The sequence below is a fragment of the Dermacentor silvarum genome, chromosome 6 (assembly GCF_013339745.2).
Source record: "Dermacentor silvarum isolate Dsil-2018 chromosome 6, BIME_Dsil_1.4, whole genome shotgun sequence".
Lineage (NCBI taxonomy): Eukaryota > Metazoa > Arthropoda > Arachnida > Ixodida > Ixodidae > Dermacentor > Dermacentor silvarum.
The window spans coordinates 29,399,609-29,459,691 of NC_051159.1; the positions used below are offsets into that span (position 1 = coordinate 29,399,609).

General features: G+C 47.8%; 2 protein-coding genes across 2 annotated transcripts; one reads left to right on the forward strand and one right to left on the reverse strand.

Annotated features, from left to right (window-relative positions):
- Positions 1-6,707: 6,707 nt before the first annotated feature.
- On the forward strand, positions 6,708-17,331 carry LOC119456596 (GATA zinc finger domain-containing protein 1-like). The gene is made up of 3 exons (XM_049668975.1): positions 6,708-6,770; positions 8,701-8,881; positions 17,135-17,331. Exons 1-3 carry the CDS (start codon positions 6,708-6,710, stop codon positions 17,329-17,331), a joined length of 441 nt encoding a protein of 146 aa, XP_049524932.1.
- Positions 17,332-40,627: 23,296 nt separating this feature from the next.
- Positions 40,628-43,446, reverse strand: LOC119455358 (D-aminoacyl-tRNA deacylase). The gene is made up of 2 exons (XM_037716742.2): positions 43,288-43,446; positions 40,628-42,604 (listed from the first exon to the last, which is right to left on the reverse strand). The coding sequence occupies exon 2, from the start codon at positions 42,549-42,551 to the stop codon at positions 42,030-42,032; it is 522 nt and encodes a 173-aa protein (XP_037572670.1). The 5' UTR covers positions 42,552-42,604; positions 43,288-43,446; the 3' UTR covers positions 40,628-42,029.
- Between the last annotated feature and the right edge of the window lie 16,637 nt (positions 43,447-60,083).

The following is a 60,083-nucleotide window of genomic DNA, read 5'->3' on the forward strand; positions in this document are numbered from 1 at the left end:
AGGTCGAAGTTTTTAATATTCACAAGAAATCGTCCCACTACCTAAAACCTTTGCACTTTGCATCGTCAAAAAACTACAAGCCAATCTCGGAAATAGCAGTAAATTTTTAGTGTTACCATAACACTGGCGCGACACAGCGAACGATGCAAATGCCTTCATGTGATGTAAAAACACTGTTACGTTTGGCCGAGTTCGGTTCCAAGCCGGGAGAGGAAGACGCCGGGAGAAGGAAGAACGTAGTTTTAATGCGGCATGCTTGCCGAAAGAAGGTGTACAAAAGAAGCCGCCAACGGCGTGATCCGCAGTCCTTTATAAAGGAACGCCGTGATCAAAGGGCGAGGGAAAAACATCAGCGCACATGCGCGAAACAGATTATCGTCCGGAACAGATGAGCCAGACTTGGGCGCCGGCTGATAAGCGGTGCGCAACGCAACAGCCCCTCCCCACGGAAGAGCACCAAGGGGGTAAAGAAGGCTTCACACGCACTGGTTTTTGCGAAAGGTTCATCGAAGACTTCGATGTAACGGCACTTTCGGAGATTTTCGCCAGTTCAGCCGGCTGCGCGCTTGATGGTCAGGTTCGAGGTGCACAGAAGCGCCAAAGTACTTGGCGACCGATGTTCAAGGATCCGGCGAAGTGACGTCTGACCGTCCGAGGACAGATGACTCGGTGCTCGGTTTTCAAGTCGAAGGATGCGTCCTTTACGGACGCGCGCAGGGTCCGGTGGTCTCTCAGGCCGATGTGCGGAAATGTGGAGTGCATGGCGTGGCAGGAAACTGCAGGCGACGCCGAGGGCACGAATCCCGGGCCAGGGTCCTGGGCATAGGCGATACAGCAAGCACCGCCGCAAACACCGCAAACAACTGCCGAGTGCGGCCAGGCTAGACCCTCATACGCAGAGTGTTTTGGAAACCTTCCAATCGGAACAAAATTGGCTGTCGAGGACTTGCGACAGTTACGGTTCTATGCGAATACTGAATCAAGGCTTTGGTGCCACTAGGCCGACCGGCGCCGAGGGAGAGAAAGCCCTGCTGAGACCATCTGCATTTGCGTGCAGCGATCCTCTCTTATGTTTAACCGTAAACGCGTACGGTTGCAAACTGAGGCTCCAACGTAACAACCTGCCATTTTTGTTGGACATCTGTTGAAGCCACGTGAGCGGACGATGATCTGTAATGAAAATGAATTCTGCTCCAGCCAAATAACAGGAAAGTTTTTCTACAGCCCAAACGAGGCACGCGCATTCCTTTTCTATGGTACTGTAAGCTTGTTCACGAGCAGACAGCTTTCGGCTGGCATACAAAATGGGATGCTCATGCCCGTCTTCCTGACTCAAACCTACACCTATCCCCTTTTCGCTTGCGTCACACTGCACAAGAAAAGGTTTCGAGTGGTCTGGGCTCGCCAGGACGGGCTTTGCGGTGAGAGCTACCTTCAAAGAATTAAAGGCCGCTTGTTTTGCTTCGTCCCATTGCACACGTGTAGGAGCGTCTTTTTTTTTCAGCGAATCTGTAAGGGGGCTAGCAACCTGCGAGAAACACTTGATATAGTGTTGGTAGTAGCCTACCATCCCTAAGAAAGTACGGAGCTCAGTTTTCGTTTTCGGCTGAGGGAATTCCTTGATTGGCAGAACCTTTAAATCAAGTGGACTTCGATGTCCTTGACCTAATCTGTGACCTAGGTAGCAGACTTCTGAGCGACCTAACTTGCACTTCTGGGCTTTTAAAGTTAGGCCAGCCTCGCCAAGGAGACTTAGAACCTCCTGCAAATGGTTCACGTGCTCCGGCCAAGTATTTGAGAATACTGCGATGTCGTCGAGATACGGTAGTGCGAATGCCTCCGCTCCAGCTAGCACTTGATCCATGAGTCTCGAAAAGGCGAAGGGGGCATTTTTAAGACCGAAGGGAAGAACCAAAGGCCGGAACGTGCCGAAAGGCGTCACGAAGGCAGCCAATTCACTTGCTCGCTCTGTTAGCGGCACTTGCCAGTACCCCCGCACTAAATCGAGCGTAGAGATAAACTTAGCTTTGCTCACCTTTTCAAGGCAGTCTTCTATGTGCGGTAAGGGATACACTTTGGTAACAGTTACAGAGTTAAGCTTACGGTAATCGATACACGGCCGCGGTTCTTTACCGTTAGCTTCTACAATTATCATTGGGGACATGAAGCTTCCTTCACCTCGTTCGGCCACTTTAAGCTCTAGCATTTGATCAACTGCCTCCCTCATCAATTTTTCATGGCGCGGTGAACATCTGTAAGCTTTACATCTCCTGTTGTGCAACGTTGGGTTGTTCGCTTCTGGTGTAAGCTCAATATCATGAGTCGTCAGAGTGGTACGACCGGGTACCTTTGAGAACACGTGTCTGTGCTCAGCTATCAAATATGTTAAATCGTTAAGCTGGCTTTCACTTAGAGCAGCACTGTCTGCTGTCAAATTAAGGATTTCATCCACAGAAAAACAAGTCGTGTCACGGGGAATGTCAGGAAGTTCAGCTTCTACTTCTTCAGGTTGATTTAATACCAAATTCACAACCGGCACACGTTCTACATAGGGCTTCATGAGGTTGCTGTGATAGATACGTATTTCTTTCCTACGACATGGCAGTTTAACAACGTAAGTTGTGTCTGAAAGTTTGTGTTGTATCGTACCGGGGCCTTCCCAGTGTACCTCCAACTTGTTAGCTTTAGAAGTACGCAACATGAGCACCTTCTGCCCTTCGTGAAACTGGCGCACACTGCTGTTTTTGTCGTAGCGTTTTTTTGCTTTTGTCTGAGCTTCAAGCATATTAGCTTCCACTAGAGCCTGCGTGTCGTATAGGCGCTGCAGTAGGTTGCAAACGTACTCGACCACAGTCGGGTCGCTACCCTTCTCTTCCCAGTTTTCACGAACTAGCCTAAGCGGGGAGCGCAGCGCCCTCCCGTACACGAGCTCCGCTGGGCTAAAACCTGTCGATTCATGTGCCACCGAACGTAAGGCAAAAAGCATAGCTGGTAACGCGGCGTCCCATTCTTTTTTTTTCTCATAGCACAAAGCCCGGAATACCCGCTTCATTACAGAATGAACCCTCTCTACACTGTTGCTTTGCGGATCTTGAATAGAACTGTGGTGTATCTTGATACCGCACCTGTTAAGAAAGGTCGTTGTTAACTCGCTCGTGAAGACACTGCCGAGATCCGACTGTATTTCACTCGGAAAACCCACGCGGGAAAATATCAAACGGAGGGCGTCTACTATTTCTGCTGATGCAAGACAGCGCAGCGGCATTGCCTCAGGAAATTTAGTTGCAGGGCACACCATCGTTAAAAGATATTTATATCCCGACTTCGTCACTGGCAAGGGCCCCACAATGTCCACTACGACTCGACGAAACGGCTCAGTAATAATAGGAACTGCAGTCATAGGGGCCTTGTGTTTCTCGTGTGGTCTCCCAGTTCGCTGACAAACGTCACAACTACGAACAAACTCCTCCACATCTTTAAAACAGCCTGGCCAGTAATACTCGCTTAGCAGCCTCGCTTTTGTCTTGGTAATTCCGAGATGACCAGACCAGCCTGCCCGATGGGAAAGTTCCAGTATGTTCTCGCGGTACTTTAGAGGGACCACGATTTGGTCAGCGCTTGCGCCTTTCTTGCCCCGAAAGTCGCGGTACAAAACGCCATTTCTTTCATGGAACGAGCCACTGCCTGCACCTTGCTTAGCGACGCTTTGACGGCATTTTGTCAAGGTTAAATCCGTTTTCTGTTCTTCGATCAACGTGGCTTTGTCGACGGTAGATAACGCCTGAAAATCGCAACTCGTGGGTGGAATGAAACACGGTGCCTGTTCGCCTTCCTCGTGGGCGGATTCATGCGTGTCTGAGCTTGCCTCATCGCCATTATCTGATTGACCCCGTTTTTGATCCTCGGCACTGACAACGCGTGACGACGGCTCTTGGTGAGCGGCAGTTTCTTTCGCCATCGACCTCGTGACAACCATTACAGGGTTCATATCAAGTGTTACGCCTGCATTCAGCAATTCGTTTGCCGTTCTGTTTGATAGCAAATATGGACACTGAGGCATTACGTTATCCGAGACAGCTGCTTCGGTCTTAATTTCACCGAACGCCCCTTTCAATGTTACGTTTGCTACTGGCAAGCTCAGGGTGCCTTCTTCCAAGGCTTGCCTTAAGCACACGTAATCACCTGTGAAGTCACCAGAATTTACTAGGGAAGAGTGCACCACGTCATACGTTGCACCTGTGTCGCGCAAGACCTTACATTCTCGGCCGTTAACTTCCATGTCATGTAGGTAAGGTTGCAGCAAATCTTCGCCCTGCCCCATAACGAACTGTATCGGCGATACCTTTGGAACGCGACACCCCGCAGCTACGTGTCCTGGTTTCTGGCATTTGAAGCACACGATAGGCTTCCGCGCCTCAAAAGATTGGTTTAACTGTGAATCCAAAGATTCCTGCTTTGTGGTATTGTTATCTTTCTTCTCAGATTTTCGAAATTCCTTCTGCTCTGCTGTAGAGCCTCGTGCGCCTCGCATGTTTCTTTCTGCGTCAAAAGAACGGCGTTTTGCGCAGTAGTCATCTGCATACTCTGCTGCCTTGCGGGCCGTCCTCACATCTGGCTTATCGAGAATCCATTCCCTCAGTTTTTCAGGAAGCGTCGAGCAAAATTGCTCTAGGCAGATTTCCTCAAACATTTTTGCCTTGTCCTCGAACGCGTCAGCACCTTTTAGCCAATTTTCTTGGAAGCTTGCTAGCCTGTACGCGAACTCTGAGTAGCTTTCGTTCGGCTTCTTAACCGATTTCCTAAACTTAAGCCGGAAAGCTTCAGGCGACAACTTGTACTTTGCTAACAAGGCCCTTTTGACGTCCTGGTAACATTCCGCTTCTTCGGCATTTAACCTAGCTAGAATTTCTGCGGCTTCCGCCGGCAACAAACTCAGAAGTCTTTGAGGCCAGGACGTCAGCTCAAAGCCCATTCTTGTGCAAGTGCGCTCAAAGTTTGTCAAAAAGAGCCCCAATTCACTACCAATAACAAAAGGCTGAAGAAAACCTCTCATGTCATAATTGACGGCTCTCGGCTCTGCCTCAGTGGTCAGAGACCGCTTTAGCTGCTCCAATTGGTATTGTTTTAGTTCCTCCTCTCTTTCTCTCACTTTGCGTTTCCTCTGCACTTCATCAACTGCTTCAGCAATTTCGTCGGCACTCGCCCCACAGGCTGAAATTTTTCCCACAATTTCGGGTTTCCGAATAGCTTTGCTAAGCTCTAAGCCGAGCTCGTCTGCTACGGCCAACAAATCTACCTTTAGCAAGCTATTCAAATCCATGTTCACTACCGTAACTGTGACAAAAGTCCTCTAAGCCGCCTTTCCTATTTCCCTGACTGGAAATTATAACACTCGGCGTACCAGAGTACAAAGCCAAAGCCTCACCGACTGCTGCCGCAGCGCTCCCGGGGGTCCGCCATTTCACCGCTGCCACCAGCTGTTACGTTTGGCCGAGTTCGGTTCCAAGCCGGGAGAGGAAGACGCCGGGAGAAGGAAGAACGTAGTTTTAATGCGGCATGCTTGCCGAAAGAAGGTGTACAAAAGAAGCCGCCAACGGCGTGATCCGCAGTCCTTTATAAAGGAACGCCGTGATCAAAGGGCGAGGGAAAACATCAGCGCACATGCGCGAAACAGATTATCGTCCGGAACAGATGAGCCAGACTTGGGCGCCGGCTGATAAGCGGTGCGCAACGCAACAGGGTGCAGTGCAAAAAGTTCCTCTAGTCTCCACGGCGGTGACAGCTAAGTATAAAATGGAACATTGTCAGAGTTTGTGCTTGAACAGTGTTACTTGTAAGTTGCCTAAGTGTGTGCAAGTGTAGTTTTTGTTTTATTCTGTCATAAATAATGTCCCTTGATTGACTTATCAAAGGGGAGAGGGGGCTACACACTCTGACTGCTTCCATCCAAGCTGCTTGGAGATAACATAGGATTTGTGGTACATTTTTGTCTAATCTTTTTATGAATTTCTGCATGACATTGTAGCGAAAGAGCCAATCCGACTACCAACACTTCTCTTTCAAACCAATGTGGTCACTATCATCATCATCGTTGTTACTCTCTTTAGTAAGCACCTTTCCATCAGTACTGGTGTTGCAGTACTTGAGAGAATACTGTGCAAAAACCTGCGACCATTTCTTCTCATATGAATTTCTTTTACATATGTGCTTAGATTTTAACTATTGCTAATGATGCAGCATTGTATTTATTCGATTATAAGGCGAGGGTGCAGTTGTGGGACACAAGAGCCTAAGTATGCACACTGATATGAGGCGATGTACAGTAGCCGACGGATTATTCTGACTCGGCAGTGACTGCCCAAAATATCAAATAATTGGAAGCACCCGCAATATTGGTGTGGGTTATATGCGAACTTCGTCTTGAGCTGTGACATCACGGCAGTGCGAAGTTCGCATTATGGTGTGGCTTCATGGCTGTGCAGCACACTCTAGCCACATCATAAATAAGGTGAAATTCGCTGCGCAACTCAAGGTCACAACTATAACCTGCACCCTGCCTTTACTGTTAAGTTTTTCAAATTCTCGATGCGGGTTATACGTGCAAAAATGCAGTACTGCTTCACCTGCCAACTCAAAGTTCCTACAATTTGCACTGCCATCTAAAATATGGATCGCTGAAAATTTGGTGCTCCTACAGCCATACTGAAATGGTAGCTGAATCTATCAGCCTGGCGTACAGAGCAGGGGATATCTTCAAGGCCAAGGATTCTGTAAAAGAACCTCGCCTTATATTCTAGTACATATCGTGACATTGATTGCTATGAAAGGTTGCCAATGAATCGAGTGCAATACTGAAGGCTGCCCTCTATGAAAGCTGGCACGGCTGCTTTCAATATCTGTTTTCCATGGTCATGAGAAAGTAGCAAACCATGAGTGATGAATGTAACTTAGGTAGAAGTGGTTTTGCTGCCTGCCACTTGTTTAGGTGACTCCATGATGAAATGAGCAATCAATCGTTCAAACTTTATATTCCAATTTGCTCTAGTACATGGATGGGTTTGAGTGAAAAGCCACTCTGAATGACTTGAAAAATTCTGAACCTTTGTACGACAGCTATGACAACACAGCAGAATGAGAAAACGTGAAAATTGCATATCTACATTGGTACATACAAAAAAAAATTAATACAACTATATGTGGTTTAATTCAGGCCGGAGGCATCAAATATAAGCCTGAATCTGTCGTCTAAAACATTTGCACTTTAAAAAAAGATAAATCAGGAGACTCTCAACAAGAAGAACATGAAACACATTTACAGTAGATACAACAACAATAAGCAAAAAATCCGCAGGCTAGGAAGCAGATCATTAGGAAATAAAGAAATGATCTAAATTTGACATCCTTACTTGAGTGATGTCCAAACCTGACACACCACATTTGTTCCACAAACAAGGTAGGTTATTTTCACACAGTTGTAAGCCATATGTGGATGATATGTAGGGACCGTCCAGGAGTCTGTCCATCAGGCTTCATAGGCCATTATCTAGTTCACTTAACGTGCACTTCACCCATTCTTATTATGCTTAAAACTTATTAGGCTCTAAATTTGACATGTCAGTTATCATTGTTTTATATTAGAAAAGCGCTCCCAATCTAACTGTACCAGTACGACTAATTAACTCACTGCGCAGTACCTTTTGAAACACTAACATTATACCAAACAATGTTAGAAATTATGCGTAAAATATTTTTTTTTTACCTTCAGGAGTCTAAGCAGGTTTGTCTGCATTGTTATTCCCTGGACTAAGTGGCAGTAATTGAAATGGGAGACAAAGAGTATTTATGAGTTGATAACTTTACATACTCTGAAAACAGGTAAATAATGGTTTCTATCAAAATGCCCATTATTGGGACAATTGTTGCACTACACAATTCACATGATCATTCTGTGTTAGTGTTTCAGAAAAGTGAACTCGCAAAACCTTTCACAGATTTAGCTGCTTGGATTTGTCCGACAGGAACACTGGAGCTATGAGACATAGTGTTAATTTTCATTTGAACGACATGGGGTTCTTTAATGGGCCCTTAACCTGTTCTAGACTGTAGCCATAATTTCGTGACATACTAAATCTGAGCTATAAAATCCGAATGGGATGCTTAAGTAATAGGAAGCCTGATATTGACATATTAGGCAGTCATTTGAAAGAAACGTGTTCGCGTGTCGCCACGTGTGACTTAGAAAATAATGCTCTACTCAGAGTTTCAAACCAGGATGAACACCAAGAAACTTTTGAGGTTGCACGTATTCAAGTGTATTAATTGAGGTTGTCATCTCTGCAATACTGACCTGTTTTCCATACTGCCATAAGAAGTCAGACGGTTAGCCTGCCAGTTGTGCATCTGTGTCGATATGAAGGCATTCTTTCATGCTAGACAGCCATTTCACATTCCTTCCAGTTGTAGCAAATGGTGTGAAAATAAGTTTGGATATTCTAACTTCACATTGAAGCATTCCTAAATGGAATTCAAATGTTTTTGTTCAGCAACAAATTTCGGGCTAGGAGAGGTTAAACCTAAGTGTGCAAGCATTCTGGCATCCCTTGCGCATCAGTGTGTGACCGCTGTGGCTGGGAATCAAAACCAAAGTGTTGCTTGCTTTCTCTGCCATTGCGTGCCGTGAACAAAAGCCTGTCTTTGCAGGGCACCTACTACCAGGTAGGGGACATTGTGGCCCTGATGGATGAGAATGACGACACCTACTATGCTCAAATTCGAGGCCTGCTGCAGGACCAGTACTGCGAGAAGAGTGCGGTCATCACGTGGCTGCTTCCTACGTCGGAGAGCCCCACGGACCACTTCGACCCTTCCACCTATATTCTGGGTGACTGCCTCTTTTGCCTTCTGCATCCTTCCGTTTCAACTTGTAGTAGGAACATTCTTGCTCTTGTGCTGCCTTTCGGTTGTGTCATGCTCATTTTTTATTGTTGCAACTGTTCGGGGATGGTCGAGAGGCAACCCCACTCGGTTTCACTTTCTTTACTTGGTCTCTGTAGCATTAGTTGAAAGAACTTTGTTTGAGTACTGTGCTTGATTAGGAACCATGTTTTCGGTGGTGCTCCTTGCATCTTCCGAAAAAGGCTGCCAGCTGACTTGAATTTTCTGCCGAGCTAGCCGTGCATAAAAACATCACAATTACTCAGCCACTCCCGAGATAACTCTGCAACCCATCCCCATGCACTCATTGCGTCTTACAAGTATACTTGTTCCGCAGTTTTGGTCTGCCCCCCCTCCTGTAGCAACTCATGCAGGAAAAAATATTGCAGACCTGTTATGCCATCTATGGAGGGCTCCTCGCACATGGAACTTAATTGCTAAATCTCTGGCAGTAGCTGGAATGCATGTCCCAGTGCTTGGCAGCCACTGCAAGTCATCGTGGCAGGTCTGTGCGCATTTACACGAATGAAGAAATTTATGAAATGTTGAGGAATTGATGAGTTGATGAAAATCATTGATGAGGAACCAGCTTCCATGAAGCATGAAATGGTTGTTGAACCAACAGGTGGCAAAAAACTTGTACTCAAAGGCCACTTTTATTTCCCTCTGCCTTTATTGAGAACGCAGTTGAACCTCAATAGTATAACAAATTTTGTTAAGCTGAGGCTTCTACATTTCAAAATTAAAAATTATCAGCAATAGGGCAGGTACATGCAAATCCATAAAGGCCTTCCCTCCTCCCGTCCCGTAGTTGGCGTCTATGACGTGACCGCTTGACATGTTAGCAATCACTAGGTTTGCTGCACCAGAATGCAACAAGGGCGATTCATGGTCCTCGCTAAAAGAAACCTCGCGACAAACTCTGATCACTCAGTTTGCATCGACACTGAGCACGTTGTACCGCAAGCAGATGACTGCAGAAGGCTAATCATGTTGCTTAACAAGAATCTTGCTAGCTACCACATTTATTCGAATATAAGGTGAGGTTTTTTTCCCAGAATTTGTAGCCTTGAAGTCACCTCTCGCCTTATACGCGAATTTTGCCCTTAGGTGTGGCTTCACGGCAGCACGAATTTCGCCTCATAGTGTGGCGAAATTCATGCTGCCGTGAAGCCACATCTAAGGGCAAAATTCGCGTATAAGGCGAGAGGTGACTTTTTTTTTATATAATCTAGACTCTGTGTTGAAGCTCTGTTTCCCTCTTTCAATGATCGGCATCTTGTGTTTTGGCTGTGTTAGTGATTCAGTATTTCGGGCAGTCCTTGCCAAATTGGAATAACCCTTTGGCTACTCTATATCCCCTTATATTAGTGTGCATACTTAATTTTTTTTCTTGGGTCCCCCAACTGCACCCTTGCCTTATAACCGTGACCACCTGATAATCGAATAAATACGGTATCAGTAATTTAGGCACCTATGAATCGAGATGCATAGTACGCTCTACTCTTATTGGGAGCACCAAATTAGAATGCCTGCACTGATAACAACTCAGTTTGTATATGAAAGTCTGAAAAATATTCATCGATGGAATATCTGTCAAATAGAATTAAGTGCTTTTTTTTCCTCTGAAGCTGAAGAAATAGTGAAGTTGTCCTAAATACCAATGGGGTTTTCAGTTTAATAGTGGGCCATACTGTGCTTGATGTCAATCTTTCTTTGTTTAGAAAGTATTGCTTTCCTGGTTTCTTCTAGAAAACAGGAGGTTTTTTTTTTTTTTTTTCATCTTTATGGCAAATGCCTTCTATGGGTTATCGTCAGCTGGTTATAAGGCCAATCTGTGCTGCGAATGCGCATCACGTCACTAGGCACCACTCCACGCGGTCATCGGCAAAGAGTTCTCAAATTGGGAAGCCCATGGCAAGTTTGTGCTACGCCCACCCCCCTCCCTTTTTTTTTTCTCTCTCATCTGTATCTAGCTGCTGTCTGTGTAAATGCATCTGCAGCCAGGGGGTCAGCACACTGTCACATGGCATTTTTGAGCCCGCCATGTAAATCCAAAACTAGTCTTGCGATGGGTCGCTCGAAGCTACAAAAAGAGACTGTTGTATGCCTACAAACGAAGTTTGGAAGAAGGGGACACCATATGGTATTTTGCAAAGATGGTGGCCGGAAACATGCAATGGTTATCCCATGCACTCGCTTTCGTTGGCAAGCAGAGGTGGGCAAATGCCCTAATTTTTTGTTTTCCTCCCTCACCTTCATGTTGAAAAACTTCACCCCTCACCCTTGTCCTCGCCTATCAAAAGGTTATCTGCCCACCCTCACGCTGTGAAGGCTACCATCCTTCTCATACCTTCCATTTTCTACAATTTCAAATAATTCACCCGCTTGACTCATGAGCTTAGTTTACAACACTGGTTGTCAAGTGCCATTCCTATTGTCAAAGCGTGCCACACTGCTTTGCCTTTAGGCACTTTACCATAGGTCGGCAAAGTAAACGGAGCTCGCTCACACTCCCTCACATATATTTTTTTGCTCAGGGCTCACTCAGACTCACCAAAATTGTACTCGGCCAGCCTCACTTGGACTTGGACTCGCCAAAATTTTACTTAGCTGGGCTCACTCGCTCTCAGATTTGTGGGTCGGTCTCAGTCTAAGTGAGTCGACTCAGGAGTGAGTTTGCCAACCTATGCGCTTGACTAAACCTAAATACATATTCAGCTGTCCACAAAGCTCGCAGAGCTACGGCCGCTTTTATTTATTACAAGCATAAAGCCCACTTTCTAACGTGGAAGTCAAACGGCGAAAGAAGACAGTGAATGAGGCTACATCTAATAAGCCTACATTAATCCACTAAAAAACCAAAGCGAATACTTTTATAGCAATAAGCATGTTTGCTAACAGCACGAAGCAGACCATTATTTTTTTACAATGCATGCCTGTAGATGTGTGACTATGTGCTGAGTGCTGTCATTGTTTCTAATAAATCGCTAGCTGTTTTTTTCATGCCGAGTGTTTCATGCTGGTTACGGGAAATTTGAAAACAAATTTGAAATTCAAATTTGAATTTGAAATTTGTCGGAATTCATGAATGTATACTAAGCAACTACTTGTTAATCTATTCAACTATTCTGCTGTGCTTATTCTTGAGAATCAGTGCAACAGCTCGACGTGGTAGAGGTTGCTGTAAAACACCTAAGCTGAATTTTTACTGTAAATAAAGCCGTTCGACTGTCGCTGCCATGAGCAGCCTTAAGAATAAAACAAGCAAGTTGTGGTTGTACTGTAAACGAGCTCAAGCTATATTATCAACCTCCTTTTTTTTTTTCATCTTGATGTTTCTTTTAGTCATATGTCAACAAATGCTATTAGTGGCTGAAAATCTTCAAACTCAAATTTTTGCCCATTTAATTAGAGCAAGAAAATGTCAATTCCAGGGTGTTTAGTTCAGATAAAGGAGTGTGCTGACCGGTGGTGATCAGCGAAAAAAAGATAATCTCGTAGTGATGCCAAAAAGTTGCCGCCACTCCTCCTGCTCTTGTTGCCGCTTTCAATAAGTTTAGCTACACCTAGCATAAACAGCCATTTATCACTTAAGTCAGTAAAAAGTGGACTTCAACATACATTTGTGTCACACGAGAAAGGTACCATACTCCGTGTACAATGCGAGTACAATGCAATTGTGCTTGCATCTTTTGTACAGTGCAGTGATTGTACACTTTACTTTTCTGGATAACTGCAAGCTCTCAGTCATGACTTGGAAGCTTCTGCCATATGCACTCTGACCCATTTTTATTCTTTTTCATTCCTTTCCTTCCTTCTCGCAATCTGGGTCCACTGTAATTAATTGGTCTAGACATACGTACTCTTGTGCAGCTTCTAGTGGCTGACTACTGACTACCACTTGCTGTGGTGGATCAGCGGCTATGGTGTTGCGCTGCTAAGGACAAGGTCGCAGGGTCAAATCCCAGCCGCGGCGGCCGCATTTCGATGGGGGTGAAATGTAAAAACACTCGTTCTCTGTTGCATTGTGGGCACGTTGAAGTTGGTCAAAATTAATCCAGAGTGCCAAAAAACAAAACACTCTCCTAACATCTGCCCGTGGCTCCTGCATGCTAGGGCAAAGCAAAAGTGTTCTCCACGTGGCTGCTTGCTGGCTTTCTTGTACCCAGAGGTCTGGCGACATGAAAAGCAAACATCTGGCACTCACCCAGCCATAGTGGTTTGCGCCGGTCGGTATCGTAGCTGCCATCGTGCGGTGTCGCAGGCGTCTTCGGGCCTCGTATCTCGCAGCTTGCCATTCGCTGTTGAAATACTGGTTCGCCAATCCCATAGCTGCCATCCACTATTGTGACTCGGGGTCGACGACGAGATACGGACTTTTCCTTTTACAAGGGAAATCCTTACGGCGCACAATTCACATGGAGAAAAGAAGGCAACAGGACAAGTCAGTGATTCAGCCTACTGCGATCGCCGAACATCACAAGAGCAAGGAACTGCACAACTCATAGCAGTGAAAATGCGGACGAAACACTCACCAAAGTTTAAAATCTGCATCAGTCCACAGGAGCACTTCCTATGCGTACATGGCAGCAGTATTTAATTGAGGTGCTAGTTATTTTATTTTTTCACTCGCTTCTCGTACTTTTATTTTTGCACTGCGAAATATGGCGCTGCAGCTGTCTGAAGTTCCTATCTCTCTCATCGTTGCTTGTTACAACAGTACCAAGATGGTGCCATTGCATCAACGCAAAGCTGCATGGTCCATAGTGTGATGGCACTTCCCCGCCCGCCGTGGTGGTTTTGGTGTTGCGCTGCTATGCACGTGGGCGGGATCAAATCTCGGCCAGGGTGGCCACATTTTGATGGGTGCAAAATGAAAAAATGCCTGTGGACTGTGCATTGGGTGCACGTTAAAAAACCACAGGTGGTCAAAATTAATCTGGAGTCCCCCACTACAGCGGGCCTCATATTGTGGTTGTGGCCCGTAAAACCACAGAATTTAATAAAAGCTGGTGTCACTTCCCCAAGGCCAATTTTTTGCCCTATTTTCGTCAACAGCACTGTACAAAAGATTTCTCAACTTCTGCTTCATATCTATCTTTCTTTATATTTCCCCATGTGGTAAAGGAATGCATCAGGTCATGGGGGAAAAAGACGATTTCACTCGCCAACTCGCGCTTCAGAGATATGCGGTCCACCAAACTGGTGGGCAGTAAACAGGAGCAGTGTGGGGCATTTTGCCTGCTTGTCACCCCTGAGTGTCGTAGTGCACTAGGCACAGTACGCTTCTAAATGGCTACAGTTTTGATGTAACACTAGTCACTTTTGCCACACTCATTCAACACTTAGGTCACACCTAAAGGAGACAAGTGTGCTCGCCTGAATTAACTGGCAGTGCATTGCCTCCAAGTGAACATATGTCTGTTAATGTTTGCAGGGGGATTAAAAAGAAATGCAGATACCCGAGCATGTGATCTCGTGCTCCCTAACTGGCAGTTCCAAAAGGTTAGGCACTAGGGTGGCCAGGCCCTTGGGTTCTAATACTTCTCGCATGCACAGGTTTCAAAACCTGCTGGTAGGGAGTGCAACTCTCTACCCCACAGCAAATTAAGTCTTCAATTTATTTCTAGAACGACAGGCGTAGAAGCACCAGCCATGTTGTTTCACTGCTGATCGAGCTTCTAAAAAGCCTGCATCACACAGGCTACTTTCAAAAGTAACGGTAGCATTGCCGCACGGCATGAAAACATAAGAAGCAATAGATTGTACTAAGTGTTTCTTGCTTGTCTTGTCGATGACACTGAAATGAGCGCACTAAAACTGAAACCATGAGTAGCATATGTCCTAATGTTGATATTCTTTCACATCAAATACGTAGTACTTTTATGTTTTCAAAGGTGGATTTTTCATGCGTGTGCACCCATCGAATAGTCCAGTACAATGAGTAGAATTGTGCTATCTGCTATCTGCTAATATTTGAAGTTTTTTCACATTAAAAAAGGACGCCTGGTATAGAGAATGCAATAAAAGCATAGAAAAACAAACCAGAACGATTAATATTGTTACAGCACAACCAAGAGTGGTGTCAAAGTCGGAAGACAATTTGACATGTCGAGGTGGTCGGGGCCGCAGAACTTTCCTGGATCTCGCGGCTGAGCCAGGACAACCATCGGAGTTGTAGGCGTTGATGTGGGCCGTGCCATTTCGGGTTCTGTTTCGTCTATCATGTTGTCCAATCTGAGGCGACGGCCACTGCGGAGCTCCATTGTTGTCTCTCGTGGGTACTATGCACCTCTCAGCAATTTGTTACGTTGCGGAAGTCGCATACCTCCACGAAATGTCACGGGAGGTTCTTGTAAGTTCACAAGGCGTCTGTCCGAAGTACAGGAAGACGGAGCAGTCTCAGCTGGAAACCAATCGAGCGTGCACTACTAATTAGTCGACTTCCTCTTTCACACTTCACCGTGCCAGCACTGATAATCTCCAGTACAGTATTTACAATATTTACAAGAAATGCAACGATGTACAAACAAGACCAATTTCACCTCAACACGTCAAACCGTCTTCTTCTGACTTTGGCACTCTTGGTTGTGCCGTAACAATGTAACAATATTTTTGCAATAGGTGTGGTATCATGTGCTAGATAAGTAACCGACTTCATTGTGGAGCAGCAATGGGATAGACATGCTGACACAGCTGCCCCTAGTACTTCATCATCATCAGCCTATATTTATGTCCACTGCAGGACAAAGCCCTCTCTCTGTGATCTCCAGTTACCCCTGTCTTGCGCTAGCCGATTCCAGCTTGCTCCTGCAAATTTCCTAACTTCATCACCCCACCTAGTTTTCTGCCGTCCTCGACTGCGCTTCCCTTCTCTTGACACCCATTCTGTAACTCTAATGGTCCACCGGTTATCCATCCTACGCATTACATGGCCTGCCCAGCTCCATTTTTTGTTCTCTTAATGTCAATGAGAATATCGGCTATCTTCTAATACTTCAACTATTGCAGATCCTTCAACAAACTTGTGTTCTCATTGCGCCTGGCATGAACCCAAGTTTATGCAGGGGGCTCACATTAATATTACTTGCACTGTTTGGCCATATAGGCAGCCAACTGAACCCTTTAATACCAAGTGCACATGTCCTCCAGTTCTGTTGTTAATACACCAGTGCATTTGGCCGATGTAACCATGTCCACAGTGTGTGAATGAATTGCAGTAACAAGCATTGTGTGAATTTACTTATATGTGAAAAAGGAGTAAGTAGGGCAATACAGGAAATGTATACATAGAAACTATGCGGTATCTTTAAAATTCATATATACTGCTATCCCAGTCTACTGGTGCATTGCAGGGGCAGGTGCAGCATAGGACAACTTTAGCCAGAACAACGAAATAATATTGAACATCATTGAACATTTTCCTCGCATAGAAAATTAACAAAACAATGAAGTCAACAATGAATGTGGTCAATGCATAATGTGATTACCTAATGAAACAGTCTATATTAGAAAATTCACAAGAACATGCAGAAAAGTTAACAATGAACAAGGTTTAGGCACTTCGCACAATTTCATCACATGGCAATTGCCGCAATGAGCCATCTTAGCGATTCCAAAGTTCATCTGTAAATGGCAGAAAAAGAAAATTTAAAGCAATTTAAGAAAAGCATGAACACTTCGATATTCAACAGGCGAGTGTGACATGTAGCTCTGGCTGAAAGACTCGCAAAGCAAATCAGCGTTCAGCATTGATATGACCATTGACAATCTTATAATGGGGGAAAATGCGCTCAAGCATGCGCTTGCATTTGAGCGTGTCAAGTAGTAGATTGCATGCCTAAAGTTAACACATGCATTATCCAATTAAGTAAGCTAAGAATGCATAAAATACACTTATAAATATAGGGATAAGAATGCTACAGAAGTAAAGGTCATGCTTGAATGCAGAAGAAAAGATATGCATTAAGCAGACACAAAATGCACAACACATCTTGGCAACCAAAAATAGCACTGCAATGAAAATGAGGAAAACATTGCTAGTACTGCTTGCAAGTGTACACTAATAAATTTAAATGTACGAATCAGCAATGATGCCATCAAAAATTAACATTGAATGTGCACAGCATGGCAATGAAGTGAAAAAGACGTCAAGTTTTAGTAGAACATTTGTAAATGAACCCATGTATTTTTTCAGGGCCGGAGGAGGACATTCCTCGGAAGCTGGAGTACATGGAGTTTGTTTGCCATGCTCCTTCCGAGTACTACAAGGCCCGCAAGTCGCCATACCCTGTGCAAAAGCCTCCGGGTCCTGAATGTGGTTTCATATGGACTAGGATTGGCCCTCAGATCAGGCCTATTCCCACCCAGGAGGAAGTGTTCGGAACAGTGTAGGTGAACGTTTGTGACTGGTGCGTTTGGCTGTGTTCCTGGAGACATCAGCAAGAAGTTAGATCTGACTGAACAGTGTTTCATGTTTTTTTTTTTTTTCCTGTGCCCTGTGCTTAAGTGAATGACATTATGCTTGAGTGTTTGTATCAAATTTGTGTCTTAGATGTTCTTTTGTGTGTAGGCATAATTGCATTGAATGAGAATGCCACAGGGGAGTTGCAACATAACGAGCCTGTTAGGGTGTAATATAGTGCGAAATGACATGAAGTAATGAGAAGAAAAAAATATAATTTCTTGACCTTTTACACCATAACAAGTAGTACAGTTAAACCTGGACATAACGAAATTGACAGAATTCCCGAAAAACTTTGTTATAAAGAGGATTTCGTTGTATGCAGGTTCGGCACGAAAATTCTAAAAAGAAACACTTACCATATTTACTCGATTCTAACGCGCACCCGTTTTTCGTGACCAAAAGAGAGGGGAAATAAATCCTTTACAGTACCACGCACCTCATGGTTTCATACAGAAATATAACTGTCGCTCAAGACTTACTCCCAATACACTAAAGTTGCGATGACCAAAAAAGTCCCAGTTTCGCCCGAAAGGTGAAGCATCGATTGCGACAGCAAATTAGCAGACAGCTATACGAAGTAAGGATAGTAGTTTTATCGACCGTATAAACTTGTAAACATTCGCTGTTTAACTAAATTAACCTAAGCACACATACTCAGCACATGGTCGAAGCTACGGGAGCTAGGCTCGGAAATGCATAGGAGGCGGCCATATTGAAATGTCGATGGCGATATGGTAGTGCAAATTTAGGGTCGTACTCGATTCTAACGCGCAGGCAATTTTTGGACTTGTTTTATCGGGAGGGGGAAAGGTCACGCCCGTGGCAGCAAAATCGCCGGGTCGAGTGATGCAGGCTCGTCTCGCGCACGCTCGCACGCACACACACATGGTTTGCTCTTGCCTCGGAGTTGCCGTGAATTCGAGCGCGCCAAGCGCAACGCCGCCGCTTCGCATTCCGTCGTGGCAGAGAAGGTGCTTCCAGTTGCTGCTTGCGCAAAAATGACAAAATTTGGGGCTAAATCTCTAGGTTGTCGGCGGGGAAAATTCGTTATTTCGAGGGGGTCTCCCGCTGCCACTTCATTACGTAGAGGTCTCAAATACATGTGCTTCTGTGGAGTAACAGCGGGGAATAGAAAAACTTTGTTATATCCAGGAATTCGTTATATGGAGGTTCATTATAAGCAGGTTTAACTGTATAAACCAACTAGCCCAGCAACAAGTAGGGATTCATAACAAGCTTAGTTGCAGTGACATTAGTAGGGACATTGCATTGATTGTTGCATAATACTGGTAAAGTCACTGGAGGAAAAAAATACCAGTGAGAAACAAAGCTGCACATCAGCACACATATCCGTAACTTTCACACACCAGCGTGTTCTTGAAATAGCGCCTTAATTATTGGCCTCTGTGAAATGGGCAGTTATTGAATTTTCAGGCGCAGAAAGAAGTGCCAGCAAATTGCCTATCAATGGCATTTCAAGTTATGTGGGACATATGGAATTACGTGGACGAAGACAGATTTTGGTTTGGTTGCTAAGGCAGTGCAAGAAAAAAAAAATTGTCATAAGTCGAGTGAGTCGGGAAGAAAACTGCACACAACTACCATTTGCACTCACGTAAAAGGATGCGTCATGTGAGCTCTGCATTCAAAATGCTCATCGCATTATTCCAGCATCTGAAGTGTGCAAAAAGTACAATTCCACAAGCACCAGCTCTCCAGCAGTCACTGTATCCCCATATTTTTGTCACTCCAGCCCAGTTAATTTTTTTCCGAGTGCTCCTCAAAAGCAGGGAAAAAATGGAAAAATTGAAAGAGAAGCAATACTTTTTTTTAATCTCTTTTTTTACCTTCCACTGGTTTTCTTTGCTGCTAGCCAACCTCTTGTCGGAGTCTCCCGCTGTTTCCCCCAGGGAATGCAACAAAGGCACATCTGCAATTGGACTGCTGTAGAATTGCTCTTTCCATTTGGCCACGAAATGCAAAACACAATTGTTTGTTTACCATGTTTACCCTTGTTAGGCCTGTCTTCACATAAGGGCCGCATCTCCCACTTTTTAACACAAAATTTTGGTAGAAAAAATTTCACAAAGCGTCACGTGTATGCTGGCTAAATTCTGCAAGCTGGTATTAGATGGCACTAGTTACCATTTGTTGACTTTAGCAGCATCATCATCATCACTGTACGCCGCCGGGACACGAAGCATAGATCCAATGCGCCTCAACGGTACCAGCTGTGCGGCAGCGCGTTGTTCTGGGCCGGTATTTTGTAGCGATGCCTTTCCGATGCTAATGCCTTTTCGCGCTTTTCGCATCTTGGTCAGCCGGCCGAGAGCGGTAGATGATGAGACTAGTATAGAATAAAGCAACGCATCGCTACAACATTACGGCCCTGTTGCATTGTGCCTTCTGGCTCGTTCCACTGGTGACAATGAGGAGGCAGCTGACCGCATATGCTGCAGCCTTCAAGCTCTAGGTGATTGCATGGACAGAATATAGTAGCCGTGTGGCTGAGTGGAAGTAGACAAAAAATGTATGTGTCCTTGGAAAGAACTCGCCACTACCAACCAAACCGGAACGCGTTTTGATGTAAACAGTGCAAGTTCCCAAGATTTGAGGAATAAGTTGTGCTTTACATAACAGTCTTGAGTGCAGTTCGAGGCCTCAGTGAACAGCCATAAGCCTGCCTTCTGTAAAGCCTGCACCCTGTAAAAAAAAGTTTACCAGTTTCACCCTATGAGCAAAGCATTGACAGGGACAGCAAGCTTTAGCATTGTGGTTGAACTCCTCGGATAGTGTTCCAACTATACGCCAGTGTGACATGCTGGCGGGACGCGGCACAAAGGCAACTTCTGCTGGGCAGAAGAAACAGCTCTGTGGCAGCTGCCAGGCGTCTCACAAAGCTGGCATGATGAAGAGCAATGCCATTGGTGTTTCAGGCATCGCACCTCGATGGTGCACGACATGGTACTGATGAAAAACCGTCGACATTAGTCATTGCCCAGTGAAATGTTAGATAACGTTAGCTTGACGGTTGCTACATGTTTTGCTCAGACCAGCGCATACGCATAGCAGCTCAGCAGGGATGCTACTGTGCTTACAGTTGTGCACAATGCTCATGCCATTCTTCTCCAGAGTGTGCACCTTGGGGCAGTGGCACAATCATCTTGATGTCCGTCGTGCTGGATAGCCACCAGTGCACCACCTTTTAGTTGTGTAAGTTGCAGATACTGTGGCTTGTACCTCCTGTAAAGGCCTTCTTTATAGTGCCAAACCTGATGGGAAAGGGATATCCCACCTACTTTCTGTCAATATCTTCAATGTAATTTTTGTTGTTGCATGCACGGAGGTCATTTGGTGAGGAAGAGTTAAAGGAGTATTTTGGAATCTAGAAATTCTGCCAGGTGTTTCTCACATGTAAAAAGATGACACTTTGCAAGTGTGAAGACTGGAAAGATAATTTGGGGGGGGGGGGGGGGGGCAGCCTGGCGTCATAGTGACGTTATGACATGGAATGAAATTTGCCGATGTTGGGTAGAAGTAAGGTACTATAATGATTTCGTTCGTAAAAAGTGCGAGTGCTGCACGTATTTCTTCTATCTGCACTCATGTGTGACAGCTTCACAATTGCGAAAATGGAGCAAGCCATTGTGTGGTGATCATAGGTCGGCATACTCGTTTGCAAGTGCACTTACTCACACTTGCTCCGCTCTCACTTCACAGTCATGAGATAGAGCGTTAGGGAGCGGCAAAGCATGAATGTGAGTGAGTTCCGGTTAATGTGAGTACGAATGAGTGATAGTGAGTTTGACTTTATGCGAGTATGAACGGGACTGATTCAGTGAGTGTGAGTGGGCGTGAGTATGTACGTGAGTAAGTGCCTGCAAGTGTGAATAGAAGCGACTGTGAACGTGTGTGAGTGAGTATCCGCTTATTCTGCCAGCCTATGGTCATGACGTCATGATGTATGCACCTCTTGGGTACCAGAACCGAAACTGGTTCACAGAAACAAGTACAGTGTAGACAGCTTATAACGTAAGTCGCCGGAGTCGCGAATATCCGCACTATAAGCGGTGCCGCACTATAACCAAAGCAACAATTTTCAAGGCCCGCACAAATGCAAAACATGTGCAGCAAGCCGCCACGTGTATGCGACAGTCGAGGAATGCGGCTAGAACGTTTGCATTCAATTTACGGTTGAATCTAGTTAATTCGAACCAAACCACGTGGTGGCGCCTCCGACCGGCATTGCTCCGGCACCGCCATAGAGTAAAAGCTTAGGAGAGACCCCTCAATGTCTCGCGCGAACAAAACAAAAAAAAAAGAAAAAAAATGCGGCGGAAATTTCACCCTCTCTGGTTACGCCGGAACATTCTGCGTTACGCCGGAACATGCGTGTACGTGCCGACGTCTCAGCGACACTACCGTAGCCACGCATAGAAAATGGAAGTGAACACTTCTTTCTCCTTTATGCTTCCTCTACTTTCTAGTCACGTGTTGGCCTTTCATGCTGCGTCTACGGCGCAGAGGGAAGCAGCGGCGCTGTCCCTGGCCGGCCAACGAACTGCCAACGGCGTGGGCAGTTTCCCGATAACGGCAGAAAATGAAACTTCGGGGAGCTGGAGCGGCGGCGCGCTGCCTGCACAGCGGCGGGCAAGCACGGTGACAGTGGAAAGTGAGGGAGCTACGAGGGAGGGCGAGGGGAGCCACCGAAGCGGCGGAGTTGCCGAGGCGAAATCCGCTTCCCTGCCGCCCTCCTCCACGGTCTCCGCATGCGCCCTTCGCCGTGCTGTGCCAGCGCCGCCCGCTCCCTGAAGTTTCGTTTACTGCCGTTATCGTGCAGCGAGCGTTCGCCGGCGTTGGCAGTTTCGTGGCCCTTGCTCGCTATGCACGCCGTGATATTTCACGACTCGCACTCAAGATTCTCGTTTCAGCCTCACTGGCTGTTCGCACCATGTGCCCTTCTCCTCCACTTCATCTCTCTTCCTCGAGCACTCCTTGGGGCACCCGTATGAGGGGAGCGTTCACTGTCTCCGCTGACTTCCGAATCCCAGGCAGCCGCACGTTAACTGGTATTTCGTTTCCGGCAACTGCACTATAAGCGATACGTGTATACATAAGTGCTATGGGAAAATTAACGGGAGTCTGAAAAGACCGCACTATATCCGGTCCTGCACTATAAGCGGTTACGTTATAAGTGGTCTATACTGTACTCTAATAAGTTATTTTAGGCGCTCTGACGCTTGCCAGTAATTTTTCTAGGGTTTAGGGAATTTGGACCATTTCATCTGCTCTTGTCACGCTGCAGAATTGCAGGTCCAGAATGCCAAGTGTTGACCATTTGTATTTCTTGCTTTCACACCATCATCGCACGCCTTTTATGCGTATTGCCTTTCGTCTTGTTGCTATTCCTTATGTCTGGTGTTGTGTAAGTTGTTTTAATGCGAGAGCATTACTTGGCTCATTGTGCTACCCCACTGTCATCAAAAAGCCTTAGCAGAAATGTTATGGCAGAAGAACGGCACACAAATTACGTCATCTTCATCTAACTTTTAAAAAAATCAAGGGCACTTGGGTATCCCTCTGTGGATGAATGTGAAAGCATTGTGACGTCTCTCCGATGATGCCTCGGCCTCATTGACGTACTTGCGTGGATGTCTAAAGGAGCCGGGCGCAGCTACTGACTGAGAAATCGAAGTCATAGGTTCGTCTGTCGTAGCACATGACAGAACTCAGCAGAATCACCGCACCGATTGGCAGCACCGCTATGCACGGCGCTATATATAGACCGGCCACACAGTTGCCGCTTCCCGGCAACTGCAGCTTATGCAACCGTAATCTTTAACGGGATACGTTTTCGGCGAATGCTATGTGCAAAGGCGAGCTTTCTCATTCTTTTATTTCTTTCCCCTGCACGGCCAGCGCCGCAGATGCTTTTAGCGGATGTGCAGAGGTGAGTGCCATCTGGTGGTGCTTCAAGAAAACCAGCAGCCTCCGTGGCATGCACCTTCTGTTGATCGGCAGTGAGGCAAATTCTATTACAGATTTTGACAGCAAGTCGCTGTTGCAAGGCCAGAACACTTATGCATAAAAAACTAATGGGGCACCTAAGCAATTCTTATGATGCTTAAATGCGAGAGCATTACTTGTCGCTGAGTGTACCGTAGCCGCTTTTCAAGTTGTTGGGGACTTGGGTGGTGAACGTCATTTCGCTGTAGTAGCGAGATGACTTTTCGTACCATCTCCGGGGATGCTGCCGAATTTTCCGCTTCATGAGCCATATAATGCTTTCGCTTTAAAAAAATAAAGTGGCCACGGTGAGGATTTGATACTCTGCCCCACCGCCACTGCTACCACTCCGTAGCCGAGCACGCTAACCACTGCGCCAGCATTGCATTGCGCCATCGTTGCAACAGGTGACAGTGATGAATATCTTCGAGGCTGGGTTCTGCCTGGCAGGCGATGCACTAGATGGCGCATGATAGGAGTGGCTCCAGTGTCGGCACTATGGAGTCATCATCACCCGAAGTTGAATAGCTCACGTCTACATGATCAGGTGAGACAGCAAAGCATGGCCGGAGGCGTCAGTTGATTGCCAACGAAGTACGAGACCATCGTAACGCAGTGAAACGTGCAAAGCGAGCTACTACAGCGAAATGACGTTCACCACCCAAGTCCCCAACAACTTGAAAAGCGGCTACGGTACACTCAGCGACAAGTAATGCTCTCGCATTTAAGCATCATAAGAATTGCTTAGGTGCCCCATTAGTTTTTTATGCATAAGTGTTCTGGCCTTGCAGCAGCGACTTGCTGTCAAAATCTGTAATAGAATTTGCCTCACTGCTTGTGCATCATTGATTATTTGTGCCCTTTTATCGTGATCAATTTAAGTTGCCTCATTGTGTTTTGGTAATTCATATGAGGAATGTAGCTTTTGCATTCACCTGCAATAGTTCTTGAATCAAATATATTGCTGACCTTTTTGCTCCCACCAGATTGGCGCACAGTCCCCTAATAGCAGTGCAACAATTAGGTTCGAGCTCGTTCATCAGGCTGAGTTTATACCGGTGTTACAAAGTCTGCTTTGTAGCATCGTGCTGTGGTTGGATGGGAAACAAAAAATTTCACGAAAGTTTATGTGGTCAAAACAAACCTTACTAGTTGCAAGCAATTGGTCACACACATGCACCCTGTCACGATTTCAAGATTTCGAAAAAGTATGCACTAATCAGTATCACAGAATTTGCTCTTGCTTTTATATTGTGTAAAGTGTGCTACATTGTTGCAAATGTTAGTTGTTGCAATCGTTGCTTTTTGTTTGTGAGCACGATTACAGTGAGACTTCTGCAGTGTAATTTTACAGTCTTATAAGTGGCATCCACATCGCACAGCCCCTCTCTTCTCCCCTAATAACCAACGACTTCACAGTAATAAAAGCCAATGAACTTAGCATCAGAAGGAGGGAAAATACAAAAAGGAGGGAACGACTGCATTGCACCACGGCTTGCGAGCATAATATTTTTATTAAGGACTGGCCAACTTCATAACATGCAGGTAATCGGGTAATGCGCAACCTCCATAATTTGACCCTTGCAGTACCGCAAGATTTGTTAGAATTATCCGAATGGTTGCATTAACAAATGGTGGGAAAGTGAACGAATTCAAATATGTTTTATTGCTCGAAGTAGTTTGTAATGTCTTTCTGCTTTTTGCTCTTAAAGCACAACTCAACCAGCATGCAACAACAAGTGCTGATGTGTTTAAACACTGCCTCAGCATTTAAAAGACAAGAAAAGTAAGGTAAGACAGCTTCGTGGCCTTGGAAAGCCGTATGCTGAATTTCTTGTTTTCAAACCTTACTGCATCTTCGGCTGGTCATTTGGGAATGCGCTCTCGCGAACAGGGTACTCTTCGACTGGTCGAAAGAGAGCATGCATCTTGCATTTGGCTGGTTCCTTTCGATCACGCTCCTCCCATGTTGAGTGCTACCCCAATTGGCAACAGCATGTCAGTGCCAGTTTTCACTATAACGATTATTTGAAATTTTATTGTCAATTGAAATAGAAGTGTGAGAGCTACGGATAGTCGTGAGTCAACTTGAAAACAACCATTAGTAGCGTCTAACATAGGAAGAGATGCAAGACAGAACGCCAAAAGCGACCGGTGATGTCATGGGCACCATTTTATGTACACATATTCTTTTGGTGACAAACAGCTGTACAGTTCTCCTTTAGCCGGCTTGCCATGTGATGGCTTTTATAGGCATTGATCTCGCCTCAAACAGGCATTGTGTTCTGTGGCCACAACTGGGTTATGTGTCCTATATTTTTTGGGCTGACAGTTCACTTGCAATCATCTATGTTCAATTTTGAAACATACTGTGTATTTTGACTCTTTGGCTGTAGCAAAATAGTGAACAATAAAAGGTAGTAACCAACACTGCATGTGTCTGTCTGCAGCAACCAATTTCTTACTGCAGCTGCAAGGGAACACAAGTGAGGGACCTCCTTCTTTTTATTTTTTATCGTTGTCAAGATAAGGAAGTCATGGAATCAAAACTGAAAGGAAAGGTGTGCAAATATTAAATTTTTTATTTCAAAGCGAATTCGAATATGAAACCAAGTGCAAATTGAATTGAATATTTCTTGAATATTTCTCGAATACGAGTCCTTTGGTTTCGCAAAAATGCTATTTTTTCGCCAACCAAAAGTACGGGGGGGGGAAAAAAAGCTTTATTGCACAGCAAGTCGGATACAGGAATATCGTGTCAACAAAATTCTATAGTAGCTTGACGGTATAACTGCAGTTATTTATTGTTGTACTGAAGGAAAGATAACTGCTTGACATGTTCAGGGAGCAGTAACAACCCCTTGCCTGTCACAATTCCTCCAGACACCAAAAAGAGCTGCTCACTTGACACACTAGTGTCTGGTATCTGCAGGTATCTCTTCGGAAACAGAGCTAACAATGGGCACCATTCCTGTACCGCCACTCACATGGATCTTTTTGGCACATATCATGCACATATCTTTCAACTTATTCAACAAAATTACTGCTGCTTGATCAGCTTATCGATGTATTTATACAGTGCTCACGTGGAAGGAGCGCCTTCAGAAGCTTTCACTGTTGACATATCTCTGTTGATCGGTGCACAAATTGCAGTGCCATGTATTTAATGCAGTTTGCCATTGAAGCCATCCTGGTGGTTGGTACTCAAATACTTTAGAATGACGGTCTAAAAACATTGCCAAGATTGCTTCTTGGTCAAATTTGTAGTTTGGAAACCGTGTCTTCAGGCACTTAGCCAGATTAGTAGCAGAGGTTTGCACCTGGAGGCCATTGTTGTCCAGAAGCAAGAAGAGGCATCACAATTTGGGCACATGAGCTGATAATGTTGGGTAGCCATAAGCACTAGCATGGGCCCCGTGACAGTGCCCCTTTTTACGTTTTGATATGCTTCACTGCGATACATTTTGTATGCTTTGCCGCAGAACACTGATTTATTGCAGTGAAGCTGACTTAAAGAACCGAAAACACCAATTTTGGGGGATTAGAATAGTAACTTTCGAATCGAATATTCGCACACCACTACTTCAAAGAGATCTTGTTTTCCTGAAATCTGAAACTTGAGGCACTGTGTAGAAAATTTTGCCTTTTCATTACAACAGTGGTTGTCATTGTCATTTTAGTGTCTCTTTCACACAACAGATCATTAATTGGGGTGTTTATTTTTTTATTAAGGGGGGGGGGGGGGGGCAGCATGGGGCCTTGGTATCTTTTTGAAGGATTTTGTTGAATATATGCGCTTCATCACTACTTCCAGAAGGCTGTCATTCACAAGGAATTCAAATACAACAGTCTACTGTCATTTTCAGATCAAGACTCAAGTGTGCACTAAAGATCAAACATTGTTGGTCTCAAAACAGTCTCAAATAGAGTAGACTCCGCTTAAACGAACCTCGAAGGGACAGAAATATGTGTTCCGTCTATTTGAAGTTTCATTAAGCGAAGGACACAATAATCGCCATGAACCTTTTTATTCTAAAAGCCTCCAAGTGTTTTGATATTTCTGTGTAGTAGACAATGACAACGTAGTAATGTACAGTGTAATGACAAAGACCATGACAGTGTAGTAGCCATAGCTACTACATTGTCATAGCGTTGGCTATGACCAAACTCGATGTCCAGTCCGTTGTTTTCAAGTTCTTCTAGGAACTGTTTTGTGGTATGTGCAAAAGAAAACTAGAAATATGTATATATGTATATGTACTTATTTGTATATATACATATATATGTATGTACATGTTCACTGTGGAAGAGCGATCTGCAACTAACAGGTCAAGCTTTTCTACTTATTATCCAGCACCCTCACAAGCTGCCTACGGTGGGTGCATTGGTGGCTCGTGTTTGCGCCATCAGTTGCAGAATGAGGGTGACAAGCGTCTGGGGTATTTTAAGTGCAGGCGGTGCATTACTGGCACATTCTTTACCTCTGTTGAGTTGCAATGCGGACTGGCAATATTCATATCTTATTCATGGGCCTCCTGAAGCTTTTGCTATGGGCCCAGCAATTTAGCAAAAAGCTGGAATGCAAACTCTGCAAAAAATAATTTATTCAATTCTATTCTTACGAAGCAGATGGTCATTTGGGGAGGGGAGGTTGCGTTCCCACTCGACAAGTGGTTGTAATAATGGGCTTCTAATTATTTCAGTTCATTGCTGTTGCAGCCTTGACAGATCAACAAAGGGTATGCCATCTATTCGCCCATATTTAAATTATTTGTAGTGGGTATAGTAGTAGTAGAAGTAGTAGTAGGTCGACGTCTGTTAATTCGATCCTGATAGGACCAACGAAAATGATTGAATTATCCAGCGGGTCAAATTAAACAAGAGGTAGAAAAAACGCCACAGAAACCGCTTCTTCGTTGGCAGTATTTGCCCGAATTTAACACGTACCCAAATCAAACGTGCGCTCACTTTCTCCTAAACAAAGTATAAATCTAATGTGCACCTGATCTTTTAGCAAGAAAAATGGGCAAAGGTCTAATATGTGTTGCATAGCAGCCGATTTCCCAAAGCCACCTACACCACATGATTTAAAGTCAGCTTCGCAGCAATACACTAACGTTATGTGATAAAGCATACAATTCTATGCTTCTGGTTCTGAATCCAGCTGCTGTGTGGCTGTAAATTGGCATTGTGGAGCAAGAACGCAAAATGCTTCACCTTTTCTGCCAGAATTGGTCCAGTGAATGGCAGATTCAGTGCATGGGCATTAAGAAACCACTGATGAATGGCCTCCTCCATGTCTTTTTGGGCTTTAGACTAAACTTGCTTGAGGAAATGGTTGGCTGAGGAAGCTCGTACTTCTCCATCAACTTGTGCATTTTCTTGCTGTTCTTGTGATCCTTCACGATGCTGTGGTTTTGTGATCCTTCGCGTTGCTTTGGTTTTTTCCAAGAGTAGTTGCTGTATGTTTACTTTTTGCTGGCTGGTAGTCCATTATGGAGGAAGCAAACTCGAATGGCACAGCATCGTTAGACCGATGAAAATGTCGCCACACGTAGACTACACTAGCATGGTGGCTACTGGCTATGCACATGCATCTACATAACCAACCAAACAAACAAAACAAAAGACAATGCGGGTCATGCGACCAACCATGGTGGAAATGGATCAGGACAAAGCCTCCAGAGAAGTGGGGAGGGTGGAACTTTCCACTTCCACCTTGTGCCTGTTGGCCTGGCTCCATCGGGCTTGCTCGAGCACTGCTTCCAGGGAAAGACAGGTTGACCGATGTACAACTTGCGTTGAGGCATGCCACAAATTTGACTTACTTTTGTTAAAGTTGTAGTTTCAACATGGCACCAGCATGGTACTGGTAACTATTGCATATTGCTCGGACCTTCTGTCCACCTAGTATTGGCTAGTGCTTGCCAGATCTTTTGTTATAACCGATATCACTACACAGCAACACTGTAATATCATGGCCATTGGATAACAAAAAAAGGTGCAGCTTGTTGCATCAGGCGGGCTGCAATGGGCGTGAATGTCACAGCCGCATTCTCGACCGCTTGGCTGGGCCAAACGGCGCTAGCTGACGGGTATGGGATGCCTCGGCTTCCACGGGCATCGGCGTTCCATGCGCGTTCCTCACACGTTGTCTATGCAGATCCCAGACAACAGTACCCGACTGGTGGCGCTGCGGCGGATGACACCGTTTTCGATGCACGCGGCCTACCTTTTTTTTTTATCCAGCAGCTGTGGTAATATATAATGGTTCGGAAGTTATGCTATATAGTTGTAACGGTTCGGAAAGTGAACCAGTCACTTGCCCTTGCATGATTCATTAGAATTGCAGTTTCGTCAGCAAAAGCACCATTCTGACCAATCGTGCGAGCACAAGGAAAGGTTCGCTTTCTGAACTGGTATAAAAGTGCAGGTGCTGCTGCCTTACTTCCGCCAGTGTGTCACTTTGCCGCTTGCCGCTCGCGTCTTTTTGAAGGGGGCGCCACTACATCCGAGAAAGCGAACAGCTAATTTGGCACCACAGGGCAGGTGTTTCAGGATAGCTTGGGGTCTGGAGAGGCGAAATTAGGAAAAAACACCGTCCCACAAGTAAGCTGCTGGACAGTGGGATCCTACGGCAGTAAAATCGGGACGTGTCTCGCCTAAATCTGCGCATCTGCTCAGCTTAGCTTTACCTCTCCTGCATTCCAAGGGCCCACTTCCCCCCTTTTTGTCAAGACCCACACCCCAACAACTGCTGCCTCCTTTGTCTACCTTCTTGCTGAGTAGAGCATCTCCGCAGACATTTCTACATGTTCAGCATTTCACAGGAATCCCTAAGTTCACGGTGCTGCAGGTGTGTGCTGCAGCTGTTCTGTGTCTGACATGCAGATGCAATTGTGCATGGTGCCACTCACTCATAGCCCCAGTGACTCCTTCGAGAAGAGTGCATGGGCTTTTGTTTGAATTTTATGCTGTTTTTGTGGCTACACAAGTGTCATACTTTGAAGTCACGATCTTCAATACATGATCTATGCACTGAATTGTCTGTCTGCAATGCCCAAGCCTGGTGAGAGGCTATGTAAGGTGCCTAGGCTCTGTGCCCGTGCACTGCCATTCAGTGTGCCATGCACACACAACAAGCTACATGCAAAGAGCCCGACAGAGTGAGATAAACGACACAGAGGCTTTTGTGCCCTTGAAACCTTTGGGGTCATATGAATGCAGTCCTCAACTGATGCACAACCCTGACAGTGGTGCTAAAACAAAACTCCACACAATGGAAAATCATTCAAGGAGAAATCACGAATTGGAAAAACATTCAAGGAGAACTCGTCTACGATGACTATTCAAGTATGCAAATGTCATGTATGAGGCGTGCACTGTAGCTGGGCACCCATCTCCCTCTGATCGCGCTGCTATCCGTGCATACCCAGGGGCACATATCCAGTGGCATGCACCCAAGTTGGTGTCAAAGAGGTTCATTCAAGAGCAGCACATACCTACGAAAAAGGCTCACATTTTTAGACTTCACTGCCTTCGGGATTGGCACACATTTTCAGACTGCACTATCTTTTGAATCGGCACACATTTTTGGTTTTGTTAGATAGCTGGAAAGAGAGTGGTCCGACAGTGCAAAGAATGCTATTCTAATTAGAGGGCACATTGCTTGGAAACTGATTTCATTCAACTACGAATACTCAATAAATTAAATTTGATGCTAATAGTGACTATCTTTCATAATATTAACCCCTATTTGCTGGGCTTGTAGTTGGCAACTATATTTTGCTACAGTAGCATGCCACAGTGCCATATAACAGCAGGAATTGACAAAATGAACATTAGCGATGGCTCTCGGCCTATCTTAAAGTGAAGTTTTCATTACCTGCCTGCCCGGGATTGGTTGTGTCATGGGGGCTGATCCTGGAGACAGTGTTATAGTAGACTGGGCCAATCCCAGAGATGCCATAACCAAATCTGGGTTAATACCAGAGGCTGTAATTAAAACCATTGACCTGGATAGCCGATCGTGATACCTGTGTATGATACATGTTCTTGCAAGGGTTTTAATGTAGTTTTTATCACAGGCCTATCCAGAAGGCAGTGAATCAAATGTGAGTGGAATGAACCTGATAATGCTGTCACATTGCAGTTGCTAAAGTAGGCTTGCTTCTTTGCCTTTCTCCAAGTTTGGCCATGGTGTTTAGCCACGTAGACGTAATACGGCGTCTCTCACACAGCTGAAATAAAGAGGGAAAAGCTTAAAAAATAGCTGCGGCATTACCATAGAGGAGTTAGCAGAGGGAGCAGTTGTTAATAACGCCACAAAAGGTGTTCGTATAATTCAGCATGACGGTAAAGGACATTTACTAATGTCTCGAATGGGAGCTGCAGTTGATCATGTATTTGCAAGCGGTGTAGGCGTGTTAAACATCAAGAGTTACATTTAATACTCCTCAGTGCATACACCCGAAATTGCCATTCTACCTTTACCACGAGACCAACATCTCAATATTGAGAGTGTGATGAAAGCCTTTGACAAGCATTGCATCCACTTATCCCCGCGGTAAGTGGGATCCGCATATTTCCCTCACACTTGCCGCTGGTATTCACTCATCGTGGCTTTGTTCTTCAGCTACCATCATAGGTCGGCGCACTCACTCATGAGTGCACTCACTCACACTCACTCGCACTCATTTAAAAGGCGTAAGTGCGAGTGAGTGCCAGTGAGTGTGAGTGCAGGTGTGTGCGAGCGCGAATGAGTGCCAGTGAGTGTGAGTGCAGGTGAGTGCGAGTGAAAGTGAATGCCAGTGCGAGTGAGTGAGTGCCAGTGAGTGTGAGTGTAGGCGACTGCGAGTGAGTGCCAGTGAGTGTGAGTGCAGGTGAGTGCGAGTGAGTGCCTGTGAGTGTGAGTGGAGGTGAGTGCGAGTGAGTACCAGTGAGTGTGAGTGCAGGTGAGTGCGAGTGCGAGTGAGTGCCACTGACTCTGAGTGGAAGTGAGTGCGAGTTCGCGTGAGTGCCAGTGAGAGTGAGTGCCAGTGAGTGTGAGTGGAGGTGAGTGTGAGTGAGTGGAGGTGAGTTTGAGTGAGTGCAGTGAGTGTGAGTGGAGGTAAGAGCCAATGAGTGTGAGTGTGAACGTGGTGAGTGCCTGTGAGTGAGTGGAGACGAGTGTGAACGTGACTGAGTGCTGTGAGTGTGAACGTGGTGAGTGCGTCTGGGTGCATAGAGGTGAGTGTGAACGTTAGTGTGAGTGCAGGTGAGTGTGAACATGAGTGAGTGCTTGTGAGTAGAAGTGAGTGTGAACATGGTGAGTTTTTGAACGATAAGCAGAGGTGATATCGGTTCACCTTGCTTGTGGAAAAATGGAGGCACGTTGTGTGTACAAGCTCACTCGCTGTGATGACTTATCGTGCTAGCAGATTGTGCACGCCAAGGTAGAAACCACTCACTAAGGTTGTAATAATCCAAGGTTCAGGCATGAGTGAGACAATGTATAATGAAATGAGCGGATATATTATATTGCGATAGCAATTATATGGACACTCCAAGCGAACTTCTGCCGTGGTCGTGGACGTCGTTGTGAGGTTCCGTATAAAGTCCAAACACGGTAAAATCGTCGCCCCGTGCTGGCGGTACGCTGCATGTGCAAGTGCAAGCTTGCGAGGGTCAGCCGACACTTGCTGCTCAATCTCGCGCACGCGAGGGAGAAGGCGGGGTGGAAGCGCGCTGCTTCTGTCAGGCACGGGGGGTAGGGGGGGTAGGGTCGTCTTGCTTTGGCGGCGGCCGCGTGGGTGTCGTATCTTGAAAGCGATCTGCGACGTGGAAAAAGTGCGCGCTTGCGCGGGCCTCCTCTTCAGAGCGATTTGCGACGTGAACTATGTTCAACTAGAGCTGGCAAACTTCGTATGCGCTGTGTTTTCGACGTTTAGTTCGCTTTGAAGCGAGAGGCGGCACGAAGGTCAATTCGCTCGTGGCTATAGCTGCGCCTCCTTACTCCAGCGTTCTGACAGCGAGTTTCCGCGGTCATCGAGCCAGATGCGTTCATGTTTACCTGTGTGCGCGTGACACTGTGCTTGTCTATTTAGTTAGTAGGTGAATGTTTACAAGTTTATACGGCCCATAGCTCTCTACTAATTTGCTATCGCAATCGAAACTTCGCCTGTCGGGCGAAAGTGCGACATTTTCTATAATACGCCAGGGAATACGTATGGGCTGGAGCGCTGATGGCAGACATATCCAAATCATGACCGGCAAATTTTGCCATGACTTCCACTGAGTGAAGACGCTTAATACCGTGTGATTTGCTACAGCTTCGCTGGTCATTCACCTTCAGAGGGTGGAATGGCTCCTCATTTTCTTCCTGCTTCCCTCTTAAACATACACGTACAGGCTCCTTATATAAACAGGCAGAGCGGAAGAGGGACTAGCCAAGTTAGCACAGAGTAACAGACACACACGCTCGCATACATGGAGAAAAAGCGAAGATGCAATGATAGATACCGCTTTGTTCTCCCTTTTGTGTTTGTTTCGGCGTTAAGTGGTTGACTAAATATACGGACAGTCAATCTCTCCCTCTATTCCCCGCTCTCTTGGCTCAATCCGACCTAAGGGGAGCTTAGCGAGCATGGGCGGCAAGCATGCACATGTCTAATGTCAATGACAGAGAGATGGACAGAGAGAGTTTGGGGCTGACGTCAATGTTTATGTCACCATGAATAAATTGAAACGAAAACTTTAGTTGTGCTAGTTTTTCTCTACTTTGCAGTGTTAATAAAGGAGCTCTCTGATAATTCAGTCAATGAATTCGTTGTATTGATTAAAACATAACCTTATTGCCTTCCTCTGCACCCCTTCCATTCTTGCAATGAGTTCTTTTGTGTACGGAAACCAAACAATATTGGAGTGCTCCACCACTGTTTGAACAAGCATTTTGTAGGCCAGTAAATTTTATCTGGGGACGCAAGACGAAGGTGTCTTCTCAGAAAGACGAGTCGCTTTAGTGCTCAGCATGTACATTGATTTCCACTTGAGGTCTTTAGTTATCATGGCTTTCCATTGGAGAGCGTATGTTAAAGTGACACCTAAATATTTACGCTGAAATGCACAAGTGAGAGGTGTGTCATTAATAACGTAAGTAAACTCAGATATCTGTTTCTTTCTTACTGTTAGCGTTACAGATTTTTAGGCATTTAGAGTCATGTGCCACTCCTGACACCAAGAAAAGGCAGAATTTTGTATATGGTGATTATCACTGTGATAATTTCTCGGTATGAAATACAATAGTCAGCGAATAGACGGATGTTACCATGTAATCGGGAAGGCAAATCTTTTATGTAAATTAAAAATAAAACTGGGTCCAAAACACTGCCTTGGCGCACTCCCGATGCAACAAGTGCTAAATTGGAAGCTTCGTTATGAATATACACGAATTGTGAGTGGTATAGTTCGGCACAGTGACTCACGAGTGCACTCACTCACACTCGCACTCATTTCAAAGGGGTGAGTGTGAGTGGAGGTGAGTGCGAGTGAGTGCGAATGCAGGTGAGTGCGAGTGAGTTCCAGTGAATGTGAGTTCAGGTGAGTGCGAGTGAGTGCAGGTGAGTGCGAGTGAGTGCCAGTGAGTGTGAGTGGAGGTGAGTGCGAGTGAATGTCTGCGAGTGTGAGTGGAGGTGAGTGCCAGTGAGTGCCAGTGAGTGTGAGTTGTTACGTTCGGCGACCAGCGGGGGCAGCGATCTTGGAAGCGTCTCCTGATTGCCTGCGACTAATCGCTTCGGGAGGCTGAAAAGCCGTCCCGCCGGGAAAAGATCAGCGGCGACACCTTGTCTCTACACCTTACAAAGAGTACGTGTCTCGACACTATAGGAAGAGGAGACTCTTGGAAAAGTAGACGCGTTCTCACGGCCGCTCACAGACCAGCTGGCCGCCAAGGCAGTTCTCCAAACCCGTTCGATGGCTGGCCCATTCCGAGAACAACCAACGCGTCAAGTTTGGCGCGAGGCCACCTGTCCTACGAGCGTCTCCTCCTTTCTGAGGGGCAGTGCGCAGTGTGTGCCCGAGGGAATTTCTTCGAAGGTGCTCGGGAAACAAAGGCGACGGGGGAGTATGCACACCCTCTCCCTCAAGGCGGAACCTACGTGGACTTTCGACGCTCCGATTGGAGGATGGTGGGACCGCAGCTTGGACAGAGGGGTTTTAAGAGGACTGTGGGGGCCATCGAGAGTGCTCTCCCATCTGCCAGTGCTCTCCCATCTGCCGAGTGCTCTCCCATCTGCCCTGAGATGTAGCCAGTGCTTCGATGTAGAGTGCTCCGACCCAGTCAAGCTAGACTGATGAGACGTACCGTCTCGTTCTAATACTCGTGATGTAAATAGTGTAAATAAACCCATTACTCTTCATTATCAATGAGAACATGTTCCTGCATTCAAGTCCGTCCTCAACCCCAACAACTGGTAGCAGCGACTGCGTAGGCAAGACCCGCAGTTTGACGTCAAACTCGGATAGACCACGACCCCCAGCCCCAATAACTGGTGAGCAGCGGTGAGATTGACCTCACGGATTTTGGGATGGACGTGGTGACCGACCGGTATCCTGATCAAGTTGGAGGCGACTTGGGAATGACCACCTCTTGCAACTGACTGGATACGGCGGAGAAGGACTGGTGATATGGTGCTGCTTCTGTGGGTAAGCGTTTGGTTTTGGCTGTAGGATTTACCAGGCTTTAATTTCTGTTTTTGTAGAATTGAATCGCTGGGGATCTTTTACTTGTATTCTGATTCAGAATTCTGATTTGCGTGGTTAGCGCAGCAAGTATTGTGTGACAGCAGAGCCAAAGCTTAAAAGTAGCGACCATGGTCCTGTTGAGTTTGACGAGAGCTGGCCTGTTGTGGTTGTGTGAGGAGCTCGAGGTAGACGTAGAGGATGACTTAGCAGAAGCAGAGATTCGTAAAACCATTCTCCAAAGTGACAATGATTTGTATATCATCGAACATCTCGGTAACAAAATTATAAGCAAAATACAGAAGCAGGAACCAATTAGGCAGAAACAGGAAAAAATTAGACAGGAACAGGAAGAAAAGAGGCAGGAATTGAAAAGAATATTCCAGGAGAAATGCAGTCCGGAAGAGAGGCAAGCAAGCAGGGAGTATGTAGCATCGGTGGAGAGACACATTGGACGTTTGCAGCAGTCAATCGAAGAAAGAGATCGGTGGCTTGAGAAATCTGTAAGTTGGAGGCAGCGAAAATGGGAGGAAGTCGCTAGCAGGGTTTTGCCAAGAGCCGAAGAGGTTAGTACCTCTGAGGTTAGCAGCGAGTTCAAAGATGAACTTAATGTGTTAGCTGCTAACGATGCCTTAGTGGCGACAGAGGCCGTTGAAGGCCGTAGTGAGAGCCACGAGGTGCTGTGCCAACAGAGCACTGTAGAGACAGCTAGGCCAGCTGTGAATGAATTGGCACAGTCACCGTGTGTGGGCGTCGCAGGAGTTGTTAGCGAGGTCGTTAACAAGGAACAGGGCACTGCTGACCCGACAGACACGAGCACCCAGGTCGAGTCAGGGCTGCGTGCCGATGCGCAGTGCGAGCTGGACGATGCGGTTGTGGGCAGTTCGCAGGATTGCGAGCTGTGTAGCTCAAAGGTAAACAACCGCATAGTTCAGGGATCGGTAAAGCTGTCTGCCAGTCTAGGTTGCCAAAAGAGGGATGATTTAGGCACGAATCATTCGGACTGTGCGGGTGAGACAGCGATTGAGACCGACGAGCTGTGTGCCGATGCACAGCGTGAGCTGGACAATGCAGTAGAGGGCAGTTCGCAGGAGTGCGAGTTGCGTAGCTCGGATAAAGACAGCTGCATTGTTACAGGGTCGGTCGAGCTGTCCGCCAGTCGGGGCAAAGAGGAAGAGGATTTAATGATAAATCACTCAGACTGTGCGGGTAAGACAGAGATCCGGACCGAGGAGATACGCAACGGTCAGCACGAGGCGCGAGCAGATTACTCAAAAGTGAGTTCGAAGAAGAAGCACCGTAGAAGGAAGCGCCGTAAGGATCGGAATGCGGTAGAGTCCGACTGCAGCCTAGCAAAATGATAGGCGTAAAGATGCATGAGCGGGGCGCCAAGAAAAGAAAGGTGCGATCGGCGTTTTCGTTTAAAGCGTGTCCGAGTCGCCGGCGTAAAAGCATCAAAGGAGCATGCTCTGCACGAACGCGGACAAAGGGCACGGGGCAATTATGTTCCCCGTCGTTCCGTCGTTTTTTACGGGGTGCAGCATGCAGTGCGAAGGGGTGCAAGGTGGCAGGACGAGGTGAAGTGATAGGGAGACGCGACGCGGTTAACCGAGGTCGTTTTGAAAGCATGTCGTCAGGGAACAAATTGGCAGGGGACTGTGAAGTCTCGAAAGAGTTAAAGGAATGTCAGGCCTTTTGTTGTTCCTGGATGGCCAGAATAGCTTTCAGGGCGCGACCACCTCGAGTACGGCTCAAAAGTATGAGTCCGTCGTAATCAATTGGCACGACAGGGAAAAGTAAAGGTTCCGCAGAAACAAACCATTTGTTTAGTTTGTTTGTTTTTGAGCATTTAAAGGTTTCGCGATATGAGATTAGAATTTCTTTCAGTAAGTAATTTAGAGCTTTGTTAATATTTTCGTTTCAGAAGCTCCGGATTTGAAAGATTTGATTTCAGTAAAGCTTTATTTTCACGAAGTGTTCAGTAATGAGTAGTTAGGCATTCTTTTTTTTTTTTGAATGACTTGAAACGTCAAGGTCATTTGTTGAAAGTCTATAATAACGCGCGTTTGTATCTATCAGTTAACCTTAGTTAAAATTGTAAATTTTTCTTTAAGGGTTAAGCGCGTTGTGTTTACGTTCCATTAGCGCGTGTCCTGTGTGGACAGAAAGAAACAATGTTTATGACTGGGTCGCTCGTGTGTGTTCGGGGCGCCAGTGTTCTAAGTTTTCTATTAAGCGTGCGTGGACGTAGTTATCAGCAGACGCGTTTTCTTCTAAAATTCTTGTGACTGCGTAAGTTACGCAAGTTTAGTTTTGTTCTTTCAAGGCGTGTCCTGCAAAGAAAAAAGGGAAAGAACACGTCTGCGTGAGACGCAAGTATGCGTTGTGATTAGGGAGCTCAAAATTGGCGCGATTTTGATTATGTATCCTTAGAGTTCATGAGGCTGTGCAGTGGCGCCAGTAGGTGCGATAAGTAGTCCACTGTGATAAGGGTATGAACAGGCTGTTCGTGAAGATAGGCTGCTGAAGTTATGCTGAAGCGTTGGTATTTTAGAGCCTCTGGTTCAGCTCTACGTATGCCTTTGCTCTCGTGCAAGCGCGACAGTCGGGTTTCGTTGAACTCAAAGGAACGTGAGCGCTCGCTTTGGCGGCACAAAATTTTGGGGTCGAAATTTGCAATCCCCAGTTGAGTGGCTCATTGAAATTTTGGTATAAGGCCTGGTGAGTTAACAGCTGATTCCGGGTGTTTGCACGCTGAGTGGTACTGTGTTGCCGGGATCGACTCTTTCGTGCCGGTTGTTGTGAGATGGTTGCAGGTATTCCAAGTTTGCAGTTGTTGCAGAATGCCAAGCCATCTTCTGGGTCACCAGCCACTCTCTTCCTGACCAGCGGTTGTCAGCGCTGGCCGGTCGAGATTTTCCGGGCCGCGGAGGAGCTGTTACGTTCGGCGACCAGCGGGGGCAGCGATCTTGGAAGCGTCTCCTGATTGCCTGCGACTAATCGCTTCGGGAGGCTGAAAAGCCGTCCCGCCGGGAAAAGATCAGCGGCGACACCTTGTCTCTACACCTTACAAAGAGTACGTGTCTCGACACTATAGGAAGAGGAGACTCTTGGAAAAGTAGACGCGTTCTCACGGCCGCTCACAGACCAGCTGGCCGCCAAGGCAGTTCTCCAAACCCGTTCGATGGCTGGCCCATTCCGAGAACAACCGACGCGTCAAGTTTGGCGCGAGGCCACCTGTCCTACGAGCGTCTCCTCCTTTCTGTGGGGCAGTGCGCAGTGTGTGCCCGAGGGAATTTCTTCGAAGGTGCTCGGGAAACAAAGGCGACGGGGGAGTATGCACACCCTCTCCCTCAAGGCGGAACCTACGTGGACTTTCGACGCTCCGATTGGAGGATCGTGGGACCGCAGCTTGGACAGAGGGGTTTTAAGAGGACTGTGGGGGCCATCGAGAGTGCTCTCCCATCTGCCGAGTGCTCTCCCGATCTGCCCCGAGATGTAGCCAGTGCTTCGATGTAGAGTGCTCCGACCCAGTCAAGCTAGACTGACGAGACGTACCGTCTCGTTCTCATACTTGTGATGTAAATAGTGTAAATAAGCCCATTACTCTTCGTTCTCAATGAGAACATGTTCCTGCCTTCAAGTCCGTCCTCAACCCCAACAACTGGTAGCAGCGACTGCGTAGGCAAGACCCGCAGTTTGACGTCGAACTCGGATAGACCACGACCCCCAGCCCCAATAGAGTGCAGGTTAGTGCCTGTGAGTGTGAGTGGAGATCAGTGCGAGTGAGTGTCTGTGAGTGGAGGTGAGTGCGAGTGAGTGCGAGTGAGTGCCAGTGAGTGTGAGTGGAGGTGAGTGTGAACGTGGGTGAGTGCGGGGCCTGGAAAAAATTATGGTGAGTGAGTGTATTCTCCCACACTGCTGACCTATGGCTACCATTAATAACTGGTGCTTTTATGGCAAACCCACAGGCCCTGAGCAGGCCATGCTAAAGAATGGCAACTGTAGTTGAGATTAAATGCTGTTGCTCTAAACGCACAGGCCAGAGTTTAAAAAAATGAAGTATATATGAGGCAACCATTATCTTAGTTTAAATTACAAGGTCCTTTCTTCCTTATGATTTTTGATATCTTAGTGCAGTTAGTGGCTATTCATTTGTTGCTCATTTTCCACCAGAACTTATCATGGCATCAACCAATTTTTCTTGTTTGGCTCCTGCTTCTTGATATACCTGTGCATGCTACCTCCCTTGCTTTCTTTTGTAAAGAATGCGGCCCTCAGCCAACAGGCTTGAGGAGTGCCTTCATTGGGTTTCTGCGTATATCTCCTCTTAATGGACAAGTAAATGCTGTGATCCTGTATAACTTTCTTTTAGTCTTTCTTTAAGAAACACTACAAACGAAGCCACTGTCAATTGATAACAGCCATGTTCAGCAAATACAACAGAAATACTTCAGTACAAATACAATACATGAAGCAACAGCAAGTGAACAAAAGGGCTCAGAATTCCATGCTTTAATTCTAACAAAACTGCATAACAAGCATGCCAATGAAATTCAAGAACACATATGCATTCCCAAAGAGAGAACATAAAACATGATCATCTCAAATATCACAGAACCACATAGCCAAGTTTGATGTTCTGATTCAAAATTTGAAGGAGATGCAAACATCTTGAAGCAACATAGGGCTATGAGAGAAACCGCAATAGAGGTTTTCGAACAAAGTTTGGCCATTCAGGGTTTCTTGGACTGTGTTCCAATACTCGCCGTAGACGGCTAAACACGCAACTAAGTGTACAGCAGCCATCTTAAGCTGGCAATAGAAACAGCTTCGCGTAGACAGAATTGAAGTTCAAAACGACGCAAGCTTTTCTGTTCAAACAAGATGGCTTGGAAACTCTACAGAAGGTCGTCTGCTTACGGGAAAAGTAGTCATACTCAAAAAGTAGTCATACTTTCTTGCACACTTAATGCAAGGTACAATAAAACTTTTCATAAGTTCGCACATGCAAAGTGTTAAAATACAGTAAAAATATGCGCTTTTCCATTTTATTTCTTCTCAACACGACTTGGCGTCACATCACAGAGAGGTCTCCCAGATGGTTCCAGATGCATTCTATTACTTGGGCTGGAAGCCGGCTTTTAGCTGTTAATGTGGACTGTCTACAATGCTGGCTAGAATTGCAACACGCCCTTTCCATGCACCCAAAGCTTGGTACTAAAATGTTTTTGCATTCCACTACCAGTGGAATGTGGCTGCTCTGGCCTCCCTGGAATCTAGCTTGTGACCTTTTGCTCAGCAGAAGAAGGCCACAGCCACTGTGGTGGGTCTCATCGGAATTTGAAGTTTGCATGTACATCACCAACAGTGAACTCAAAGTAAAAATATTTTGATAAAGTCCACTGCCTTATATTTAATACTAAAAAGAAGAGAAAAAAAAGACACACTGCACATCTGCTGACCATTTGTTCAATCAGCAGTAAACATTAATGCCAAGTAGGTGACAGATTAGGCCGGAAGCTGCTGAGATCTTGACAAATTGCAAACTGTCAACATTTTATGCATCCTGCTTTACACATAATACAGATATGAAGAATTTGCCCAACCACCAGTAAGCATTTATGCAACTATGAAACGCTTTTCATAAATACCCACTCGATGATGCCCAGTTTACCATGAAAAGCCATAGCATGATGCATCTTCATATATCACTATGAGCTCCTTCAGCCTAGTTCAGGGTAGAATAGTCAATGAGTGCTCTGTAACAGAGGAATAACATCGCAAAGAGCCATAAGTCATGACACAGATGGTGTCACACATGGGATGCTCTTCGTAATGAAATCGGCAGTGCGAGGGCAGAGCCTCAAACAGTCCTTAGAATTATTTCTTCTTTGTTCAATCAAGGAACTGAATCATCTGCAGCACCGCCATCCGGTTCCCCACGCTCCTGTGGCAAAGGCACGGCCTTCCGGAAAGCAGACGACTCAATTTCCAGAGTGACCGGGCCGTCATTTTGAATATCCACTTGCATCAGTGCTCCAAACTCGCCATCTTTTACCAAGTCCTCCTTGTGCTCTGCCCTGATCTTGTGAAGGAACCTCTCATAGAACTGCTTCGAACGGTCCCCTTCCATGGCAAGGTGGAAGTCGGGCTTGTTTCCTTTGAGCGTGCCATACAACGTGAACTGGCTCACACAGAGTACTTCAAACTGCAGGTCTTTCGTCGACAGCTTCCACCGCTTGCCAGCGTCGTCATCAAACAGCTTGAGATTGAGGATCTTGCGTACGATGTAATCGATGTCATCTTCGGTGTCGTCACGGTGAATGCCAACTAAAACGCACAGGCCGCGACCGATGCTGCTTATGAGGCGTCCGTCAACGTGGACTGCTGCTGATCGAACCCGCTGGATGACTGCACGCATCGCGGGAGACTGGGGCCGGTCACGGACGGTTCTTGTCGTTTGCCTGTGGCGGCCTGTTCAGGAACAAACCAGAGAACGTTGTCACACGGTGGTAGATCAGTTGTTTCTTGTGAAAGAAAGGCAAGAGTAGAGGATATATAGAATATATCAAAGCTAATCAATGCTTAACGGCTTTCACTTTAAGCTAACTGATATATGACTGCTAACTTAAGCAACGTTCGCTACTTTCGGGTAATTTTTTCATGCGCGCAGCTTATATCGTCTCGTAGAGAGCACTTAACAACTTACGGCTTAATTTTACGTACCTTTACAATATTTTATATTTAGAAACATACAGTACTTCGAAGTTCTGCCATGAGTTTATTAACTCTAGAGTGCCGTTCATGCTATACACAAGAACAGTGACATTTTACGGTAGCGGCTTCATCATGCTAGTTGTTCATCACGTTAGTTTTTATTACTTCTCGTGAGTGCAACAAAGCTAAACATTCCAACCGTGAAACGATGTGAACCAATTACTTTACACAAGGAGTCGTACAGTCGCACCTTGTTGCACGAAATGCTTCCTACTGATCCATTACACTTTATCGCTTATTTGTAAATTTGTGTCGGAGCATCTGAAGGACATATGTTTGCCGTGCTGCACAATATGTCGTGTAGCGGCACTTCAGTTCCTGTTGTCACATGCGTGATATAGCGGCTGCCACCACAATCACCACAAGCATTTCCAACGCACCAGTTCCAGTCCTTTGTATCCTGGGCCACGGTGGTTCGAGTACAGATCGTAATGAAAGAACCGTAATATTAGTTCACTGAAACTGCAGTTCGCGTTATTTGCATCGACAAATAAAATCTAGACTACAAGTACGCTGCCATTTTTCTCATAGTTGCCTCACTTGGTTCATTCATGGCTGAACATAGCCCAATAATTATTTGGGCTTTACCATTTTTACATAATTGTATAATTATCTAAACATATTTACAAGTAAAAATAGTTTTTGTTTTTACATTGTACTATAAACTTGCTAATTGTTTTGTTTATATTAGATTGGTTGGGTGCTTGTATTCGTCTGCTTCAGGACTTCAGCGGCGTTGCGCTGCATATGTGATGTGCGCTGTTTTCGTTTGTTGCAGTTTTGGTGCATGTAAACTTAGGTGCAATTTTGCTTCAGCGTTTCTGAGTGTGCAGCGACAAAGTGACACCGTCAAACTTTCCTTACTTTTTCACCGTGTTTTCAAAGCACAAAAAGGTCGAGAACGAAGCAGGCGACACCAGGCGCATGCGCCTAAGCGTTTTCTCATCCTGATGCAGGAGGAATGCCGAGAACAGACGCGGCGTTGTTGCTTCTGTGTTGAGTGAACTTGACGTATCGTCGGGCCTTTCGTTCAAGTGCTAAATTTACGAGTGGCTGTGATTCTGCGTCTGATCGTGGGTCGTCTCATCCAGCGATAGCTGAAACAGTAAGTACGCATTTGGCGTAATTCTCTTCGGAAGCTATTTTCCACGTGATGTACGCAGGCGAGCGCGTATACGTGCTCCCTACCGGTCCATCAACACCAAGGCCAGCTGATTTCCTCGAAGGTTTAGGCTTAATCACTTCGTTACAAACGTTTTTCACGGCCTTCCCGTTACGAAATGAGCTGACCTTCGTTGTGCGGATTTTTATGAACAGGCGTGTTACCCGAGGGATTTGTCGCGGCGGCTCGCGTGACCTTCGAGGCCCGTCCAGAAGTACGGTGCCCGCGACCCTGGCGAGTCGTTTGATGTCTTATCTGCGGGTTCCGCGTCCGTTGTTGTTTGGACGCGTGCCGTGTTTTTCTTTTCGTCAACTTCCACTCCCGAAGGTCTGGGGCGTGTACTTGGCTGCATAAGATGTGCAATAATCGCCGCGCGCGAACGCTCTGACGCCGCCACGATTGCGCTTTCTGTTTCGACGAACGAGTTCGACTTCGTACGCGAGGGTTGGGCGCGTGTCTGACGCGTCAACGTGTTTTTGCTCGCGTTCGCAATCGGTTTCGCTATCGGAAACGAAGCAGACGATGTTACAAAACAGGTCGCGCTCGGAGCTGTTGCGCAGGCCGCTGGTTTGTTCACTGTCTCGTCCTTATGTGTGGACGACCGCGCGGCCTTCGCGTCCAGTGTGCAATTGGCTGTTTCCCATCCTATGGTTCTACGAGCAGAAAATAAGGATCCAGGATAAGTAGTCGTTATGCAGAACTTCGAGCGAACCCGGTCAAGCGTTTTGAAATCGCTGTGGTGCATTTGTCAGCGTGCGATGCCACAGTACTTAGTTGCTTTTTCAGATTCTGTTGCCTCACCTAAACGCGTTAGTTGGCGCATGTAGGTCGGCTAGCTCCGTTTCAGTTCAGAACGGAAAGTTGTGCTGTTGGGCAAGAATTTCACTGTTGACTAAACAATGGCGACAACGACAAAACAATGATTTGGTCTTGTCTCGTGTTTCGTCGTTTGCTCGCTTGTTCCCACCGACTTTATTGTGTGATGGGATGGCAAATGCTGCTAAGACCTGATTTATCGCTGCATGGTGATTTGCTCGATATAACGCGGTAATTTTGTTCGTGTCGTGGAGCTCACGGACGCGGTGGAGCAACGCATTGGTTACCCGATGTTGCGGAGCCAATACAGAGCGAAGGAAGCGCTCCGCCGAAGTGCTAAAATGACTCTGTCGCTATATGTTGTGTGAAGTGAAATAAATCAGTTCGTTAAACTGTCGCACAGTACCTGCAGCCGCTTCCCAAAGCGAGTCAGCCGGGTAGCGCTTGCACGTGCTGGCCTCACACACAGCAAGAGGCGCTACTTGTGCACGAACTGGTGGAAAACAAGAACTGACGTGGTTAACTGGGTGTTCCCTTATTTCCCGGCATTCGCCTGCACCAACGTTTTCTTACTGCCTCACCTGCACGGGGTAAGATATTATATATACCGTATATATCTTACACCGTGCTCACCTGACAAAGATAATCGCACCTCACTGGACGTCGTGAGCGCGAAAGACAGATGTCTGCAGAAAAAGAAAGTTGGGGAAGTTGGTACTGGGGGGGGGGGATACTGGTTGACCACAGTACTCACAGAAGGAAGCAGATATGTCTGCGTGTGCAATGATACCGTTTCGATGAACTCGTGTTGCATCGTTTCCCACCACGACGGCGGGGGAGCAGTCTATTGAAGAGGCTGATTGCAAAAGAAATTTAATAAAACAGTGAGGAAGTCTTGGTGTAGGTGGGTGGTATTGTTTCGTGGAAAGGGGGCAATTAAGATTAAAAAACTGTCAGCCCTTCCACTGGGATGGAGATGGAAGAGCAGCGAAGCTGTACCATGGCGGGAATTATGTATTTCCAATTATGACTATTAAAATGTGATGGTGTAATTGGTTGTTTGAAACATTAAAGAATGAGAAATATATATGATCCGGTGGTTTTCATTGATTTAGTGACCACAGGGACCATGGCCTTATGGTCGCTGCGGTACACCGCCATAGGGTGTACGGCAAAGGTTGGCACGTTCTTCATAAACACGTCACCAACGCCGCGCGCGTTCGGCGCGAACGCGGGGAAACGCGGACGGCGTCGGCAGCAGCTGTGCGCGTTGCCTCGTTGGTGCTGCTACATATGTGCGGTTCTCTCAGTGTATTTTTTTTTTGCGTGAGGTTTCTCTGTGTGTTTAGCCGTGCTTTTCTTTCGTGTGCAAGTTGCGCCGCCCCTTTTTTGCGCGCCAGTAGTGAGAGCAAGCGACGAATCTGTTCACGAGCCAACTCTCGCTGACGCTCGCGGTAGGCAGCCTCTTCCTCAGGAGTACGCACTCCTCGTGGTCCTCCCATAGTCGCATCGCAGCCCAGCTGCGAAGTGCGTTCGTTATCCGAAAGGGTCTGCCGCGCAGAAACACCCTCCCATCGCCTCTACTCCTCATTGGTCGTCTCCTGCCCCATGCGCCTCTCATCCTCTCCTGGTCACGTGACCTACGTGACACCGGACAGACGGCGAAGGGTCGACTAAGAACAACGCCGCTGTTAAAGGGACACTAAAGAGAAACCGGAAGTTGAGCTTAAATGGTAGATTATCCTTTCACGATCACAGCCATACCATTCTTACTGCAAACAGATGTTTAATAAGCGAGAAAATAGCGAAAAACTGAAGAATAGGTGCTGACGCCCCTTCGAAATTCCCGCACTACGTGATGTGACGTCGGAGATTATAAACGCAGGCCGGTCGCGATTGGTCGAGAGCGATTTATCGCTGTTAATAAAATGCAAAATGAAATACACCTTAAACGTACATAAAGAGCATTTGCCAACTTTTTAAACCGTTTCAAGCGAGGAAGTACAAGTTTAGCACAAAATTAAATAAATAAGAAAAAATGGCATGGCGATACATGCGGCCGTGATAGTTTCGTAGTTTCGTTTTTGGTCAATGCATCGTCGCGCGCGCCTGTTCCGCTCTACGGTGTTTGGTTGCGTGTTGCGTGGCTCGAAAAACGTTGACTTCGCGGGAAACAGCCAGAAAATGCCTCGTGTGTGTAGTGTTGAGGGCTGTATAAATGGCCCAAGGCGCTTGATCAGGAGCAGCGGCAGTGTTGACACGATTGTGTCCTTTCATGTGGCGTCGCTCCGTTCGCAATGGCTCAGTGCTCTGCCGATGATAAAACGGCAAAAGAGCCAGAGAAACCGATGGTGTGTTCTCTGCATTTCTCGCCCTCGGATTATGTGTATAATCTTGCCCTCGGAAAGTATCTTGGCGTGCCCCAGAGACCAGTCCTTTCTCGAGCAGCTGTTCCCTCAATGCGGCCTTCATCAAACCTCCTACCGGTGCCCCTGCAGCAGCAAACTGGCGGCTCGGTGAGTGCTGAATGTCATTAAATAAAGCCACGAAATAACCATACCGAGTACGTGCACAACTTTCTACGCTTGTTCTGTCGGGAACATCGTTGCCTGGCGGACCGGACGCTTCGCCTCCCGTCGACGAAAACGAAGCTCTGCATTCCGCCGGCGCGGCCGGCGGCTCACCGCCATCGCACGCGGAAACACCTACCGCTCGAGCACAGAGGATCATTTCGCGCTCCGTTTCACTGAATATCGCTGAAATGCAGTCCTGCTTTCCTGGCGAGCTCTTCGTTGCAAGGTTCAGCGGCAGCTACGGTATCCATCGCGGCGAACGCAAACGCAGCGACCATGCATACAGCCATGATGCATCCAGCCCAGCGCCTCGGCCGTTTACGCAAGCGGTGGCGTATCATGGCACATTCTGATTCGCTGAGAGCAATGCAATCTGTGACGACACTGCTTCAGCGCCAAATCTGGGGTGAGAGAAATTGAGGAAGAGGTATTTGGTCTTTGTTTACGAATTGCTCCGCTAATAAGTCATATTTTTGCACCCAACAAAAACGGCATGCATTCCTGAAGGTCCCTCTTTTATTCCAGCTGAACTTCCTGTTTCTCTTTAGTGTCCCTTCAAAAACGCAAAGGGCAATTATAAGTAGTAGTAGTAGTAGTAATTGTACTGGTTTATTGAGGAAAATGACGCTTATTTTTGCTGCCCAATAGGGAGCACGGCGTACCGTCAGGGGAAGGGGAAGTGGGAGATGAGATGATGATGATACACTTTATTAAAATAAAAAGTAAGAGTAGCAGTTGTGGAGAGGGTCCCTCAGTCCAGGGTCCCTCCGGGCACGCCTTTCATCGCTGCAGCGATGAAGGTTGTCACGTACCGCTGAGCCAGCAATGATGCTGCGAGAGTCAACCAAGCAGCCGTATGGGGTATGGGATAGGTTGGTGGATGTTGGGGGGGAGAGGGGGAGGAGGGCAGGACCACAGTATGTGAGAGCCATTGGGATGACCGTGGCACCTGTGACATCGCGGAGGTGGCTCTTCCGCGAATGCGCGAAGGAGATGTACACGTGTGGGAGAAAGAAGAGAGCCCGTCTGGGCTTGTCGGATGAGGACGCCGTGTGTGCGAGATAGAGTTGTAAAGGCGGAAACGTGCGGCGAGCGAGTCGATAGGGCAGGACAGAAATGGGAGGAGGTCGGCAGTCATGTGAGCTTGGCCCGGGGAAGTCGGGAGCCTGGCGAAGAGTGTCACAGGCGAGCCGGTTAGCCCGTTCGTTCCCCGACAGTCCCGCGTGGCCAGGTACCCATACGATTTCAACTTGTGTACTCAGACTACTTTGGAGAATGTGTGCCAGAGGGGTAGGAAGTTCCCCGCTTAATAAGGAGCGACAGGCGGCCATGGAGTCTGTGAAAATGATAGGAATTAAGGCGCGGGGTGTTGGGGGGAAGATAGCGAGGACGAGAACAGAAGGGAAGAAGCAGCGGGAGTCTCGTCCGATCATGGAGGAGGCTGGTGTTAAAGACGATGGCCGGCTAGGGGCGAGTGCTTATCGATAGGTGGTGATCCCGTTCACCTCCACAAACTCCAAGAGGCTATGGAGAGCTCAGAGGTGGAGAGGCGACGGGAACAGGAGGTCGCTGGTTGTCGCAGCAGGTAGGCCCTGTTGCCTGTATACAGTGATGACCCTTGAGCGGTCTCGTGCCAGCGCTGGGCAAGCACAGGGAAGGTGCTCGAGGTTCTCGGGGTTGCCGCAACGTACGCAGGCCGGTGAGGTGTAGTGTACGTCTCTTGGCGTGCAGCCGCACCGCCGTCCAGACACAGCCCGTACGGAGTCGAAGCAACGTTGCGCTTTCCCTCCTGGTAAAGCCACTCTCTGGAAGTGGCCTGGAACCCTTGCCGTTTGCCTCTCTGGCATCCGGGTGGACGGTTGCGAGCAGTTTTTTCAGGCGCTGCCTCGAAAAATCAGAGGAAGCGACTGCTCGTGTGAGCGGCACTTCAGGATGGTGGGCGGTTTTGGCGAGGGTGTCCGCTTCTTCATTACCGGCTATTCATACATGGGAAATCAGTCAGTGAAAGGAGATGGTGACCCCCGCGGCAGCCAATGCTGCGAGAGGAAGCGCCCCCATAAGCCCTGATCGGCGGTGGTTGATGAGGCTCTGGAGCGCTGGCTTCGAGTCGCAGAGCACTGCCACCGGTAGCCCAGGAGGGTCCTCAGTCAGGACATCGGCGGCCAAGTGGAGCCCCGCTAGTTCTGCCGTGGTGGAGCTTGCGGCGGCGTTCGGGGCGAAGGGGATCCGACATTGTCAGTTGACCGCCCTAGCCGGGATGGTGCAGACTGCAGCGGCCAATCCGTTCGCCAGGACTGATCCATTTGTGTAGACCAGCAGACTTCTCTCCAGCTCCTCGTGGAGTTTGCAGGCTGCAGCCTGTTGCAGTGTTGCAGCTGGTGTCTGTCGTTTAGTCGCTCCATTGAGCGAGAGGTGGACGTCCGCTGGTCGATGGTGTCGTGGAGGGAGCGCGATTGTTACAGGGGGGTCCGTGATCACCTGCTCATACAGCAGGCACAGACCTCCCATTCGTGAGGACGGCTGGCTGCGGAGTCTAACCAGCAGGGCTCCGCCATCCGGAGCACGATGAAGGCGGTCGATGTGCTCCAGGGCGCGTTCGAGCATCCTCAGCAAGAGCGGCCATTCACCAGCATCTGCCAGTGTTGCAGCGACCGGTGAATGCTTTAGGAGCCCCAAGGTGCTCTTAATAGCACCTGTGTGCAGACACTCCAGCTGCTCTCTCCTGCCCGGTGTGAGGTTGACCAATGGGAGGGCATACAAGAGCACGGACGTTGCTGCGGCCTGGTTCAGCCGCAGCGCCCACTTTGTGGAGCAGCTACGGCCATGTTGTTGCAGCTTGCTGACACCTCCCTGCACCCGGCGCACTTTGGAAGTGACGGCCTTGGTGACGGCCGTGCAGAAATCCACGTGAGCCGGTGGTCAATTGCGAGCCCCAAGTAAGTGACCATTTGCTTCCAAGTTAGCGCACGGCTAGCAATCTTCAGCTGCTTTGCGTGGCGTCGAGCTGAGGCCAGTGGATGAACCAGCATGGCCTCGGTGTTGGCTGTGGAGACGGTGAGGCCTCCGCTACCAAGGAATGCGGTCACTGCATCTAGTGCCCATTGTAGCGAGCACCGAATGGATGGCATGGACTTCCTCGGCCCCCGGGACCAGAGTGCCACGTCGCCGGCATTAATGGAGCAGCGAACAGGGAACCGTGGGTCCGCCGGGAGATGCGGGAAGGCCCGCGAGATCCATGTTGAATAGGGAAGGGCTGAGCACCGAACCCTGTGGGACGCCAGTCGTGATATCCCTGGGCTCGCGAACCCGGAAGGTTCTGCCGGTCAGGAAAGCAGAAATGAAGCCGGTCTAGACAGGCCTCGATGACCGCGTGAGGAAGTCCGTCAAATGCACTCTGGACGTCCAGAAGCACCAGCATTGCCACGTCCCCCGTGGCCTTGGCATCCTCCAGGGTGACTCCGGCGGACTCATCAGAGATGAAGTCCGCCGTGCAGCGTTGGCACCTGAAGCCCGTCTGCTGCTCCGGGAAGTACGGGAGTTGGGCCGCAATCCACTCTAGGCGTGCTAGTGCCACCCTTTCCACCGCCTTGCAGGCGGCGAAAATGAGGAGCACCGGACCGTATGAGGATAGCGCTATGGCAGGCTTCCGGGATTTCAAGATTGGTGTCACCACTGCTACCAGCCAGCTCTCCGGGAGGGCACCAGTGCCCTAGATGGTGTTAAAGCACTCGAGGAGCCGCTCCTTCTCGGCATCAGCCTAGCTGCGCGGCATCTGAAACGTGATTCTGTCAGCTCCGGGAGCATTGCGTCTCCTGGTTTGATCGAGTGCCGCGTTCAACTCGTACATGTGGATTGGTTCGCTGCACAGTGCTTGTATATGTGCAGCCACCGAGTCCGCGTGGTGGTAGGAGGATGGGATTGACCGGGCGGCTGCCTCTGTAGGTGGTGCCTGCAGGGCTAGGGGTCTGGCCGCGAACTGGTCCGCCAGAAGCTCGGCCAGATTGCCCGCGCTTATGCCCATGTGGACCGCCACGGACAGCACCTTGCAATGTACACAGGGCACCAACAGGACAATTCTCGCTGCACGTAGATCGCACGGCGTGGTGATCCCTGCTGGTGGCCCTCATCAAGGCAGGGGGCAGAATGGCAGGACTCCCAAGTGCAAGAAGTGTGGCTGCTGTAGCCCACGTATTCAGGAAGGCGCAGGTTGGCTGTAGCAGCGTAGACCTCCTGCAGAGCAAGCACATCATGCTCGCTTCGCAAGAGGTGCATGGAGAGGTCTGCCTGCCGCTGCCGCAACGAGTTTGCGTTCCACTGGAGCACACTCGGGCGGCGGTGGCAATGTCCTGCTGCAGACGGGTGGGGACTAGCCATGTTGACTACTGGGTGGGGGCACGCCATCTGCCTTGAGGCAGATGGAATGCAGCTGTTGCCTGGAGGCAGCAGGTCGGCGATCGCCCTGAGGAAGAGTCGCAGGTTCTTGTTCTCCTCATCGCTGGTGGACTGGGGAGCCTCCTTCGGGGACGGCCCTGGCTTGATGCTGCCCCGCTTCTTGGCACCTGCCTGCTGTACACGCTGCTGCAAGCGGGGTTGGGGGTGGTTGGTAGAGGTCGTGGCCTCCTTGTCAGGAGCGCCGAGTGCTGCAGCGTAGGTTTTGCCTCCTGCCGGTATAACGTGAGGCGGACCGGAAGCAGCTGCTGCTGAGCTGGTGGGGGCAGCCCGCAGGACCGCCTGGACCTCGCGATGCGACAGGTGTGTGGGAGCTGACGCCTTTATGGTGGCCAGGCGCCGCTTCTCTCTGCCATAGCTGGCAGTCAGGCGAGTCGGCTGGATGTGGTCCCCCACAATGCAGGCATCTGACCCTGCTCGAGCAGAACGATTCCGTCTGGTGTGGGCCATCGCACCGCAGGCACCACACCGGTCTCCGGCAGGTTGCTGTGGCATGCCCGTAGCACCCGCAACGAAGGACACTGCAGAGGGCGAGGCCGGGAGAGCCGTCCTCGAAGGGCATGCTGAAGAGGTTGATCCTTGCGGGGGGAGGGGGGGGGGGGACAGCAAAACGCAGCACCAGGGTGATGCCCTGTCGCTTCGCCGCGACCACCCGTACCTTCGACGATACGACAGCCAGCAGGTCCTCATCGGCGTTGTTGCCATATACGCCTTTCACCACGCCGCTGCTCTGGGAGCGGTCGCCCGGAAGGCGCGCGGTCACGGGCATCCCGGCGATCTCTGACGTGGCCAGCGGGTGCTCCGTCCATTCCGGCGATGCCGCGTCCACAGCCTCGATTATAACTGCATCAACCGATCTGTAGACAGCTAAAGTGTCCTGCGGTCAAGGGGAGAAAGCGAGTAATATTACAAATGAGGAGTGGACACAGAAGTCGAAGCCTCAACTAAAGCTCTAGACCTGGCGCAGTACTGTTGCACACGAGGACGCGGGTTCGATGGAGGCGGAATGCAAAAAACGACCCGCCTTGGTGCCTTAGTAGGTATGTCGTTGCACGAGGTCGCGGGGTCAGATCCCGCGGGGCCAAGGCGGCCGCATTTCGATGGGGGCGAAATGCAGGAAACGCCCTTGTACCGTGCGTTCGGGTGCACGTTGGTGAACCCCACGTGTTCAAAATCCGGAGTCCCCCATTATGGCGTGCCTCGTAATCATCGTGGTTTTGGCATGGGAAAACCCCAGAATTGTTTTAATTGTTTTGTATTACGAAAAGCGAAAATTTTGAGAAACACTAACCAAGGAAACGTTTAGATCGGGCCCAACTTCGATGTCGCCTATTCAAGTACATGTAAAGGCCCGACATGCTTTTCTGAGATAACGCCTCGACTGATTTTAATCAAATGTGTCGCATTTTTGAGAGAAAGCTACATTCTAGTGACTGTTGGAAGTGGAATAGTCACAAGCAAACAGGTACAAGTAAGCAAAGACAATGATGATAGCGCGTGTCCGCTTGTATATATGGGCATGGGATGGGCGATATAAGCGTCGGAAGTAGCGCCTGGCGCGGAAATAATTTACAGCGATAGCGGTGTTCATGCGATCGTCGTCAAAACTTTCCTGCGGTGCACTGCATGGCGAAGGCGATCTCTGATTACTCCTGGCTTGTGTGTGCGCCGACTTCATTCGTCGCCTGCAGATGTTCTAATTAATCATGCACCCCTAATTCTGGGCCGTATACGCGACTGCGTTTCCCTACCCTTGCCAGCTAACCACAATGTTATTCTATACAGCGGACCGGCGCGGTGTTTTCTACGCTTTACATGGCCAGCGCAACGCCGTTTCCTCTTACAGCTGTCTTCTCTGGAATCAGTACCGCTCTCTTCCTGTATGCTAACGCCTATACAGCGGCATCCAGCGAACACTTTTTTTTTTTTTTTTTTAATGCCTGTGGCAGAAAGCACAATTCTAGTCCACGAGGTGGTCTACTCGAAGAGGCGGACATTACTTGTACAATAAACAGAAATGCACGTTTGACTGATTATGAAGTTTATAGCTAATTACCTTATGGCACATATTGCAATTTACTAATTCTAGCCGGGGAGTTCGCAAGGCGGATCGATCCACTTGGAAATAATTGTGTGGATGGCATTTTCTACGAGATATGCGCCGTCAAACTTGCCGTAAAGATGCACTGACGTTCCAGTTACTTTCTTAACAAAACGTCGTTTTATGCATTGAAACACAAAAGTATAACTGTGACGCCGATGCATTTCTCCGCAAAGTTCGGGAATTAATATCTCGAAACTGTGGTGTCATTCTGAGAATTCTTTGCAAGTGGATCGATCCGCCTTGCGAACTCCCCGGCTAGAATTTGTAAATTGCAATATGTGCCACAAGGTAATTAGCTATAAACTTCATTAGTGAACTTTTGTTAATTAGTCAAATGTGCATTTCTGTTTATTGTGCAAGTAATGTCCGCCTCTTCAAGTAAACCAGCTCATGAACTAGAATTGTGCTACCTGCCACAGCAATTAAAAAAAATTGAAAATGTTCGCTGAAACACACGGTATATTCTTTTCGTTACGTCGTTCGTTGCATGCAGTGGCGCACCGACGGGGGGGGGATTCGGGGGTTGTAACCCCCCCCCCCCCCCCCTCTGAGGCCGACTTAAACCCCCCTTTTGTTTAACCCCTGTTCTTTCCTTACGCATTTGAGTACTGCACTAAGACGTAAGACGCGTAATCGTCTGCACACTCGCAAAAAGCAAATTTTTTGACAATTTCCTGTGAAGAAATCGAAATTAGTGCTGTTTAGATGGCATTGGCAAACTATCAACACCCCCCCCCCCCCCCCCCCCCCCCCCTGGCAGAGATCCTGGGTGCGCTACTGGTTGCATGTATAGCCTCCTTAGCGTCGCATGTCAATCAGGCCGCGCCCACTGCGACGTAATATTCTTGCATTTCCGAATTGGCACGGGAAGATGTCTCATTAAATCGAGTCCCGATTGACTTTCCCTCTTGTAGTAATTTCATATTGAGTAGCGGTGGACTGTAGTATCCACGGGAATCACAGTGCGCATTACTTTATAGGATATTCATATTTCGGAACAGCAGCTGTCAGAGTTAGCGCTATTAGACAGAGCACTTAATAACATTGCGTTGTGTGCGCCCTCCTTTTCCTTGTGCTTCTTCTAAGCGCTGGTCTTCCGAAATCGGAACTATGATATACCAGCTAGCCAAAATTTCCACCTGATAGAAGTGTACGTGCATGGGCACGCAGGAGCCAAATAAACTACGAGAAATGTATTACGTACGTCATTCACGCGGCCATGCCTTGGCAAGCCCCCCGCGCGAGGCCATTCCCTTCGCTTTCCACCCTCCAAATGTCTACCCAACGCGTGACCTCTAAGACTCGAAGGATAGATTGGCCGAGAGTGTTTCGCGGCCGGTATTAAAAAATTAAAAAAAAAAAAAAAAAAACATGCTCACTCGTTCGGCTGCCCTGCGTAGCACTGCTTGCAGAGCGGGAGCACTAAAACCTACCGCGCGCTCTGCCGTGATGATCGCGTGTTGCGCCGACAGTTCAGCTACTGTTGGCAGCAGTGTGCTATTTGTTAACAGACATGCAACTTGTCCATAAAGTTCGCGGATGACGTCGCTTTCAAGTTCCTGTATGCTACGCGCCGCCGCCATGTGAATCTGTGCCATTCGATCGGCTGCACGGGCAATTGTCGCATTGTATTTGCTCTGTTGCCGCTCACTTTACCTCGTGTTAGAAACGCTGTAATGGCTGCTGCCAACAGGCTCTGCGTGTATGCGGCAAGTTTATCCGGTGTGCGTTTGCTGCCAATCATATAGGCGCTTTCTAGTAAACCGCTGAACGCGAACGACGCTAAGCTGCTGCGGTTTTCGTGAGGCAACCCACAAACGAGCCTGCATGTTAATTGCGCGGAACGGAGGAAATATTGCTCTTTCCGCACTTTCTTCCTCATTATCGTAAACTGTTATGGCTGCTGTCGGGCCTTATTGACTTGTCTATTATTTGGTGCTGCAAGCAGAAAACTAAGTTTCATTCTGTGTTCTTCCTACATTCACGCCACCAATGTTCCAGCCACCTCTCCACCGCAGATTCAATCACGTTTCCTCTATTATCTTTAATAAAGACCATGGCCTCGTGCAGGGTAACTACGTCCTCATTTACACAACGAAAGAAAGAAATCTTTTACCATGGTATACTAACAGGCCCAAATTGCTGGGGTTGTGAACTTTGTCAGTATACTTTGTCATCGCTTTCGCGTTCAAATTGGTTGATCCTGATGTAGCGGTTTGATGCCCTTGCAAGAGAGCAAATTGCGTTTAATTTGAATACATTTAAATAAAAGTTAGTGGTCTGTTTGCTTTTCTTGCGTATTTCCTTTAAGGCACGCTGGACAACCGGGCTATAGTTTGGACACATTCTTGAAGAGAGCGCACCGATCGACGTCTATATTACATATGAATGCGAGAACGGCGCATCGCCATGCGCTGAAAGTTCAATGAGAGAAAAAAGTCAACTGCCCCAAATAATTATTGTTCGCATGTGGCCTAGACAGCGTCCGAGCAGGTGTTGAACGCTTGGTGTTGCTCGATGAATGATACGATTTGTTAGGGGAAAATCCGCCTTTTCTTCTGCAAGAGTGTTGTTCTTTACCGTGGTAACAAGCTGACATCTGTTGCAAAATAAAAAGAAGCCACAGACTTCGGGCCATCCTCGTGGTGCGGTCTCTGCATGCCATCAAAACGTCGACCGTGCTCGTAGCCTCAGACGCGCAAGAAAGAAACCAGGGCTATATACCCGCCTCGTTTCTATTCCCGCCAAGATCCATGTCTGTAGATACACAAGGTGTTTCACGTGAAACACCCTGAATGTTGGTTAGCCGCGTTTGCCGGCGTTCAGCGTCGGGAGGGAAATTCGCGGATAGCCCAATTCGGCATTCTTTCTTGCGTCGCATAGACACAATGCAGCAGTACCTTGGCATACTCACAAATGGAAGAAGGATTCAGCGTGAACTCATGCATGCACACTGCAGCGCGCGGTTTTTGTATTGGCAGCGAGCGCGACGTTTCGTATCGGTACCCAGCTGTAGCGCCAGCGCGGGTAACGTATAGCACTCGCCCGGGCTCGCCGGCGGAAACCCAACAGACCGCACTACCTGATGCGTTTTGATTGAGCGGCCGTGTTGCCGCACACATTCCAACTCAATCAATCATTTTATTTCAGATTGCAATACAGTGTGCAGTACAAACTGGGGGTTTGTGAGAACAGTCTACACGACCGCTTGACAAGGCTCTCGAACCATTTTAACACATTGACAGTTGCGACAGGAGGAAGAAAAAAAAATGTGGTGCAATAATAACGTACAATATGTGTAATGCAATGAAATCTCTCGGACATTGTTAGTACAACAATTGCGTATATCATACAACTCGTGCGGTATGTTGACGCCGAACAGTGATGAAATCATGTAAATTTGTACAAGTCTTGCGCTTAGCACCTCCAGTTTCTTTAGAAATGCGTCCTCAACATTTGTGGCATAACGCTCCGATGTTTCATTTAGCACTTACACTTGAGAGATCGGAGGGCTGATAAGTGTTAACCGAAACAGTAAAAATATGAAGACGTATTTCTCGAAACTTGTGCTAAGCACAATCCACGCTTTCTTTCTCTCATTGTGCCTCTGCAGCATTCGCGTTGCTGAAACGGTTGGGATGTGAGCACGTGCTTGGCAGCGGTGTGTAACCAAATAGTCGTAAGTGGGTTGCACTTGGTCTGCCTGGCTGATGCGCTTGGTGGAAAGTGCGCATGTGTGGGCCCCGAAGGCCAGAGTATGGTTTGGCTCGCTTCGTGCCTTCGAGCAGCGCATGCGATCCGTCCAGCCCCCCACGCCTGCCTGCATGCAAAGCGTCTGGCTGGCGCGTGCGCACAGGCGCATATTGCGGCGGCTGCGCGAACATGCATGCACTACTACTCCCGTTTGAGCCACGTCGCTTTTCGAAGCGGCGAAGGCCACTCGGCGGCCGTAAAAAAACGCTGCGCACGCACACCACAGCGCCATGTGCTGGCATGACTAAACATGGCCTTGCCCGCTTTGGCCCCCTGCGGGAAGGCGCTTGCCAACCGTGGGCGAAGGTCCGCTCTCCGCCGAGCTCCTCTTGGCTGGCAGCAGCTCGCTTTTCCCGATTCCGCGCGCAGTGGTCGCTGTTGAGGCTCGAAGCATGGGAAATGCGACTCTGCTGCCCGTTGGGCGCAGAAGCCGTGTGGAGAGAGACTCGGGGGTGCACGTTTGCGTCCTTGTACATACATTCATTGAAATTACTCGAGGGAAAGAACGAGTGACCGGGCGCTCTGCAGTAGATTGAGCGCATGTTCAAACTGGACTGCGGTACAGATATTTGGCAGTCATGTTGGTATCGAATTCGCGGGTCGAGTTTGAAAACCTAATATCGGTGGTTGCTAAGAGCATGCAGCGTTGGCAGGGCGGGTTTTTCGAGGGTCCGCACATACCCTGTAAATTCGGACCAACTTGCTGAATTCCATTTACGGCGATACATTATTATTATTATTATTATTATTATTATTATTATACCGGCAGGATGCGTTGTGATCAGGGTATTAAAAATGTGAAACGGGCACTTTTGACGCAGTAGTCTGTATATAATAATATGGGGTTTTACGTGCCAAAACCAGTTCTGGTTATGAGGCACGCCGTAGTGCGGGGCTCCGGAAATTTGGACCACCTGGGGTTCTTTAACGTGCACCTAAATCTAAGTACACGGGTGTTTTCGCATTTCGCCCCCATCGAAATGCGGCCGCCGTGGCCGGGATTCGATCCCGCGACCTCGTGCTCAGCAGCCCAACACCATAGCCACTGAGCAACCACGGCGGGTAACGCAGTAGTCTGTAAGCTGTTTAGCACGATGGGTGCAAGACGAAGGGACGTCGGTCGCATTTGTGCGGGCCGTATCTACCGTATACTTATGTTTGGCTTTTAGAGTGATAGGTAATAGTGCGCAGTCGCAGGGCCATTTGTACTTATAGCTCTCTCCTGTCACTCAATCCTTGTCCATTGATCATGGCGTGCGAACAAATCCGCATGCAGGGGAGATCTCCGAATTCAGATATGGGTCCTCGAGTGTCAGTGTATGCTTCCAGCCTGGAACAGCTGACGAGCGTCGCGTGTTAGCTGCGTCTATGTAGTTCAGCTCTTTGGCCAGCAGTAATTGTTACGCACCATCAGTCGAAAAAGGTTTTTTGGTTCATATTTACTTATTTATTTGCGGTTAAAGTCCGCGTTAATAGTAACGGCCCATCATAGTCCGAACCAGCGTATAGGGATGGCCGCAGAATACGTGGGTTTCTCTGAGAATCGACAAATGTAATGGCAGGCCTTTCGAGAACTGCTGTATGAACTGTGCGAAATAAACGAATCTTGCCGGTCTCGTGCTTCGCGACGTCATTATCGCATAATCACGGCGTAAGCTCAATGCAGGGACGGGACGAATGGAAGCCACGGACAAAACGCTTCGTCTGTCTTCCTAGCAAGTCCCATCATAATCCTGTTCCTCGATGTACCAGGTTCGAACATATTTTTGCTTTAGTTCTTATTTGCGTGGGAGCGTATGGCTCCAGGGCGTAGCAAGGGCTGATGAGGCTGCAGCCCCCCCCCCCCCCCCCCCCTGAATTTTTTCGTGCTGGCATGCACCGCCGACCAAAACACCACTGGCGCCGGGAATCATTCTGGATTTTGTCTACAATATCTTTTTCACGCTCGAAAAGCACATTTCCGCACGAACATTGTGAACTCGGGGTGGATTTCGTGGCAACGCCCTTGCACCTGGAGTCACATAATGCAAGAAGCGCCAGCCGAGCACATAGTTTCAAGGGCTTTTCGATAGCGAGGCGGGCGCGTCGCGGCATCTCGCAGCGGCCGTGGAATCTACGTAGCGCGTGGATTTCAATTACAAAACTTTTGGGTATAAAGTTCTGATAAACTTTTGACGCGAAAGGTGCACTGACATTTACAAAGGCGTGCTTTAGATTTTAAATTCTGGAACTTTATGGGCTTAATGTTCTTATAAACTTGGCCAACAAGCGCGCACTGGAGCCCTCGTATTCACGCCGGTCCGAAATGGAAGCACGCGC

Coding starts and splice junctions, on each gene's coding strand:
- LOC119456596 (XM_049668975.1), top strand. CDS start 6,708: ATGGTAGCTGAATCTATCAGCCTGGCGTACAGAGCAGGGGATATCTTC. Junction 6,771..8,700: donor TCTTCAAGGCCAAGGATTCT/GTAAAAGAACCT, acceptor CTGTCTTTGCAG/GGCACCTACTACCAGGTAGG. Junction 8,882..17,134: donor CCCTTCCACCTATATTCTGG/GTGACTGCCTCT, acceptor GTATTTTTTCAG/GGCCGGAGGAGGACATTCCT.
- LOC119455358 (XM_037716742.2), bottom strand. CDS start 42,551: ATGCGTGCAGTCATCCAGCGGGTTCGATCAGCAGCAGTCCACGTTGAC.